General features: G+C 45.8%; 2 protein-coding genes and 3 long non-coding RNA genes across 8 annotated transcripts; 2 read left to right on the top strand and 3 right to left on the bottom strand.

The window, feature by feature from the left end:
• Positions 1 to 29977: 29977 nt before the first annotated feature.
• LOC124025454 (tektin-4-like) lies at positions 29978 to 38312 on the bottom strand. Its single transcript, XM_046338888.1, has 6 exons — positions 37653 to 38312; positions 37448 to 37518; positions 32756 to 32899; positions 32368 to 32590; positions 30590 to 30744; positions 29978 to 30243 (listed from the first exon to the last, which is right to left on the bottom strand). The coding sequence occupies exons 1-6, from the start codon at positions 38190 to 38192 to the stop codon at positions 30030 to 30032; spliced, it is 1347 nt and encodes a 448-aa protein (XP_046194844.1). The 5' UTR covers positions 38193 to 38312; the 3' UTR covers positions 29978 to 30029.
• A 220-nt stretch (positions 38313 to 38532) lies between these two features.
• Positions 38533 to 39720, top strand: LOC124025453. The gene is made up of 2 exons (XR_006837187.1): positions 38533 to 39030; positions 39249 to 39720. It is a non-coding gene; the product is annotated as an uncharacterized LOC124025453 (long non-coding RNA).
• A 103-nt stretch (positions 39721 to 39823) lies between these two features.
• Positions 39824 to 53134, bottom strand: LOC124025451. Of its 3 annotated transcripts, XR_006837184.1 has the most exons (6): positions 43031 to 43199; positions 42516 to 42856; positions 41883 to 41955; positions 40970 to 41644; positions 40377 to 40435; positions 39824 to 40207 (listed from the first exon to the last, which is right to left on the bottom strand). It is a non-coding gene; the product is annotated as an uncharacterized LOC124025451 (long non-coding RNA). The 3 variants fall into 3 exon arrangements; XR_006837185.1 differs by lacking the exons at positions 39824 to 40207; positions 40377 to 40435 and adding an exon at positions 53088 to 53134 and having other exon boundaries at positions 40721 to 41644; positions 43031 to 43101; XR_006837183.1 differs by lacking the exons at positions 39824 to 40207; positions 40377 to 40435 and having other exon boundaries at positions 40721 to 41644; positions 43031 to 43225.
• On the top strand, positions 44768 to 53944 carry LOC124025450 (lipopolysaccharide-induced tumor necrosis factor-alpha factor homolog). Of its 2 annotated transcripts, none has more exons than XM_046338885.1 (5): positions 44768 to 45423; positions 51712 to 51840; positions 52588 to 52689; positions 53046 to 53193; positions 53311 to 53944. In XM_046338885.1, the coding sequence occupies exons 2-5, from the start codon at positions 51717 to 51719 to the stop codon at positions 53414 to 53416; spliced, it is 480 nt and encodes a 159-aa protein (XP_046194841.1). In that variant the 5' UTR covers positions 44768 to 45423; positions 51712 to 51716; the 3' UTR covers positions 53417 to 53944. The 2 variants fall into 2 exon arrangements, with proteins under 2 accessions (XP_046194841.1, XP_046194842.1); XM_046338886.1 differs by having other exon boundaries at positions 44816 to 45423; positions 51716 to 51840.
• A 3796-nt stretch (positions 53945 to 57740) lies between these two features.
• On the bottom strand, positions 57741 to 59732 carry LOC124025452. The gene is made up of 3 exons (XR_006837186.1): positions 59184 to 59732; positions 57990 to 58505; positions 57741 to 57816 (listed from the first exon to the last, which is right to left on the bottom strand). It is a non-coding gene; the product is annotated as an uncharacterized LOC124025452 (long non-coding RNA).
• Between the last annotated feature and the right edge of the window lie 7336 nt (positions 59733 to 67068).

The raw sequence follows: 67068 nt of genomic DNA on the forward strand, positions 1-67068 counted from the left end.
GTGTTCCATCAGAGAGGAATCTGAAGGGATCAACAGAATGTGTAGAAAGCTCTGAGTGTTCCATCAGAGAGGAATCTGAAGGGATCAACAGAATGTGTAGAAAGCTCTGAGTGTTCCATCAGAAAGGAATCTGAAGGGATCAACAAATGTGTAGAAAGCTCTGAGTGTTCCATCAGAGAGGAATCTGAAGGGATCAACAGAATGTGTAGAAAGCTCTGAGTGTTCCATCAGAAAGGAATCCGAAGGGATCAGCAAAATGTGTAGAAAGCTCTGAGTGTTCCATCAGAGAGGAATCTGAAGGGATCAGCAGAATGTGTAGAAAGCTCCCAGTGTTCCATCAGAGAGGAATCTGAAGGGATCAGCAGAATGTGCAGAAAGCTCCCAGTGTTCCATCAGAGAGGAATCTGAAGGGATCAACAGAATGTGTAGAAAGCTCTGAGTGTTCCATCAGAGAGGAATCTGAAGGGATCAACAGAATGTGTAGAAAGCTCTGAGTGTTCCATCAGAGAGGAATCTGAAGGGATCAACAGAATGCGTAGAAAGCTCTGGAGTGTTCCATCAGAGAGGAATCTGAAGGGAGAAGGAAATCTGAGTGTTCCATCAGAGAGGAATCAGGGATCAACAGAATGTGTAGAAAGCTCTGAGTGTTCCATCAGAGAGGAATCTGAAGGGATCAACAGAATGCGTAGAAAGCTCTGAGTGTTCCATCAGAGAGGAATCTGAAGAGATCAGCAGAATGTGTAGAAAGCTCTGAGTGTTCCATCAGAGAGGAATCTGAACGGATCAGCAGAATGTGTAGAAAGCTCTGAGTGTTCCATCAGAGAGGAATCTGAAGGGATCAGCAGAATGTGTAGAAAGTTCTGAGTGTTCCATCAGAGAGGAATCTGAAGGGATCAGCAGAATGTGTAGAAAGCTCCCGTTCCATCAGAGAGGAATCTGAACCCACAAGCATGTGTGAACTTCTCATGACCAGCTGTATTATTCCGGTGTCTTCCACATTCTGTTGTTACCTTCAGATTCCTCTCTGATTGAGCCTCAGCCCCAGAGGAATGCTGGGAGACTGATATTTCCTTATAGTGTTGGAATGATGGTATATGTAGGAGGAGTGGTACTGTTCAAACCAAATGTAATGTCAAACACAGTGGTGAGACTGAGTCCACCTTCCCCTCCCCTTGACCTTTACAATCTAATACCCTCTGAACACTTTGATTAGAACCACACACACACACACACAGACACACACACACACAGACACACACAGAGACACACACAGACAAACACACAGACAGACACACACAGACACAGAGACACACACAGAGACACACACAGACAAACACACAGACACACACACACAGACACAGACACACACAGAGACACACACAGACAAACACACAGACAGACACACACAGACACAGAGACACACACAGACAAACACAGCCACACAGACAGACACAGAGACACACTTAGCCACACACAGACACACAGACAGACACAGAGACACACAGACACTGAAGGGAAAAGACACTGATCATATTACAGTTATTAACTTCAGAACTTTGATGTAATTTTTCAAAACTCTAGACACAAAACTCACAACCAATGATCAAACTGCACATTTTTCAAAACTCTGGGTAGGACCCTCTTTTGCCTCCACAACAGCCTGAATTATTCACGGTGTTGTACATTAAGAGATGCCCTTCTGCACACTGTTTTAAACAGCTGTTATTTGAGCATTTGTGGCCTTTCTGTTAGCTTGAATGAGTCTGGACATTCTCCTCTGTCCTCTCTCATTAACAAGGTGTTTTTGCCCACAGAACTGGCGCTCACTGAATGTGTTTTGTTTATCGCACCATTCTCTGTAAACTCTAGAGACTGTAGTCTCTATCCCAGGAAGGCAGCTGTTTCTGAGATGCTGGAATCACCATGTGTGGCATCAACAATCATACCACGGTCAAAGTGGCTTAGATTACTCATATTACCTGTTCTAATGTTTGGTCGAACAACATCTGAAGCTCTCTACTCTATATACTCTATATATTGAGTTGCAGGCAGCCACATGATTCGCTGTTCGAATGTAACCTTCCTTGATGAGCTAAATCAGGTCTTTAGAGCTGATGGCGCGACCTACGTCATTGTGTGGGATAATGTCAGGTTCCACCATGCTCAAATGGAGCAAGCATGGTTTCAGGCCCAACCACAATTTACCACCCTGTACTTACCCCCATACTCTCCTTTCTTAAAACCCAATTGAGGAATTTTTCTCCAAATGGAGGTGGAAGGTATATGATAGGCGCCTCACAAACAAGCCACCCTTCTCCAGGCCATGGATGACGCATGCAATGACATCATGTCACACCCTGACCATAGTTTGCTTTGTATGTTCTATGTTTTGTTTGGTCAGGGTGTGATCTGAGTGGGCATTATATGTTGGATGTCTTGTTTGTCTGTTTCTGTGTTTGGCCTGATATGGTTCTCAATCAGAGGCAGGTGTTAGTCATTGTCTCTGATTGGGAGCCATATTTAGGTAGCCTGTTTTGTGTTGGGTTTTGTGGGTGATTGTTCCTGTCTTTGTTGCACCAGATAGGGCTGTTTTCGGTTTTTCACGGTTCTTGTTTTGTAGATTGTTCTATTTTCATCTTTATTAAAGATGTACAAAAATAACCACGCTGCATTTTGGTCTGCCTTTCCTTCAACAGATGAATCCCGTGACACATCAAGGCAGACCAGTGGATTCACCATGCCTGAAGATTCTTCCCAAGATGTTAGGCGAATGAAAACATCCATTGTGATGTGGATGAGAACCTGTGTATGACAACCTGTGGCCAAATCCATAAGACAGAGTTGAGGGAAATATAGAAGTACAGTATTCAATCCCTTGTTCTGGTTTTTACAGTAAGACAGATGAGGAACACTGCAGTGATGTTTTACAGTAAGACAGGTGAGGAACACTGCAGTGATGTTTTACAGTAAGACAGGTGAGGAACACTGCAGTGATGTTTTACAGTAAGACAGGTGAGGAACACTGCAGTGATGTTTTACAGTAAGACAGGTGAGGAACACTGCAGTGATGTTTTACAGTAAGCCAGGTGAGGAACACTGCAGTGATGTTTTACAGTAAGACTGGTGAGGAACACTGCAGTGATGTTTTACAGTAAGCCTGGTGAGGAACACTGCAGTGATGTTTTACAGTAAGCCTGGTGAGGAACACTGCAGTGATGTTTTACAGTAAGCCTGGTGAGGAACACTGCAGTGATGTTTTACAGTAAGCCAGGTGAGGAACACTGCAGTGATGTTTTACAGTAAGCCAGGTGAGGAACACTGCAGTGATGTTTTACAGTAAGCCAGGTGAGGAACACTGCAGTGATGTTTTACAGTAAGCCAGGTGAGGAACTCTGCAGTGACGTTTTACAGTAAGCCAGGTGAGGAACACTGCAGTGATGTTTTACAGTAAGCCTGGTGAGGAACACTGCAGTGATGTTTTACAGTAAGACAGGTGAGGAACACTGCAGTGATGTTTTACAGTAAGACAGGTGAGGAACACTGCAGTGATGTTTTACAGTAAGCCAGGTGAGGAACACTGCAGTGATGTTTTACAGTAAGCCAGGTGAGGAACACTGCAGTGATGTTTTACAGTAAACCAGGTGAGGAACTCTGCAGTGACGTTTTACAGTAAACCAGGTGAGGAACACTGCAGTGATGTTTTACAGTAAGCCTGGTGAGGAACACTGCAGTGATGTTTTACAGTAAGACAGGTGAGGAACACTGCAGTGATGTTTTACAGTAAGACAGGTGAGGAACACTGCAGTGATGTTTTACAGTAAGCCAGGTGAGGAACACTGCAGTGATGTTTTACAGTAAGCCAGGTGAGGAACACTGCAGTGATGTTTACTGTAAGACAGGTGAGGAACACTGCAGTGATGTTTTACAGTAAGACAGGTGAGGAACACTGCAGTGATGTTTTACAGTAAGACAGGTGAGGAACACTGCAGTGATGTTTTACAGTAAGACAGGTGAGGAACACTGCAGTGACGTTTTACTGTAAGACAGGTGAGGAACACTGCAGTGATGTTTTACAGTAAGACAGGTGAGGAACACTGCAGTGATGTTTTACAGTAAGACAGGTGAGGAACACTGCCGTGATGTTTTACAGTAAGACAAGTGAGGAACACTGCCGTGATGTTTTACAGTAAGACAGGTGAGGAACACTGCAGTGATGTTTTACAGTAAGACAGGTGAGGAACACTGCAGTGATGTTTTACAGTAAGACAGGTGAGGAACACTGCAGTTGATGTTTTACTGTATTTCCTGTCTTTTTTTGAAGCTAATTATTTTTGCTTTGATTCAAAGAAACCTATGTTGTGATTTTATTGTATTTCACCAATAAATGTAATTTTGTTCAATGACTCCACTGTGTCTGTAGTATTCTCTCTACTTGTCATTTTACAGTGATGTATTTGCATGTAGTAGCATAATGAAACACATATAACATATTTTGTAGTACAATATTTAATGATTGTACAATCAACTTCACCGTGAAACTATCAGTATCTTGTGTGTGGCTGATCTAAATTAATGTTCCTATGGTATTTAATGATACATTAGTTATTTGAACCAATGATTCTGCATGTCAAGGTTTCTTTAAAGATATGAATGAACAATGCAATGTTTTGAACATTGGACAGCCTGTTAGAAGTGATGACCGTTTTGAGTTTTGTGTCTAGAGTTGTGAAAAATGACCACAAGGTTCTGAAATTAGTGCCAAAGTGATTGTAAACAACTGTAAGATGGGCTTCTTTGAGTTTAGCTTTAAAAAGTTGAGTGTGTGTTTAAAAGTTGTTTATTTCTGTTTGTGTGCGTGCGTTTGTCCGAAGTTGACATTTACATTTTACATTTACATTTAAGTCATTTAGCAGACGCTCTTATCCAGAGCGACTTACAAATTGGTGCGTTCACCACTTGCATTTGGCACAACAGTAATGCTGGAGGCTAAAAGCAGCCCTCGCAGTGCAGAAACCCCCGCAGAGCACCATGGGCGTCCATTCAAATAGCCTGTAGGACCCCGGGCAAAGTGGCCAGAGACATGCCTTTAGAGTCTAATTATACATACTGCCAACAGGTTCAGAGAGTGAGAGAAAGAGAGAGGGAGGGAGGGAAAGAGGTGGGGGAGGGAGAGCAAGATCAGGGAGGGAGATAGAGGAAAGGAGAAATGAGAGAAAGGAGGGAGGAGAGAGTGAAGAGGAAAAGGGATTAAAAGTGATGGAGCAACAGAGGAGGTGGATGAAGGGACAAAGAGAAGAAAGACAAAGTTAGCAAAAGGGAATAAACGTTTGTCAGGGATAAATTCAAGATAAGAGAAAATAAAATGAGAGCCAACGAACGAAAGGGAGAGAGCGAGAAAGAGATACAGAGAGAGCGAGAGAAAGAGAGAGGAAGAGAGAGATATATTATCTACCTCACTTGCTTTGGCAATGTTAACACATGTTTCCCATGCCAATAAAGCCTTTTGAATTGAATTGAATTGAGAGAGAGAATCTGGATATACAAGTGAGTCTCCAGCCTTCAGGGCAAACTGGTGTGTGTGTGTATTCTAATCTGTGGTGGTGATCAGGCCTGGCTCCTGGACGAAATGCTTGAGGGGCATTTTAAGTCAATGGGGAAGCACAACTAGCACTGTTTTAGAGCCCTAAAACCACACGGTAGATTGGTCCTACTACTGCTCACATGTACCAGAATGAAGCCATACACATCAACAACCAACGTTTTATATAATAACATGAAACAGATATTGGCCTCGGCATACAAGTGTATCTGAAATGCAACTGTATCTGTCGTACATTTGTTCCAGTCGAGGCTGGTGGGAGCAGCTATAGGAGGATGGGCTCGTTGTAATGGCTGGAGTGGAATAAATGGAGGCTGGTGGGAGGAGATATAGGAGGACAGGCTCGTTGTAATGAGAGATGAAGAGCTTTAGAGAGATGAAGAGCTTTTAATTGAAATCACAATTAATATTAGCAGCTCAAATAGGCAGCGCAGTTCTGTTCAGTAATTGGGAAGGAAGGGCCACACCCGGCACACACAGCCTACATCAGCTGGTGAGCTGCGGGGGAGAAAGCTATGAGTGTGGGCGGAGAGGCTCTGCTCCAACTCCGCCTCCAATTATACACCCTGTTTGGGATCCAATCAGCCTCCTAACAAGGAAATGAAGGCGGTACCTTATGACATTGTGTGACTAGGTCCCCAATCACAATGCATTTTTGGATTTTAACGACTAAATATGATATTATTACATTCCCCTCCCTCCCCAACCTCAGAACATGAGGCTCACCCTTCATATAGCCTTGGTCCTGGTCTGTACTACTGGCAGGCCGGGTGGCGCTACATTGGCAAAACTGGGCATGGTGATTAATGAGAATAAGAATAATGAAAATAACAATAATTTGGGGGGTTGTTTATATTTGTCCTGTTAGACACAATTGTGTAACAGAGGTGTGTTTATTACATATCCCAAGTCTCCCTGAGACACCTGGAGGGAGTGGGGTCTTCGTCAGGGTCGCCGTTGTACAGCAACCCTGGAGCAATTAATGTTCAGTGCCTTGATCAAGGGCACAGGGACAGACTGTTTTTACTATTATTATACTTTTCTATAGGTTAACAATGCTGGGGGGTTGGGTGGGGGCACAAATTATATGTGGTTGTCATGCCTGGCTTCCTCACCCCGTAGCGACGGCCCTGGTGGTCCTGCCTAGCTTCCTCACCCCGTAGCTACGGCCCTGGTGGTCCTGCCTAGCTTCCTCACCCCGTAGCGACGGCCCTGGTGGTCCTGCCTGGCTTCCTCACCCCGTAGCTACGGCCCTGGTGGTCATATCTGGCTTCCTCACCCCGTAGCGACGGCCCTGGTGGTCATGCCTGGCTTCCTCACCCCGTAGCGACGGCCCTAGTGGTCATGCCTGGCTTCCTCACCCTGTAGCGACGGCCCTGGTGGTTATGCCTGGCTTCCTCACCCCGTAGCGATGGCCCTGATGGTCCTGCCTAGCTTCCTCACCCCGTAGCTACTATCCAGTCAGAGTCACTGTCATGCTTTACCACACACTGCTAGTGTGTGTGTGTGTATGTGTGAGTGTGTGTATGTGTGCGTGTGTGCGTGTGTGCGTGTGTGTGTGTGTGTGTGTGTGTGTGTGTGTGTGTGTGTGTGTGTGTGTGTGTGTGTGTGTGTGTGTGTGTGTGTGTGTGTGTGTGTGTGTGTGCGTGTGTGTGTGTGTGTGTGTGTGTGTGAGTGAGTGACACACAGAGACACACGGAGAGATCGATTTGATGTTGGACCATTAAAGTCAACAATAGAGCCCAGCGCGCCTCACTCCCCAACGACACCCATTAGGTCGTCAAGGGGGTTTAGCCAATCAATATCAAGTGCTGGACAGTCAGCAGGAGGTCACCGCGGGACTCAGACTCCATTCTGCTGTTGTCCTTCACCATGTCACTTCTCTGTCTGCTGTTGTCCTTCACCATGTCACTTCTCTCTCTGCTGTTGTCCTTCACCATGTAATTTCTCTCCCTGCTGTTGTTCTTCACCATGTCACTTCTCTGTCTGCTGTTGTCCCTCACCATGTCACTTCTCTGTCTGCTGTTGTCCTTCACCATGTCACTTCTCTGTCTGCTGTTGTCCTTCACCATGTCACTTCTCTCCCTGCTGTTGTCCTTCAGCATGTCACTTCTCTGTCTGTCTGTTGTCCTTCACCATGTCACTTCTCTGTCTGTCTGTTGTCCTTCACCATGTCACTTCTCTGTCTGTCTGTTGTCCTTCACCATGTCACTTCTCTGTCTGCTGTTGTCCTTCACCATGTCACTTCTCTCCCTGCTGTTGTCCTTCACCATGTCACTTCTCTCCCTGCTGTTGTCCTTCACCATGTCACTTCTCTCCCTGCTGTTGTCCTTCACCATGTCACTTCTCTCCCTGCTGTTGTCCTTCACCATGTCACTTCTCTCCCTGCTGTTCTCCTTCACCATGTCACTTCTCTCCCTGCTGTTGTCCTTCACCATGTCACTTCTCTGTCTGCTGTTGTCCTTCACCATGTCACTTCTCTGTTTGTCTGTTGTCCTTCACCATGTCACTTCTCTCCCTGATGTTGTCCTTCACCATGTCACTTCTCTGTCTGCTGTTGTCCTTCACCATGTCACTTCTCTGTCTGCTGTTGTCCTTCACCATGTCACTTCTCTGTCTGCTGTTGTTCTTCACCATGTCACTTCTCTGTGTGCTGTTGTCCTTCACCATGTCACTTCGCTGTCTGCTGTTGTCCTTCACCATGTCACTTCTCTGTCTGCTGTTGTCCTTCACCATGTCACTTCTCTGTCTGCTGTTGTCCCTCACCATGTCACTTCTCTGTCTGCTGTTGTCCTTCACCATGTCACTTCTCTGTCTGCTGTTGTCCTTCACCATGTCACTTCTCTCCCTGCTGTTGTCCTTCAGCATGTCACTTCTCTGTCTGTCTGTTGTCCTTCACCATGTCACTTCTCTGTCTGTCTGTTGTCCTTCACCATGTCACTTCTCTGTCTGTCTGTTGTCCTTCACCATGTCACTTCTCTGTCTGCTGTTGTCCTTCACCATGTCACTTCTCTGTCTGTCTGTTGTCCTTTACCATGTCACTTCTCTGTCTGCTGCTGTCCTTCACCATGTCACTTCTCTGTCTGTCATTTGTCCTTCACCATGTCGCTTCTCTCCCTGCTGTTGTCCTTCACCATGTCACTTCTCTGTCTGCTGTTGTCCTTCACCATGTCACTTCTCTGTCTGTCTGTTGTCCTTTACCATGTCACTTCTCTGTCTGCTGCTGTCCTTCACCATGTCACTTCTCTGTCTGTCATTTGTCCTTCACCATGTCACTTCTCTGTCTGCTGTTGTCCTTCACCATGTCACTTCTCTCCCTGCTGTTGTCCTTCACCATGTCACTTCTCTGTCTGTCTGTTGTCCTTCACCATGTCACTTCTCTCTGCTGTTGTCCTTCACCATGTCACTTCTCTGTCTGCTGATGTCCTTCACCATGTCACTTCTCTGTCTGCTGTTGTCTTTCACCATGTCACTTCTCTGTCTGTCTGTTGTCCTTCACCATGTCACTTCTCTCCCTGCTGTTGTCCTTCACCATGTCACTTCTCTGTCTGCTGTTGTCCTTCACCATGTCACTTCTCTGTCTGCTGTTGGCCTTCACCATGTCACTTCTCTGTCTGCTGTTGTCCTTCACCATGTCACTTCTCTGTCTGTCTGTTGTCCTTCACCATGTCACTTCTCTGTCTGCTGTTGTCCTTCACCATGTCACTTCTCTGTCTGCTGTTGTCCTTCACCATGTCACTTCTCTGTCTGCTGTTGTCCTTCACCATGTCACTTCTCTGTCTGCTGTTGTCTTTCACCATGTCACTTCTCTCCCTGCTGTTGTCCTTCACCATGTCACTTCTCTGTCTGCTGTTGTTCTTCACCATGTCACTTCTCTGTCTGCTGTTGTCTTTCACCATGTCACTTCTCTGTCTGCTGTTGTTCTTCACCATGTCACTTCTCTGTCTGCTGTTGTCCTTCACCATGTCACTTCTCTCCCTGCTGTTGTTCTTCACCATGTCACTTCTCTGTCTGCTGTTGTCCTTCACCATGTCACTTCTCTGTCTGCTGTTGTCCTTCACCATGTCACTTCTCTCCCTGCTGTTGTCCTTCACCATGTCACTTCTCTCCCTGCTGTTGTCCTTCACCATGTCACTTCTCTGTCTGCTGTTGTCCTTCACCATGTCACTTCTCTGTCTGTCTGTTGTCCTTCACCATGTCACTTCTATGTCTGCTGTTAAAATCAAATCAAATCAAATGTATTTTTCACATACACATGGTTAGCAGATGTTAAATGCGAGTGTAGTGAAATGCTTGTGCTTCTTGTTCCGACAATGCAGTAATAACCAACGAGTAATCCAACTAACAATTCCAAAACTACTGTCTTATACACAGTGTAAGGGGATAAAGAATATGTACATAAAGATATATGAATGAGTGATGGTACAGAACGGCATAGGCAAGATGCAGTAGATGGTATCGAGTACAGTATATACATATAAGATGAGTATGTAAACAAAGTGGCATAGTTAAAGTGGCTAGTGATACATGTATTACATAAAGATGCAGTAGATGATATAGAGTACAGTATATACGTATACATATGAGATGAATAATGTAGGGTATGTAAACATTATATTAAGTAGCATTGTTTAAAGTGGCTAGTGATATATTTTACATCAACTCGCATTATTAAAGTGGCTGGAGTTGAGTCAGTGTGTTGGCAGCAGCCACTCAATGTTAGTGGTGGCTATTTAACAGTATGATGGCCTTGAGATAGAAGCTGTTTTTCAGTCTCTCGGTCCCAGCTTTGATGCACCTGTACTGACCTCGCCTTCTGGATGATAGCGGGGTGAACAGGCAGTGGCTCGGGTGGTTGTTGTCCTTGATTAACTTTATGGCCTTCCTGTAACATCGGGTGGTGTAGGTGTCCTGGAGGGCAGGTAGTTTGCCTCCGGTGATGCGTTGTGCAGTCCTCACTACCCTCTGGAGAGCCTTACGGTTGTGGGCGGAGCAGTTGCTGCACCAGGCGGTGATACAGCCCGACAGGATGCTCTCGATTGTGCATCTGTAGAAGTTTGTGAGTGCTTTTGGTGACAAGACAAATTTCTTCAGCCTCCTGAGGTTGAAGAGGCGCTGCTGCACCTTCTTCATGATGCTGTCTGTGTTTTGTAACTAATGAAGTTATTACATTTCACTCTCTTTCCCTCCACTCTGTCTCTCTCTGATTCTCCTTCGCACTTCTCCTCTCCTCTCTGCAGTATGTCCTCTAAATACCAAACCAGACACTACCAGTGTCTAACAACTGCTAGTCAACACATCAAAGTCTCATCTGGCAGTACTGGATCCCCTGGATACTGCAGTCTGGGATCCCACTGGATACTGCAGTCTGGGATCCTACTGGATACTGCAGTCTGGGATCCTACTGGATACTGCAGTCTGGGATCCTACTGGATACTGCAGTCTGGGATCCTACTGGATACTGCAGTCTGGGATCCTACAGGATACTGCAGTCTGGGATCCTACTGGATACTGCAGTCTGGGATCCTACTGGATACTGCAGTCTGGGATCCTACTGATACTGCAGTCTGGGATCCTACTGGATACTGCAGTCTGGGATCCTACTGGATACTGCAGTCTGGGATCCCACTGGATACTGCAGTCTGGGATCCTACTGGATACTGCAGTCTGGGATCCTACTGGATACTGCAGTCTGGGATCCCCCTGGATACTGCAGTACTGGATCCCACTGGATACTGCAGTCTGGGATCCCACTGGATACTGCAGTCTGGGATCCTACTGGATACTGCAGTCTGGGATCCTACTGGATGCTGCAGTCTGGGATCCTAGTGGATACTGCAGTCTGGGATCCTACTGGATACTGCAGTCTGGGATCCTACTGGATACTGCAGTCTGGGATCCTACTGGATACTGCAGTACTGGATCCCACTGGATACTGCAGTCTGGGATCCCACTGGATACTGCAGTCTGGGATCCCACTGGATACTGCAGTCTGGGATTGTACTGGATACTGCAGTCTGGGATCCTACTGATACTGCAGTCTGGGATCCTACTGGATACTGCAGTCTGGGATCCCCCTGGATACTGCAGTCTGGGATCCTACTGGATACTGCAGTACTGGATCCCACTGGATACTGCAGTCTGGGATCCCACTGGATACTGCAGTCTGGGATCCCCTGGATACTGCAGTCTGGGATCCTACTGGATACTGCAGTCTGGGATCCCCTGGATACTGCAGTACTGGATCCCACTGGATACTGCAGTCTGGGATCCTACTGAATACTGCAGTCTGGGATCCTACTGATACTGCAGTCTGGGATCCCCTGGATACTGCAGTCTGGGATCCTACTGATACTGCAGTCTGGGATCCTACCGGATACTGCAGTCTGGGATCCTACTGATACTGCAGTCTGGGATCCTACTGGATACTGCAGTCTGGGATTCTACTGGATACTGCAGTCTGGGATCCCACTGGATACTGCAGTCTGTGATCCTACTGGATACTGCAGTCTGGGATCCCCTGGATACTGCAGTCTGGGATCCTACTGGATACTGCAGTCTGGGATCCCACTGGATACTGCAGTCTGGGATCCTACTGGATACTGCAGTCTGGGATCCCCTGGATACTGCAGTCTGGGATCCCCTGGATACTGCAGTCTGGGATCCTACTGATACTGCAGTCTGGGATCCTACTGGATACTGCAGTCTGGGATCCCCATGGATACTGCAGTCTGGGATCCTACTGGATACTGCAGTCTGGGATCCTACTGGATACTGCAGTCTGGGATCCTACTGGATACTGCAGTCTGTGATCCTACTGGATACTGCAGTCTGGGATCCCCCTGGATACTGCAGTCTGGGATCCTACTGGATACTGCAGTCTGGGATCCCCCTGGATACTGCAGTCTGGGATCCTACTGGATACTGCAGTCTGGGATCCCCCTGGATACTGCAGTCTGGGATCCTACTGGATACTGCAGTCTGGGATCCTACTGGATACTGCAGTCTGGGATCCTACTGGATACTGCAGTCTGGGATCCTACTGGATACTGCAGTCTGGGATCCTACTGGATACTGCAGTCTGGGATCCTACTGGATACTGCAGTCTGGGATCCCCCTGGATACTGCAGTCTGGGATCCCCCTGGATACTGCAGTCTGGGATCCCACTGGATACTGCAGTCTGGGATCCCCCTGGATACTGCAGTCTGGGATCCCACTGGAAACTGCAGTCTGCGATCCCCCTGGATACTGCAGTCTGGGATCCCACTGGATACTGCAGTCTGGGATCGTACTGGATACTGCAGTCTGGGATCGTACTGGATACTGCAGTCTGGGATCCCACTGGATACTGCAGTCAATGTGAAACACCTCTTCCTCCTCTCCTCCCATTTCCCCTTCTCCGTTTCCTCATTTTACAGCGAGAGAATTGAAATTCACTCAGAGTAGGATACATTTCACAGATAGTGAGAGATATGGGGTGGGGGTGAGAGAGAGAGATATATATGGGGTGGGGGGTGAGAGAGAGATATATATGGGGTGGGGGTGAGAGAGAGAGAGATATATATGGGGTGGGGGGTGAGAGAGAGAGAGATATATATGGGGTGGGGGTGAGAGAGAGAGAGAGAGATATATATGGGGTGGGGGTGAGAGAGAGAGAGAGATATGGGGTGAGAGAGAGAAAATCCCAGAAAGATTCAGTTGAAGGAGGTTTAGAGTGATTTCATATGGAACTGGCTATATAGGTCTTTAATGGTATCTGACTGTAACTATGATACACAATCTAACAGGTGTGTGTGTGTGTGTGTGTGTGTGTGTGTGTGTGTGTGTGTGTGTGTGTGTGTGTGTGTGTGTGTGTGTGTGTGTGTGTGTGTGTGTGTGTGTGTGTGTGTGTGTGTGTGTGTGTGTGTGTGTGTGTGTGTGTGTGTGTGTGTGTGTGTGTGTCCTTCAAACCATCACTCATCAGATACATTGTTATTAGACAGATATGTCCTTCCTTTTCATCACCTGCTCTCTCTTTGCCTCCCTCTCTCTCTCAACCTATTTATTTCTCTCTCCCCTCTTTCTCTTGTCTTTTAATTCTGATTATTTTATTTTGCTGTTCATTCAATTGATCGCTCAGTCTCCCTCTCTGTCATGCAGGTGATAGAGGACCCAAAAGCGACTTAACAGAAACAGAGTTTATTCAAATCCAAACAGGGAATAACAGAAATCCTCTAGTCTGTAGAGGGGAATAACAAGAGAAGCGGCCACAGACTGCAGGTCGCTTCGGGTAGGCGCAGGCCGTAGTAGACAGAGACACCTGCTCACACGCAGCATCTGATGAAGGCAAAAAACACGACAGGACAGGGCGAAACACAATCACAGCATGGTGAATACAAAACAAGGAACCGACGGAACAGGAACGGAACACAAAGGAATAAATAGGGACTCTAATCAGGGGAAAGGATCGGGAACAGGTGTGGGAAGACTAAATGATGATTAGGGGAATAGGAAACAGCTGGGAGCAGGAACGGAACGATAGAGAGAAGAGAGAGCGAGAGAGTGAGAGAGGGAGGGGGAGAGAGAGGGATAGAAGGAGGGAAAGAACCAAATAAGACCAGCAGAGGGAAACGAATAGAATGGGGAAGCAAAATGACAAGATGATATAAGACAAAACATGACAGTACCCCCCCACTCACCGAGCGCCTCCTGGCGCTCTCGAGGAGGAACACTGGCGGCAACGGAGGAAATCATAGATCAAACGGTCCAGCACGTCCCGAGAAAGAACCCAACTCCTCTCCTCAGGACCGTAACGAAAAACGATAAAAAGGGAAACTAGGGTACTACTCTAAAAAAAAAAAAAAAATGAGAACTAGGGACAGACTGAGACACAGCAAGGGCAGGAACAAGAACAGGAGAGATGCGATGGCAGGGAACAGACTGAGACCCAGCAAGACCAGGAGCAGAAGCAGAAAAAAAATTACCAGACTTCTTCTGCGCGCAGTCTGAACACGCAGCCACGAAACGGCGCGTGTCACGCTCCTGAGTCGGCCACCAAAAGCGCTGGCGAATAGACGCAAGAGTGCCTCGAACACCGGGATGACCAGCTAACTTGGCAGAGTGAGCCCACTGAAGAACAGCCAGACGAGTGGAAACAGGAACGAAAAGGAGGTTACTAGGACAAGCGCGCGGCGACGCAGTGTGCGTGAGTGCTTGCTTAACCTGTCTTTCAATTCCCCAGACTGTCAACCCGACAACACGCCCATAAGGAAGAATCCCCTCGAGATCAGTAGAAGCCACAGAAGAACTAAACAGACGGGATAAGGCATCAGGCTTGGTGTTCTTGCTACCCGGACGGTAAGAAATCACAAACTCGAAACGAGCGAAAAACAACGCCCAACGAGCTTGACGGGCATTAAGTCGTTTGGCAGAACGGATGTACTCAAGGTTCTTATGGTCTGTCCAAACGACAAAAGGAACGGTCGCCCCCTCCAACCACTGTCGCCATTCGCCTAGGGCTAAGCGGATGGCGAGCAGTTCACGGTTACCCACATCATAGTTGCGCTCAGATGGCGACAGGCGATGAGAAAATAAGCGCAAGGATGAACCTTATCGTCAGACTGGAAGCGCTGGGATAGAATGGCTCCCACGCCTACCTCTGAAGCGTCAACCTCGACAATGAATTGTCTAGTGACGTCAGGAGTAACGAGGATAGGAGCGGACGTAAAACGTTCTTTTAGAAGATCAAAAGCTCCTGGGCGGAACCGGACCACTTAAAACACGTCTTGACAGAAGTAAGAGCTGTGAGAGGGGCAGCAACTTGACCGAAATTACGAATGAAACGCCGATAGAAATTAGCGAAACCTAAAAAGCGCTGCAACTCGACACGTGACCTTGGAACTGGCCAATCACTGACAGCTTGGACCTTAGCGGAATCCATCTGAATGCCTTCAGCGGAAATAACGGAACCGAGAAAAGTAACGGAGGAGACATGAAAAGAGCACTTCTCAGCCTTTACGTAGAGACAATTCTCTAAAAGGCGCTGTAGAACACGTCGAACGTGCTGAACATGAATCTCGAGTGACGGAGAAAAAATCAGGATATCGTCAAGATAGACAAAAACAAAAATGTTCAGCATGTCTCTCAGAACATCATTAACTAATGCCTGAAAAACAGCTGGCGCATTGGCGAGACCGAACGGCAGAACCCGGTACTCAAAATGCCCTAACGGAGTGTTAAACGCCGTTTTCCACTCGTCCCCCTCTCTGATGCGCACGAGATGGTAAGCGTTACGAAGGTCCAACTTAGTAAAGCACCTGGCTCCTGCAGAATCTCGAAGGCTGATGACATAAGGGGAAGCGGATAACGATTCTTAACCGTTATGTCATTCAGCCCTCGATAATCCACGCAGGGGCGCAGAGTACCGTCCTTCTTCTTAACAAAAAGAACCCCGCCCGGCCGGAGAAGAAGAAGGCACTATGGTACCGGCGTCAAGAGACACAGACAAATAATCCTCGAGAGCCTTACGTTCGGGAGCCGACAGAGAGTATAGTCTACCTCGAGGGGGAGTGGTCCCCGGAAGGAGATCAATACTACAATCATACGACCGGTGAGGAGGAAGGGAGTTGGCTCGGGACCGACTGAAGACCGTGCGCAGATCATGATATTCCTCCGGCACTCCTGTCAAATCGCCAGGTTCCTCCTGAGAAGTAGGGACAGAAGAAACAGGAGGGATGGCAGACATTAAACACTTCACATGACAAGAAACGTTCCAGGATAGGATAGAATTACTAGACCAATTAATAGAAGGATTATGACATACTAGCCAGGGATGACCCAAAACAACAGGAGTAAACGGTGAACGGAAAATCAAAAAAAGAAATAGTCTCACTGTGGTTACCAGATACTGTGAGAGTTAAAGGTAGTGTCTCAAATTTGATACTGGGAAGATGACTACCATCTAAGGCAAACATGGGCGTAGGCTTGTCTAACGGTCTGAAAGGAATGTTATGTTTCCGAACCCATGCTTCGTCCATGAAACAACCCTCAGCCCCAGAGTCAATCAAGGCACTGCATGTAGCACCCGAACCGGTCCAGCGTAGATGGACCGACATAGTAGTACAAGATCTAGATGAAGAGACCAGAGTAGTAGCGCTCACCAGTAGCCCTCCGCTTACTGATGGGCTCTGGCCTCTTACTGGACATGAATTAACAAAATGTCCAGCAACTCCGCAATAGAGGCACAGGCGGTTGGTGATCCTCCGTTCCCTCTCCTTAGTCGAGATGCGAATCCCTCCCAGCTGCATGGGCTCAGTCTCAAAGCCAGAGGAGGGAGATGGTTGCGATGCGGAGCAGGGAAACACCGTTGATGCGAGCTCTCTTCCACGAGCCCGGTGACGAAGATCTACCCGTCGTTCTATGCGGATGGCGAGAGCAATCAAAGAGTCCACATCTGAAGGAACCTCCCGGGAGAGAATCTCATCCTTAACCACTGCGTGGAGTCCCTCCAGAAAACGAGCGAGCAGCGCCGGCTCGTTCCACTCACTAGAGGCAGCAAGAGTGCGAAACAATATAGAATAATCCGTTATGGACCGTTCACCTTGGCATAAGGAAGCCAGGGCCCTAGAAGCCTCCCTACCAAAAACTGAACGGTCAAAAACCCGAATCATCTCCTCTTTAAAGTTCTGGAACTTGTTAGAGCAATCAGCCCTTGCCTCCCAGATAGCTGTGCCCCATTCTCGAGCCCGGCCAGTAAGGAGTGAAATGACGTAAGCAACCCGAGCTCTCTCTCTAGAGTATGTGTTGGGTTGGAGAGAGAACACAATCTCACACTGCGTGAGAAAGGAGCGGCACTCAGTGGGCTGCCCGGAGTAGCAAGGTGGGTTATTAACCCTAGGTTCTGGAGGCTCGGCAGGCCAGGAAGTAACAGGTGGCACGAGACGTAGACTCTGGAACTGTCCAGAGAGGTCGGAAACCTGAGCGGCCAGGTTCTCCACGGCATGGCGAGCAGCAGACAATTCCTGCTCGTGTCTGCCGAGCATGGCTCCTTGGATCTCGACGGCAGTGTAACGAGCGTCTGAAGTCGCTGGGTCCATTCCTTGGTCGGTTCCTTCTGTCATGCAGGTGATAGAGGACCCAAAAGCGACTTAACAGAAACAGAGTTTATTCAAATCCAAACAGGGAATAACAGAAATCCTCTAGTCTGTAGAGGGGAATAACAAGAGAAGCGGCCACAGACTGCAGGTCGCTTCGGGTAGGCGCAGGCCGTAGTAGACAGAGACACCTGCTCACACGCAGCATCTGATGAAGGCAAAAACACGACAGGACAGGGCGAAACACAATCACAGCATGGTGAATACAAAACAAGGAACCGACGGAACAGGAACGGAACACAAAGGAATAAATAGGGACTCTAATCAGGGGAAAGGATCGGGAACAGGTGTGGGAAGACTAAATGATGATTAGGGGAATAGGAAACAGCTGGGAGCAGGAACGGAACGATAGAGAGAAGAGAGAGCGAGAGAGTGAGAGAGGGAAGGGGAGAGAGAGGGATAGAAGGAGGGAAAGAACCAAATAAGACCAGCAGAGGGAAACGAATAGAATGGGGAAGCAAAATGACAAGATGATATAAGACAAAACATGACACTCTCTCTCACTCTGTCAATCATTCCTAATCTCTCTCTCTCTCTGTCAATCATTCCTAATCCCTCTCTCTCTCTGTCAATCATTCCTAATCCCTCTCTCTCTCTCTCTCTCTCTCTGCCAATCATTCCTAATCTCTCTCTCTCTCTCTGTCAATCATTCCTAATCCCTCTCTCTCTCTGTCAATCATTCCTAATCCCTCTCTCGCTCTCTGCCAATCATTCCTAATCTCTCTCTCTCTCTCTCTCTGTCAATCATTCCTAATCTCTCTCTCTCTCTCTCTCTCTCTCTCTCTCTCTCTCTCTCTCTCTCTCTCTCTCTCTCTCTCTCTCTGTCAATCATTCCTAATCTCTCCCTCTGTCAATCATTCCTAATCCCTCTCTCTCTCTCTATCAATCATTCCTAATCCCTCGCTCCCTCTCTCTCTCTCGCTCTCTCAATCATTCGTAATCTCTCTCTCGCTCTCTCAATCATTCCTAATCTCTCTCTCTCTCTCTCTCTCTCTGTCAATCATTCCTAATCTCTCTCTCTCTCTCTCTCTGTTAATCCTTCCTGATCCCTCTCTCTCTCTCTGTCAATCCTTCCTAATCTCTCTCTCTCTCTCTCTGTCAATCATTCCTAATCTCTCTCTCTATCTCTCTCTCTGTCAATCCTTCCTAATCTCTCTCTCTTTGTCAATCCTTCCTAATCTCTCTCTCTCTATCTCTCTCTCTCTCTCTCTGTCAATCATTCCTAAACTCTCTTTCTCTCTCTCTCTCTGTCAATCCTTCCGAATCTCTCTCTCATTTTATCATTTATTCTAATCCACCCCCTGTCTTTCTCTCCCCCATCTGTGTCCATCTCATTTAGTAATTGAATATACAGCGGCCGTCTGCTGAGAGGACAAAAGGTTCCACGCTGCCTTTCATTCCGGGTTTGATTATAAAACCATGAACGCACGCCGCCGGGAGGCGAGAGAATGTCGTCCGTTTGCCCACCGAGGAGAGAGTGAGTGTTGCCCTGGATCAGGGACGGAGTTCAAAATACAGACAGATATCTTTCTTTTCTCAGAAGCCGTCACACAAAGACGCTTCGGTCTCTTTTAAAGGGATGTTCATCTCCAAACGGATATTTGATTTGCGTACAATCTGATTGGAGCTCAGAACCCTGAGAGGATACAATACAGTGCTTCCATTCTTCTCTGAGAGAACGAAGGCCTCTCTTACAAAACTGTTCTTCATCTTTGATGACAAGTTGGCAACAGGGAGAGATGGAGAGAGTGACTGTTCTTCATCTTTGATGACAAGTTGGCAACAGGGAGAGATGGAGAGAGTGACTGTTCTTCATCTTTGATGACAAGTTGGCAACAGGGAGAGATGGAGAGAGTGACTGTTCTTCATCTTTGATGACAAGTTGGCAACAGGGAGAGATGGAGAGAGTGACTGTTTTTCATCTTTGATGACAAGTTGGCAACAACGGCAGGAGACGGCATCTAGGACAGGTCCACTGAGACAGGAGACGGCATCTAGGACAGGCCCACTGAGACAGGAGACGGCATCTAGGACAGGCCCACTGACACAGGAGACGGCATCTAGGACAGGCCCACTGAGACAGGAGACGGCATCTAGGACAGGCCCACTGAGACAGGAGACGGCATCTAGGACAGGCCCACTGAGACAGGAGACGGCATCTAGGACAGGCCCACTGAGACAGGAGACGGCATCTAGGACAGGCCCACTGAGACAGGAGACGGCATCTAGGACAGGCCCACTGAGACAGGAGACGGCATCTAGGACAGGCCCACTGAGACAGGAGACGGCATCTAGGACAGGCCCACTGAGACAGGAGACGGCATCTAGGACAGGTCCACTGAGACAGGAGACGGCATCTAGGACAGGCCCACTGAGACAGGAGACGGCATCTAGGACAGGTCCACTGAGACAGGAGACGGCATCTAGGACAGGCCCACTGAGACAGGAGACGGCATCTAGGACAGGCCCACTGAGACAGGAGACGGCATCTAGGACAGGCCCACTGAGACAGGAGACGGCATCTAGGACAGGTCCACTGAGACAGGAGACGGCATCTAGGACAGGCCCACTGAGACAGGAGACGGCATCTAGGACAGGCCCACTGAGACAGGAGACGGCATCTAGGACAGGCCCACTGAGACAGGAGACGGCATCTAGGACAGGCCCACTGAGACAGGAGACGGCATCTAGGACAGGCCCACTGAGACAGGAGACGGCATCTAGGACAGGCCCACTGAGACAGGAATCCAGCCGCGTATCAAGAACCTGATGACATGGACCCGTACTCATTGGTCAATGTCATCTAATTCTTTATGATATAAAAGCCTAAACTGATCCTAGATCAGCAGTCCTAGTCTGAGACGCTTGGTGAATACAGACCCTGAAAAGTAGTTGAACTGTAGCAGAGGACCTGCCAGGGTTGTGTATCAGAACAGACTCATATCTCCTCAGATATTCTGTATCAGAACTTGGTGAATACAGGACTCATATCTCCTCAGATATTCTGTATCAGAACAGACTCATATCTCCTCAGATATTCTGTATCAGAACGGACTCATATCTCCTCAGATATTCTGTATCAGAACAGACTCATATCTCCTCAGATATTCTGTATCAGAACAGACTCATATCTCCTCAGATATTCTGTATCAGAACGGACTCATATCTCCTCAGTTATTCTGTATCAGAACAGACTCATATCTCCTCAGTTATTCTGTATCAGAACGGACTCATATCTCCTCAGTTATTCTGTATCAGAACAGACTCATATCTCCTCAGTTATTCTGTATCAGAACAGACTCATATCTCCTCAGTTATTCTGTATCAGAACAGACTCATATCTCCTCAGATATTCTGCTACTGTCACTGTGTTTGTGTTAGCTTTCCAACATTACATTTCTACATCAGATATGCACAAAGTCATGCTAATCTTTAACTTACAGAGAAACCTTTAAACTCAAGTCACACACACACACACACTGCCCTCCATTCTCTCTCCCCTCCCTCTTCCCTTTCTCTCTCCCAGATATTTATAACTCACTCATCCGAGAGGCTGTCAGACCCTCCCCTATGGGTTTAGGTGTCACGCCCTGGCCTTAGTTATCTTTGTTTTCTTTATTATTTTGGTTAGGCCAGGGTGTGACATGGGTGATGTATGCTTTTTGTCTCATCTATGGTGTTTGTACTGTCTAGGGTTTTTTGTAGATTTATGGGGTTGTGTTCATTCTAGGTGTTTATGCAGGTCTATGGTTGCCTAGATTGGTTCTCAATCAGAGGCAGGTGTTTATCGTTGTCTCTGATTGGGAACCATATTTAGGCAGCCATGTTCTTTGGGTATTTTGTGGGTGATTATTTCCTGCGACTGTGTTTGTGCCACACGGGACTGTTTCGTTGCCAGTTCACGTTGTTATATTGTATGTGTTCATGTAAAAAAAATCATTAAAAACCATGGACACTTACCACGCTGCGTATTGGTCCGATCCTTGCTACACCTCTTCTGAGGAAGAGGAGGAAATCTGCCGTGACAGAGGCAGACACAAGCGCGTACCTACACATAAACACACACAACAGCCACAACAGAAAGAGAAGAAAGGATGATAGACAGGGAAAGATCTGAGGAGGAGGAGGAGGAGGAGGAGGAGGAGGGAGAGGGAGAGGGAGAAAAGTGGAGGTAGGAGAGAGAGGGAGAAAAGAGGAGGTAGGAGAGAGAGGGAGAAAAGAGGAGGTAGGAGAGAGAGGGAGAAAAGAGGAGGCAGGAGAGAGAGGGAGAAAAGAGGAGGCAGGAGAGAGAGGGAGAAAGAGGAGGAGGGAGAGAGAGGGAGAAAAGAGGAGGAGGGAGAGAGAGGGAGAAAAGAGGAGGTAGGAGAGAGAGGGAGGAAAGAGGAGGCAGGAGAGAGAGGGAGAAAAGAGGAGGCAGGAGAGAGAGGGAGAAAAGAGGAGGTAGGAGAGAGAGGGAGAAAAGAGGAGGTAGGAGAGAGAGGGAGAAAAGAGGAGGTAGGAGAGAGAGGGAGAAAAGAGGAGGAGGGAGAGAGAGGGAGAAAAGAGGAGGTAGGAGAGAGAGGGAGAGGAAGTTAATTTCCTCACTGACAGAAACAGTACACACAGATTAAAAACATCTGGGCATTGTCGTCTTTTGACAAACACACACGACATGCATCCTAACACATCATATTGTCTTAGATGAGATCTACATGAGGGTGTCAGTGGTCATCAGTGGATGTCTGATGATTTGCATAGTATTTTCTCAGCTTGTTTTTGTGAGATGGAAACACACACACACACACACACACACACACACACACACACACACACACACACACACACACACACACACACACACACACACACACACACACACACACACACACACACACACACACACACACACACACTCACTCTCTCTGATGGTCTCTGTTGAATTCATAGTTCTCTACTGCTATCATGTGGTCAGAGTTAGGTACTGGGTCAGACCAACTGGCTTAGGTCAGGGGTAGACTACTTAGTACCAGAGTTAGTACTGGGTCAGACCAACTGGCTAGTTCAGGGGTAGACTACTTAGTACCAGAGTTAGGTACTGGGTCAGACCAACTGGCTTAGGTCAGGGGTAGACTACTTAGTACCAGAGTTAGGTACTGGGTCAGACCAACTGGCTAGTTCAGGGGTAGACTACTTAGTACCAGAGTTAGGTACTGGGTCAGACCAACTGGCTAGTTCAGGGGTAGACTACAGGACCAGAGTTAGGACTACTGGCTAGTTCAGGGGTAGTACCAGAGTTAGGTACTGGGTCAGACCAACTGGCTAGTTCAGGGGTAGACTACTTAGTACCAGAGTTAGGTACTGGGTCAGACCAACTGGCTAGGTCAGGGGTAGACTACTTAGTACCAGAGTTAGGTACTGGGTCAGACCAACTGACTAGTTCAGGGGTAGACTACTTAGTACCAGAGTTAGGTACTGGGTCAGACCAACTGGCTAGTTCAGGGGTAGACTACTTAGGACCAGAGTTAGGTACTGGGTCAGACCAACTGGCTAGTTCAGGGGTAGACTACTTAGGACCAGAGTTAGGTACTGGGTCAGACCAACTGGCTAGTTCAGGGGTAGACTACTTAGTACCAGAGTTAGGTACTGGGTCAGACCAACTGGCTAGGTCAGGGGTAGACTACTTAGTACCAGAGTTAGGTACTGGGTCAGACCAACTGACTAGTTCAGGGGTAGGTACCAGAGTTAGGTACTGGGTCAGACCAACTGGCTAGTTCAGGGGTAGACTACTTAGGACCAGAGTTTACTGGGTCAGACCAACTGGCTCAGGGGGTCAGACCAACTGGCTAGTTCAGGGTAGACAACTTAGGACCAGAGTTAGGTACTGGGTCAGACCAACTGACTAGTTCAGGGGTAGACAACTTAGGACCAGAGTTAGGTACTGGGTCAGACCAACTGGCTAGTTCAGGGGTAGACAACTTAGACCAGAGTTAGGTACTGGGTCAGACCAACTGGCTAGTTCAGGGGTAGACTACTTAGGACCAGAGTTAGGTACTGGGTCAGACCAACTGCTAGTTCTAGTTCAGTACTGGGTAGACTAACTAGTTTAGACTACTTAGGACCAGAGTTAGGTACTGGGTCAGACCAACTGGCTAGTTCAGGGGTAGACTTAGGACCAGAGTTAGGTACTGGGTCAGACCAACTGGCTAGTTCAGACTACTTAGGACCAGAGTTAGGTACTGGGTCAGACCAACTGGCTAGTTCAGGGGTAGACTACTTAGTACCAGAGTTAGGTACTGGGTCAGACCAACTGGCTAGGTCAGGGGTAGACTACTTAGTACCAGAGTTAGGTACTGGGTCAGACCAACTGACTAGTTCAGGGGTAGACTACTTAGTACCAGAGTTAGGTACTGGGTCAGACCAACTGGCTAGTTCAGGGGTAGACTACTTAGGACCAGAGTTAGGTACTGGGTCAGACCAACTGGCTAGTTCAGGGGTAGACAACCAGAGTTAGGTAGGTCAGGCCAACTGGCTAGTTCAGACAACTTAGGACCAGAGTTAGGTACTGGGTCAGACCAACTGACTAGTTCAGGGGTAGACAACTTAGGACCAGAGTTAGGTACTGGGTCAGACCAACTGGCTAGTTCAGGGGTAGACAACTTAGGACCAGAGTTAGGTACTGGGTCAGACCAACTGGCTAGTTCAGGGGTAGACTACTTAGGACCAGAGTTAGGTACTGGGTCAGACCAACTGGCTAGTTCAGGGGTAGACAACTTAGGACCAGAGTTAGGTACTGGGTCAGACCAACTAACTAGTTCAGGGGTAGACTACTTAGGACCAGAGTTAGGTACTGGGTCAGACCAACTGGCTAGTTCAGGGGTAGACAACTTAGGACCAGAGTTAGGTACTGGGTCAGACCAACTGGCTAGTTCAGGGGTAGACAACTTAGGACCAGAGTTAGGTACTGGGTCAGGTGCCCCCTGTATATAGCCTCCACACTGACTCGGTACCGGTACCCCCTGTATATAGCCTCCACAGTGACTCGGTACCGGTGCCCCCTGTATATAGCCTCCACACTGACTCAGTACCGGTGCCCCCTGTATAAAGACTCCATACTGACTCGATACCGGTGCCCCCTGTATAAAGCCTCCACACTGACTCGGTACCGGTGCCCCCTGTATAAAGCCTCCACACTGACTCGGTACCGGTGCCTCCTGTATATAACCTCCACACTGACTCGGTACCGGTGCCTCCTGTATATAGCCTCCACATTGACTCGGTACCGGTGCCTCCTGTATATAGCCTCCACACTGACTCGGTAGCGGTGCCTCCTGTATATAGCCTCCACATTGACTCGGTACCGGTGCCTCCTGTATATAGCCTCCACATTGACTCGGTACCGGTGCCTACTGTATATAGCCTCCACATTGACTCGGTACCGGTGCCCCCTGTATATAGCCTCCACATTGACTCGGTACCGGTGCCTCCTGTATATAGCCTCCACATTGACTCGGTACCGGTGCCTCCTGTATATAGCCTCCACACTGACTCGGTACCGGTGCCTCCTGTATATAGCCTCCACATTGACTCGGTACCGGTGCCTCCTGTATATAGCCTCCACATTGACTCGGTACCGGTGCCTCCTGTATATAGCCTCTACATTGACTCGGTACCGGTGCCTCCTGTATATAGCCTCCACATTGACTCGGTACCGGTGCCTCCTGTATATAGCCTCCACATTGACTCGGTACCGGTGCCTCCTGTATATAGCCTCTACATTGACTCGGTACCGGTGCCTCCTGTATATAGCCTCCACATTGACTCGGTACCGGTGCCCCCTGTATATAGCCTCCACATTGACTCGGTACCAGTGCCTCCTGTATATAGCCTCCACATTGACTCGGTACCGGTGCCCCCTGTATATAGCCTCCACACTGACTCGGTACCGGTGCCCCCTGTATAAAGCCTCCACATTGACTCGGTACCGGTGCCCCCTGTATATAGCCTCCACATTGACTCGGTACCGGTGCCTCCTGTATAAAGCCTCCACATTGACTCGGTACCGGTGCCTCCTGTATATAGCCTCCACATTGACTCGGTACCGGTGCCTCCTGTATAAAGCCTCCACATTGACTCGGTACCGGTGCCCCCTGTATATAGCCTCCACACTGACTCGGTACCGGTGCCTCCTGTATAAAGCCTCCACATTGACTCGGTACCGGTGCCTCCTGTATATAGCCTCCACACTGACTCGGTACCGGTGCCTCCTGTATATAGCCTCCACACTGACTCGGTACCGGTGCCTCCTGTATAAAGCCTCCACATTGACTCGGTACCGGTGCCCCCTGTATATAGCCTCCACACTGACTCGGTACCGGTGCCTCCTGTATATAGCCTCCACACTGACTCGGTACCGGTGCCTCCTGTATATAGCCTCCACACTGACTCGGTACCGGTGCCTCCTGTTTAAAGCCTCCACATTGACTCGGTACCGGTGCCCCCTGTATATAGCCTCCACACTGACTCGGTACCGGTGCCTCCTGTATATAGCCTCCACACTGACTCGGTACCGGTGCCTCCTGTATATAGCCTCCACATTGACTCGGTACCGGTGCCTCCTGTATATAGCCTCCACATTGACTCGGTACCGGTGCCTCCTGTATATAGCCTCTACATTGACTCGGTACCGGTGCCTCCTGTATATAGCCTCCACATTGACTCGGTACCGGTGCCTCCTGTTTAAAGCCTCGCTATTGTTGTTCTTATTGCCTCCACATTGACTTACCGGTGCCCTTTTTATAGCCTATGGACTTTTTCCTTTTAGCCTCCACACTGACTGGACATTTTACCGGTGCCTCCTGTAAAGCCTCAGCACGGTGGTTTAAAGTCCACATTGACTCGGTACCGGTGCCCCCTGTATATTCCACATATGAAAAATAAAGTTTGCCTTTGGGTAAGACCAACTGACTCGAGTTCAGGGTGAAACCACTTAGAACCACATTGAGGTACTACGGCCACCTGTATATAGCCTTCACTTTCAAAGTGTTCAAAAAATAGTTTCATTCATTGTTTCTCACACAGCCTCCATTTTGCTCTACCGGTGCCTCCTAATAGCCTCTACATGACCGAATACTTAAAGCCTCCACATTGTGGTCGGTGCCCCTGGATATAGCCTCCACATTGACTCAACCAGTGGGTCCTTACAGCCTCCACATTATTGTTGTTCTTTAGCCTCCACACTGACTACACATTCAATGAATACGGTGCCCCTTTATAAACACATTGACTCTTTCAGTTTCCCTTCATTTCACATTGAATGTACCGGTGGTTAGCCACCAAATTGCACCCTATTCCCTATATAGCCTCCACTTGACTCGGTACCGGTGCCTCCTATTCCACATTGACTATAGTGCCCCCTTTATAGCCTCCACACTGCCCTATGCCTCCCTATAAAGCCTCCACTTCTTTGATCAGTGCCTCCTATAGCCTCCCACTGATACCGGTGCCTCCTGTATATAGCCTCCACACTGCCCTATGCCTCCTGTATAAAGCCTCCACATTGACTCGGACCAGTGCCCCTTATGGGAATAGCCTCCACACTGCCAGGTGCCTCCTGATATAGCCTCCACACTGATGTACCGGTGCCTCCTGTATATAGCCTCCACACTGACTCGGTACCGGTGCCTCCTGTTTAAAGCCTCCACAGACTCGGTACCGGTGCCCCCTGTATATAGCCTCCACACTGACAAGATGGTGCCTCCTGTATATTCCACACTGACCGGTACCGGTGCCTCCTGTTTAAAGCCTCCCAACTCGGTACCTTCCTGGGGATAGCCTACCATCCTGTACCGGTGCCTCCTTTTAGCCTCCACACTCTCTTCCGGGGTTTAAATCTCCCATCCTGTACCGGTGCCTCCTGTTTAAAGCCTCCAATTGTTGTTCTTATTGTGCTACTTTTTATTATGACTTTTTATTTTAGCCTAATTGGTAAACATTTTATTCTTCTAGATCACTGTTGGTTAAGGGCTTGTAAAGTCAGCATTTCCTGGTAAAGTCTACCTTGTTATATTCACATATGAAAAATAAAGTTTGATTTGGGTAAGACCAACTGACGAGTTCAGGGGAAAACCACTTAGAACCAGAGTTAGGTTTTCAGGCACCTAATTGCTTCACTTTCAAAGTGTTCAAAAAATAGTTTCATTCATTGTTTCTCCAACCCATTTTGCTCTCCTTCCTAATACCATGACCGAATACTTAAAGTGACAGTGGTTTTTGGACCAATCAACAGAATTTCAACAAGGGGTCTTACACATTCAATGTATTGTTGTTCTTTACCTAGGAATACATGCATACACTTTCTTTCAGTTTCCTTCATTTCACATTTAATGTAGAGGGGTTACACCAAATTGCACCCTATTCCCAAGACCTTTTAACCAGAGCCCTATTCCCTATATAGTGCACTTATTTTAACCAGAGCCCTATAAGGTTATAGTGCACTTCTTTAGATCAGAGCCCTATTCCCTATATAGTGCACTTCTTTCGACCAGAGCCCTATTCCCTATATAGTGCACTTCTTTAGACCAGAGCCTTATGGGAATAGTGTGCCAGTTGGGATACAGGCCCAGGAAGATGTTCCCTCCCCTCTGTCCTCATTCACAGATCTGATAGGACTGGATGTGTGAAAGCAAGATGGCAGAAATTAGACCAGGGCTGCCCAACTCTCTTCCTGGGGATTTACCATCCTGTAGGTTTTTAGTCCAACTCTCTTCCTGGGGATCTACCATCCTGTATGTTTTTAGTCCAACTCTCTTCCTGGGGATCTACCATCCTGTATGTTTTTAGTCCAACTCTCTTCCTGGGGATCTACCATCCTGTATGTTTTTAGTCCAACTCTCTTCCTGGGGATCTACCATCCTGTAGGACAGTCCAACCCTCTTCCTGGGGATCTACCATCCTGGGTTCAGTCCAAACTCTTCCTGGGGACCATCCTGTAGGTTTTCAGTCCCACTCTCTTCCTGGGGATCTACCATCCTACAGGTTTTCAGTCCAACCCTCTTCTGTGGAACATCCTGTAGGTTTTCAGTCCAAACCTCTTCCTGTTGGTTTTCAGTCCAACCTTAATCTAGGAACCTGATTCTACTAATTAGCTTCTCACCAAGACCTGAGCAGCTGAATTGATCTGTAGGAACAGGGTTAGAGTGAAAACCTACAGGACAGTTGATCTGTAGGAACAGGGTTGGAGTGTAAACCTACAGGACCGTTGATCTGTAGGAACAGGGTTGGAGTGTAAACCTACAGGACAGTGGATCTGTAGGAACAGGGTTGGAGTGTAAACCTACAGGACAGTAGATCTGTAGGAACAGGGTTGGAGTGTAAACCCACAGGACAGTTGATCTGTAGGAACAGGGTTGGAGTGTAAACCTACAGGACAGTAGATCTGTAGGAACAGGGTTGGAGTGTAAACCCACAGGACAGTTGATCTGTAGGAACAGGGTTGGAGTGTAAACCTATAGGACAGTAGACTGTAGGAACAGGGTTGGAGTGTAAACCTACAGGACAGTAGATCTGTAGGAACAGGGTTGGAGTGTAAACCTACAGGACAGTTGATCTGTAGGAACAGGGTTGGAGTGTAAACCTACAGGACAGTAGATCTGTAGGAACAGGGTTGGAGTGTAAACCTATAGGACAGTAGATCTGTAGGAACAGGGTTGGAGTGTAAACCTATAGGACAGTAGACTGTAGGAACAGGGTTGGAGTGTAAACCTACAGGACAGTTGATCTGTAGGAACAGGGTTGGAGTGCAAACCTACAGGACTGTAGATCTGTAGGAACAGGGTTGGAGTGTAAACCTACAGGACAGTAGATCTGTAGGAACAGGGTTGGAGTGTAAACCTACAGGACCGTTGATCTGTAGGAAGAAGTTTGGGTTGCCCTGGGTTACATCTACCAGTTGTGTTAGACACATGAAGGGGAGTGATCGAGGGCAGAGGGAAGGGAGTATGTTACTGCTTTAGTGTACACTCTTAGACGAGTGTCTAGTGATCAGTCAGCTGTGACAGACAAGCCTTTATTGATTGACACAACACAACTGGAAACACCAAGCAAATGCACACAATGTTGCACTAGTCGCTAATACAGACTTGATCACACACACACACACACACACACACACACACACACACACACACACACACACACACACACACACACACACACACACACACACACACACACACACACACACACACACACACACACACACACACACACACACACACACACACACACACACGTCCCCATATCCCTCTGTCTCTCTCTCTCTTCAGTACCCAGACAGGGCTATGATGGAGGGGTAGCGGGTGCGGTGGGACATGCACTTGTCCCTGTCAATGAGCAGACTGTGGGTCTTACAGCCAATGTCCTTCTCCAGCACCATGCGGGACTCCTCCAGGTGGGACAGGGAGCTCCGCGCTGCAGACAGCTGCTGCTGCAGGGATGACATGGTCTGGGAGATCTGACCTGCCTCGCCCACCAGGCTGGAGACAGAGAGAGAGAGTTAGGGGAAAGAGGGAGAGAGATAGAAAGGAGGGGATAGCAGCACAAGGAGAGAGAAAGAGAGCGACAGAGATGATAGAGGGACGGGAAGAGAGAGAGAGAGAGAGAGAGAGAGAGAGAGAGAGAGAGGGAGAGAGAGAGAGAGAGAGAGAGAGAGAGAGAGAGAGGGGAAGGAGAGGAGCTTGTCATACCAGTGTAGGAGTTTGTGAAAGATGGGAGAGAGAGTGCGATAGACAGATAGGTTTGGGTGTGTGTTTGTGTGTACGTCCGTGTGAGTGCTTACTGGCTTGCATCTCTGTGTGTGCTTCTGTCTGTTTGTGTGTGTACCTGAATTGTGGGTTGTCCCTACAGAGCTCCATGTGGGGTCTGTGTGAGCGTTGGTGCAGCCGGGACTGAGCCACTCTCAGAGGGGCCTCTTTATCATACAGAGCCTGCTGAAGAGACACAATGTTCCTCTCCTGGGCCCCGATCTGATCCAGGATCTACACACACACACACACACACACACACACACACACACACACACACACACACACACACACACACACACACACACACACACACACACACACACACACACACACACACACACACACACACACACACACACAGTTGAGTTCAGGTGCAGCATTCTCTGCATTCCAGCCTCAGCTGGATAACCCTTAGGGGTGGATAAATACAGTGCCTTCGGAAAGTATTCTGACCCCTTGACTCCTTCCACATTTTGTTATGTTACAGCCTTATTCTAAAATAGATTAAATACAAATAAACCCTCATCAATGTACACACAATACCCCATACTGACATCACAATACCCCATAATGACATCACAATACACCATACTGACATCACAAAACCCCATACTGACATCACAATACCCCATAATGACATCACAATACACCATACTGACATCACAATACCCCATACTGACATCACAATACCCCATACTGACATCACAATACCCCATACTGACATCACAATACCCCATACTGACATCACAATACCCCATACTGACATCACAATACCCCATACTGACATCACAATACCCCATACTGACATCACAATACCCCATACTGACATCACAATACCCCATACTGATATCACAATACCCCATACTGACATCACAATACCTAATAATGACAAAGCAAAAACAGATTTTTTTGACATTTTTGCAAATTTATACAAAGAAAAAAATACATATAAAGTATTCAGACCCTTCACTCAGTATTTTGTTGAAGAAGCTTTGGCAGCAATTACAGCCTCGAGTCTTCTTGGGTATGAGACTACAAGCTTGGCACATCTGTATTTGGGGAGTTTCTCCCATTCTTCTCTGCAGATCCTCTCAAGGTCTGTCAGGTTGGATGGGGAGTGTCACTGCACAGATATTTTCAGGTCTCTCCAGAGATGTTCGATCAGGTTCAAGTCCGGACTCTGGCTGGGCCACTCAAGGACATTCAGAGACTTGTCCTGAAGACACTCTTGTGTTGTCTTGGCTGTGTGCTTAGGGTTATTATTCTGTTGGAAGCTGAACCTTTGTCCCCGTCTGAGATCCTGAGCACTCTGGAGCAGGTTTTCATCAAGGATCGCTCCATTCATCTTTGACTCGATCCTGACTATACTATTGCGCCTGCCCCTGAAAAACATCCCCACAGCATGATGCTGCCACCACCATGCTTCACCGTAGGGATGGTGCTAGGTTTCCTCCAGACGTGACGCTTGACATTCAAGCCAAAGAGTTCAATCTTGGTTTCATCAGACCTGTTTTCGCTTTGTCATTATGGGGTATTGTGATGTCATTATGGGGTATTGTGATGTCATTATGGGGTATTGTGTGTAGATTGAGGAGGATAAAAAAACAATTGTATCCATTTTAGAATAAGGCTGTAACGTCACAAAATGTGTAAAAAGGGGAAGGGGTCTGAATACTTTCTGAAGGCGCTGAATGTCATGAAAACCTTCAGGTCTTCAGATGAAAACATTCCCTTTGCCTGCTGGGTAGGCATCAATTTCTGTATGTTTTGTTTAATTAGAGGAAGGGTTGAGTTTTGGCCATTGAAACGACACACACACACACCACCTCCACCAACCCCCCCACCCCAACACACCTGACTGAGATGCAGTTGTAGCTGTGTCTTGGCCTCAGTGAGCTGCAGACAGCGCTGGCTGAAGGCCTGGTCTACGTTGGAGCACTGGACCCTCAGGTCCTCAGCAGTCTCCTGTAGGACCCTCTCCACCAGCAGCCTGAGCTCCACACTGGCCTGCTCCTCCCGCTGAGCCACAGACAGGTTGTCCTGGGTGAAAGACAGCCACGCATCACGGTTACACAGCCTGGGAGAGAGGAGGGAGATGTTAACACACTATTAATACACACACACACCAACGTGGTGTCTGAGTTGGGGTGGTACTGAGTTGGGGTGGTACTGAGTTGGGGTGGTACTGAGTTGGGGTGGTACTGAGTTGGGGTGGTACTGTGTGTATTATACAGCTACTCACTGGTCCTGTAGGTTGTCTGAGTTGGGGTGGTACTGAGTGTCAGTACTCATGTTGTTGTAGCGACCACACTGGTCATCCAGACTGTAGGCCTGGTACTTATCAGACCAGTCCAGCTCTAGAGTCTGCTTGGCATCTCTGTTACACCTGATACACACACACACACACACACACACACAGTGGGACACAGTGAGGGGCAGAAATCCAGTGTGAGGGTCTGATGAGGGTCTGGTAGGGAGTGAAAAGCTGAAGTGAGGATAGTCATGTGATTAACTGTTCAGCAGTCTAATAGTCATGTGATTAATTGTTCAGCAGTCTAATAGTCATGTGATTAACTGTTCAGCAGTCTAATAGTCATGTGATTAACTGTTCAGCAGTCTAATAGTCATGTGATTAACTGTTCAGCAGTCTAATAGTCATGTGATTAACTGTTCAGCAGTCTAATAGTCATGTGATTAACTGTTCAGCAGTATAATTGTGCTGCCATCCTGTTAGAAGATAACAGATTATTTTATTACAATGGTTAAATTGGATTTTCATTGTGTTCAATGGTGTTATTTGCCCCCTAGTGGCGCTTTCTGGTACTTAGAGAGACGACGCAAACAGGAAGTTCAGAATTTGTTTTGCACGCATAGAGCAGCTACAAACAAGACTACGGTGCAGGTCTTTCAATGTAGTTATTTCTTGTCACGCTTCAGCCTTTGTAAGTTCAATTCAAGCATTTAGCTAATGATGATAATCTTGTTATTGATAGAGTTTCTTACATATCAATGTTGGTTGCATTTACTCACAAATTGCAATGCCTTTTGTGTATGTCGTTAGCTGTATTACTTTGCTCATGCGTCATGCAAACGAATTGTAAAATATACAATACTGTAGTTTTGTTACTGTTTTTAGTGTAATATGCTTTGTTATTCTACATAGATGGTTATACATTATTAGAGTAATGAAAGGAGCAATTACCATATGGTTAACAATTAGCTATATGGTTTGGCATCATGCCAGATGCATGGTACCTTAGCGCGTGCTTTGTATTTATGCAACTTCAAATGTTTAATGTACATCTACAGTATGTCGGTAGTATGTCGGTGTGAATTGAACACTAAAGTATATTCTTTTCTGTATTTTGCAGTTTCACAACATAAACGTTTCAATATATTCATTCAAGAAAAGTCACGCCTTGGGAGTTTTATTGAAGACTTAGTTGTTAGCTATCTGTCTAGTTTTGCATGGGAACGCAACTCAAGGGAAGAATAATAATAGTCATGTGATTAATTGTTCAGCAGTCTAATAGTCATGTGATTAACTGTTCAGCAGTATAATAGTCATGTGATTAATTGTTCAGCAGTCTAATAGTCATGTGATTAACTGTTCAGCAGTATAATAGTCATGTGATTAATTGTTCAGCAGTCTAATAGTCATGTGATTAACTGTTCAGCAGTCTAATAGCTTTGGGGTAGAAGCTGTTCAGGAGCCTTTTGGTCCTAGACTTGGCGCTCCGGTAGTGCTTGCCGTGCGGTAGCAGAGAGAACAGTCTATGACTAGAGTGGCTGGAGTCTTTGACCATTTTTAGGGCCTTCCTCTGACACCGCCTGGTATAGAGGTCCAGGATGGCAGGGAGCTCAGCCCCAGTTATGTACTGGGCCATACGCACTACCCTCTGTAGCGCCTAGCGGTCGGACACCGATCAGTTGCCATACCAGGCGGTGCAGCAGCCAGTCAAAAGGCTCTCTATGGTGCAGCTGTATAACCTTTAGAGGATCTGAGGGCTCATGCCAAATCTTTTCAGCCTCCTGAGGGGGAAGAGACGTTGTCATGCCCTTTCCACCTCTGTGTTGGTGTGTTTGGACCATGATGGATCCCTAGTGATGTGAACACCAAGGAACTTGAAGGTCTCGACCGTCTTCACTACAACCCCGTCCATGTGGATTGTAGAGGCTCGGCCCTCCGTTTCCTGTATTCCAGATCAGCTCCTTTGTTTTGTCCATGTTGAGGGAGAGGTTGTTGTCCTGGCACCACACTGCCAGGTCTCTGACCTCCTCCCTGTAGACTCTCTCATTGTTGTCGGTGACGAGGCCTACCACCGTTGTATCGTCAGAAAACTTGATGATGGTGTTGGAGTCGTGTGGGACCACGCAGTCGTGGGTGAACAGGGAGTAGAGGATGGGCCTTAGCAACACAGGGGACGTGAAATTAAGAATACATTTTTGTATTTGCGATGTGTTGCCAGGTTACCATTTTCCAATGAAGCACTGTGAGTAGCTGGACACACGATAATGCCCCACTGTTCAAAAGGAATTTTCAAGAAGGCTAAAAACAAATGATTGATGGATGAACACACACACTTTTCAAATGTATTCACCTGAAAATAGGCTGTGTTGGGTGTGCTAACTGTTTTGTTTTTTTTAAAGAAAAAAAGATTGAACCTTTCTTGAACTAGGCAAGTCAGTTAAGAGCAAATTATTATTTACAATGACGGCCTACCCCTGACGACGCTGGGACAATTGTGCGCCGCCCTATGGGGACTCCCAATCACGGCCGATAAGCTGTAGTCTTAATGAATAGGCTACAACCCAGCTCAGCTGTAGTATTAATGAATAGGCTACAACCCAGCTCATCTGTAGTCTTAATGAATAGGCTACAACCCAGCTCAGCTGTAGTCTTAATGAATAGGCTACAACCCAGCTCAGGTGTAGTATTAATGAATAGGCTACAACCCAGCTCAGCTGTAGTCTTAATGAATAGGCTACAACCCAGCTCAGGTGTAGTCTTAATGAATAGGCTACAACCCAGCTCAGCTGTAGTCTTAATGAATAGGCTACAACCCAGCTCAGCTGTAGTCTTAATGAATAGGCTACAACCCAGCTCAGCTGTAGTCTTAATGAATAGGCTACAACCCAGCTCAGCTGTAGTCTTAATGAATAGGCTACAACCCAGCTCAGGTGCTCAGTAGTCTTAATGAATAGGCTACACCCAGCTCCCAGCTCATCTGTAGTCTTAATGAATAGGCTACAACCCAGCTCAGCTGTAGTCTTAATGAATAGCCAGCTCAACCCAGCTCAGCTGTAGTCTTAATGAATAGGCTACAACCCAGCTCAGCTGTAGTCTTAATGAATAGGCTACAACCCAGCTCAGCTGTAGTCTTAATGAATAGGCTACAACCCAGCTCAGCTGTAGTCTTAATGAATAGGCTACAACCCAGCTCAGCTGTAGTCTTAATGAATAGGCTACAACCCAGCTCAGCTGTAGTCTTAATGAATAGGCTACAACCCAGCTCAGCTGTAGTCTTAATGAATAGGCTACAACCCAGCTCAGCTGTAGTCTTAATGAATAGGCTACAACCCAGCTCAGCTGTAGTCTTAATGAATAGGCTACAACCCAGCTCAGCTGTAGTCTTAATGAATAGGCTACAACCCAGCTCAGCTGTAGTCTTAATGAATAGGCTACAACCCAGCTCAGCTGTAGTCTTAATGAATAGGCTACAACCCAGCTCAGCTGTAGTCTTAATGAATAGGCTACAACCCAGCTCAGCTGTAGTCTTAATGAATAGGCTACAACCCAGCTCAGCTGTAGTCTTAATGAATAGGCTACAACCCAGCTCAGCTGTAGTCTTAATGAATAGGCTACAACCCAGCTCAGCTGTAGTCTTAATGAATAGGCTACAACCCAGCTCAGCTGTAGTCTTAATGAATAGGCTACAACCCAGCTCAGCTGTAGTCTTAATGAATAGGCTACAACCCAGCTCAGCTGTAGTCTTAATGAATACAACCCAGGCTACAACCCAGCTCAGCTGTAGTCTTAATGAATAGGCTACAACCCAGCTCAGCTGTAGTCTTAATGAATAGGCTACAACCCAGCTCAGCTGTAGTCTTAATGAATAGGCTACAACCCAGCTCAGCTGTAGTCTTAATGAATAGGCTACAACCCAGCTCAGCTGTAGTCTTAATGAATAGGCTACAACCCAGCTCAGCTGTAGTCTTAATGAATAGGCTACAACCCAGCTCAGCTGTAGTCTTAATGAATAGGTTACAACCCAGCTCAGCTGTAGTCTTAATGAATAGGCTACAACCCAGCTCAGCTGTAGTCTTAATGAATAGGTTACAACCCAGCTCAGCTGTAGTCTTAATGAATAGGCTACAACCCAGCTCAGCTGTAGTCTTAATGAATAGGCTACAACCCAGCTCAGCTGTAGTCTTAATGAATAGGCTACAACCCAGCTCAGCTGTAGTCTTAATGAATAGGTTACAACCCAGCTCAGCTGTAGTCTTAATGAATAGGCTACAACCCAGCTCAGCTGTAGTATTAATGAATAGGCTACAACCCAGCTCAGCTGTAGTCTTAATGAATAGGCTACAACCCAGCTCAGCTGTAGTCTTAATGAATAGGCTACAACCCAGCTCAGCTGTAGTCTTAATGAATAGGTTACAACCCAGCTCAGCTGTAGTCTTAATGAATAGGCTACAACCCAGCTCAGCTGTAGTCTTAATGAATAGGCTACAACCCAGCTCAGCTGTAGTCTTAATGAATAGGTTACAACCCAGCTCAGCTGTCTCCTTTAGGTCTTTCCTAGACTAATGTGTGGAAATGTGTGATGACACAATCAAATGAAAAGAGAGGATCTTATAAATAAACCATGTATGTAGTTACTGCTGATGCATCTAAAATATTCATTGTGACACTAATTGTGACGCTCACTTGATTTGATTGACAGCCTGACTCAGCGTTCTCTTCAACAGAGCCTGGATGCTCCTGATTAACTCCACCTCCTGCGGTACACAAACACAACCATCACCTTATTTTCAGATTGGTTTCTAGTGAAATAACGTCTAGGCAACATTTAGTAATGATACAAGTATTTCGAGTTGAGCAAAGACAAGTCGATGTTATTGTTTTTAATCACCTTAAGCAGCTCCTCCTCTACGCCGTCTTTAACCAGGTCGGGACCCAGCCGCCGTTCCCGACAGGTTAGGTTATCCGTGGCGATGGCGAACGGGATCTCGGTGGCGTCCAGCGCCTTCAACAGCCTCCTCTTCTGCTGCAGGAGGAGGTCTGTCTCGGCCACCAGCTTCTCGATGTGCCGCTGCAGCTCCGACTTCCAGAAGTGGATATGCTGCAGTCTCTCTCCCAGGTGCCGCGTCCCCTCCGCTTGGGTGCGCAGAGTCCCGGCCTCGGTCTCTTGATACAGTGTTTTGGACTCATAGCAAATCCTCTCGGCGTTGTTTCGGTCAGTAGCGGCCTGGTGAAGGGTAGAGAAGTTATTGATGTGCCATTCCTCCGGGCTGTACTTGGATGAACGGTACCCCGCCGTAGCCAAGCCGGAGGAGGGATAGAAGCCCTCCTTGAATGTGGCCTCTGCGTCTGGAGGCGGGAACGGCTCGCCTGCTTGGGCAACTGACCTGCCGTCGAAATTATGTCTGGCCACTAAAACTTCTGAAGACATTTTGTGGCGAATTGGTGATACCTGATATTAAAAACACTGCGATCCGATTGTAGTTAACGGAGTCGCAGCATAACAAGAGCCACACAGGGGAAGTGAAGAATCACATGTTTTGTATTTGCGCTGCGTTGCCAGGTGACCTGTTTCCAAGGAAACACTGTGTAACTGGTCACGCGATAATGCCCCACGGTTCCAAATGCATTATCAGGTAACAACAAATGGTGCATGGAGGACATACACACACACAGTTTTTCAAATGTATTCATCTGAATAGAGGCCTATGTTAGGTGTGCTAACAAAATGTATATACCCATTTATATGTCCACAAAATGGATGTCGCAACTAAGGATTTCCACTTTAATTGATGAATAATAATTGTTTTAATAATGTCAATAATAACTTGAACTTTTAACATGACAGTGGCCCCTGTGTTTTCCCCCCAGAAACATACATGCAGACCCACACACACACACACAAGCATATTCACACCCCTCCAACTCTCCACTTTAAAACCCTTTAACAGAGTCATAGGTCTCGGGTCTATTGATGGGAATCAGTCTTCAGGACTGTGTCCAAGTACAGCGGGTGAGTAGCTACGTATTACAGACAGTAAGGGGCGCCATAAGACAAAAAATGACATTGTTACCATAGCAGGATCCTTATTCATTAGTGCACACAGGAGCACAACGTAGGCAAACAATTTGCACTGGAAAACGAGCGTTTCTTATTGGACAACCTCAGGCAGTCCATTTTCCTGTGTTTTGGTACCTAAATGAATAGGCTGTAACCCGGCTCAGCTGCTGCAAAGATGCCGGACAGAAATACCAGGATGGAAGCAAATGTACGGGATTATAACGGCAAAACGATTCATGCAAAACATAGTTAACAGGAATATGTTAGTTAATGTAGAGACAAACGAGTATGCATATGTTTTATCATAAAGTCAAATTTGCGAAAATCGCGATTTAACAAGCTTTCTGACTAGCTAACAGTAGTCAACTAGATAGCTTTATTGGTGTGTGGACATGAATATGAAATTGTAATTCGTGTTTGTTTTAGGGACTCCTGAAACAACCAGCAAACCAGGCTGTCGTCTTGTGAAACGGTGGATGTAAAGAATCTAGCTAGATAAAAGCGTTTACTGCAAATTGAATGTACAATTTTGTAAGCTTGCCTTGTGGATAACGTAACTAGCTAACTATGTTCCTGCTTATTGGGCAGTGGAGGATCAAATCCCTGTATGCCTATGGATGTGTAGCTGTCCAGCTGATCTGTGTATGGACCCAAACGTTTGGTATACATATTAGTTCAGAACCTAGATATGAACTTTAACCATCATAGCTGGTTGTATCAACTTCAAAACAGTCTGAATGACATTAATGAAGCCTATGGATTGAGTAGAATATAACTTTGTGCCAAGGATGCAAGTCGTATATACATGTAGCATGAGATCCCCACATTGTAGCCTGTACATTTAATATATTCACTAATCATGTACTCTACCTTGGTAAATAAAGGTGCAGTTCAGGTATGAATGTCTGTGAGATTCTTTTTCAGTCATATCCAATACCTGGAATATCAAATTCGGCATTCTTTGAATGATGCTGTGTCTGCATGTATGTATTACAATTATACACTTCAACAGTGTTTACCAATCTTGGTCCTGGGACATCAATGCTTGGTTACATATTAACTATGCAATAGACTAGAAACATGATTTAACTAGTTAAAAGGCTGATTTGTAATTCATATATACAGAAACAGAATTTTTAAAAACACAGTACATTACACTTCCTATGCATCATGTAAATAGGTTCATCTATCCAATTTCCTTCATCTGCACTGATTTGAGGAAAGGATAGGTGTGGTATTTCATCAAATGAGAGACTTCAACCAGTAGAGAACGTGAAATGTTTTACATAAGTGTCTCTAGAGGTGGCCTGAAGGTTATTGTAACAGCGGGTGAGGTGGCGATGATGGGTCTGGCCGTTGGCATACTCTCTCACATCAAAACATACCTGCAGAGGAGAGACAGAAAAAACAAGGCTTAATCATGCCATCACTGTCAGTCACAATGATCAGGAGGTAAAATTCTAAACTCTTGGACTACGACGTCTCCATCTGTACTTCAATGTAAAGCATCTCTTTAATAATACTTCCTGTTGACCCAACCAAGTGACCTCTCACCTCTGATCATGCTGTGCCCTCTATGGAGCCAGTTCAGACATGGGAGTTCACCGACACAGCTGATATTCCAACGGCAAATAAAAAATGCGATTAACGTTTAAAAAAAAACAATTTTCAATGAACAAAATGTTTTATGCAAGATGGCTAAATTAATAGCAAATGTATCAAATATTATTATGTGCCCTTGATCCTATAAGAGCTCTTTGTCAATTCCCACAAGCCAGGTTGTGATAAACTCACGCATTCTTATGTTTAATACATGTATAGTGTGTGTGAGTGGCAGGCTTACAATGATGGCAAACAACATTTGAGAATGCGCTGACCCTGGTGCTAGAGGGTATGCAGCTAGGTTGAATGTTTGAAGGGGTATGGGACTATAAAAAGTTTGGCAACCACTGACCTACAGGACTACAGGAGAATGGGAGAGAGGGATGGAGTGAAGGAGACTGTTATTGAGAAAATAAGTCAGTTAAAGAGACGGTGTTCAACAGAAACCTGTGTGTGTGGCCTCACTAAGTGGCTGCAGAGTACTTTATGCAGACACTTGAGTACAAACAATTTAGCGAAGTTATATAAATAATGAAATGTCTTACTATTCTCCATGGTATGTCCTCTTGTCTATTTTTTGAAGGTGGAAGGAGCCACAGTTATACACCGGAGCCTGCTTCCTACACAACACATAAATCAGATTGATAGACAAGTGTGTAGGTGTGGCTTATAGGGTGTCTAATTGTTCTAAATGTTTTCAATATGGGTGACTCTTAAAAGAGCCTGTTTTGTATTTGTACAGACACCACACCTACCTAAACAGCACCCTCACCGGCGAAGTAGAAATCACAGGAACTGAAATGAATAACTTCAGTTGACATAGCTAAGTAAATTGAAGAATACTCTTATTGCAATGTGGATGGCTCTTAAAAGAGCCTTTGGTTGTGCATAGTGTGGTCTATGGTGTTGCCAGGGAACAGCATCATTTGCGAAGAAGTAGGAGGTGAAGGTCTCCTGCACACAGATTGCCTCCTGTGCGCGTTGTTGGCCCCCATCCTGGCAACATCCTGCAGAGCAGCAGACCTCTTTTCTGGCACACGGCGGAGCGCTGCAGGTCCCCTCCTGTTCATCATCATGAAGTTATGCAGGACACAGGTAGTCTTCACAGATGCCTGAAATCCCCCACGAGGCAGTCCCAGATGGCCGTGGTCACCCAACTGTGCAGTGCCCTACACAGTAACTGTAGGCAATTGTTTAAGAAATCTCCAGTTGCAAGGCATCTGTAGGAATATGGAAGATAATGTCATTAGACTTTTACATTACCAGGTCATTGTGGATTAGTATAAAGTATAATATAGCTTATAAACAAACATAACATTGGATAGATGTACGTGACAACAGCAGGATCATATCAAGGATAGCGTCACAAATGAATACATAAATACTACTTGAAGCTTGATGATGACTTGATCACTTGAATCAGCTGAGTGGCACTAAGGCAAAAATTAAAATGTGTACCCCTTTGAGACCCCAGGAACAGGACTGGGAACCATTGCTCTTCATCTGCAGACAGGGTTTCACAGCTCTGTATCTGAGGACAGAAAACAGACTTCATTATACTAAACTTAGACCACACTGAATATTATGTTACGATTCTCTCCGTCCTCACTTCTTACTATGGAGTGGAACTACACAACAGTACCTGCCCTATCCAGAATAGCCTACTCTACCTTCTGACAGTTGGAGCAGCTATCCTTTCACTCTCTTCCATGGCTGTTAGCTAGCTAGCTACCTACAAATGCATTTGGAGCTTGTATTACATTTACACAAGTGTACAAATATCAATTTAATTATGCACGTTATCACTCAATTTGCACTGTACACATATATATATATATATATATATATATATATATATATATATAATATATATATATATATATATATAATATAAATGACGACGCGACACACAACTTTTGTTTCTTATATCCCATACGTAACTGTGTTGCAGAAATACAGTTTGACATTTGCTATCATTGTTTTATATGTTGCGTGCACGCTTCATAGTTTACGTGGTAACAGTCATTGTTATAATTTAACCATTATTATTCTCAAGTAAATAGTCACAGTTCAAAGTAATGTCTTGTTTACCTCTATTCCTCAGCAGTGATGGATGCCACGGTGTGCTGATAAAGGAGGTCCGACCTGAATCCCGGGGTTAAAATACGGTTCCGGAAGGGAGTTGGGAAATGCCCACCCTCTGTTCACCCCAGTGGAACTCTTTTTCCCTTTGACGAGTTTAAAATAGCGAAGTACAGTTATACATTGATATTGTATACTGTTATTGATAAAATAATGCTTATATTTAACGTTAACATTATTGTGGAAATGTAAAACTTGACGGTTTGCAGACTTGCCTTGGAGCTGGCCACTCTCCTTATAATGGAACGTCCCATCAGCGAGTTGATTTTTGGTTTATGTACGTTCTGTTCCTGCACGTTATAGCGTAGTTCTTTTTAACGTTAATACTTTATAGGACAGTTCGGTTTTCATGTCATTTAGCCCTTGGTATATTTTAAAGCACTTTGGTTTATTTGCTTGTCATAATTTGTATCATCCCAGTTTTGATAAATAAACCCCCCTTATTGTTTCATTGTGACACTCACTTGATTTGATTGACAGCCTGACTCAGCGTTCTCTTCAACAGAGCCTGGATGCTCCTGATTAACTCCACCTCCTGCGGTACACAAACACAACCATCACCTTATTTTCAGATTGGTTTCTAGTGAAATAATGTATAGGCAACATTTAATAATGATACAAGTATTTCGGTGAACTAGAGCAAAGACAAGTCTATGTTATTTTTGTATCATCAGCAGCTCCTCCGCTACGCGGTCGCAGTTCCCGACAGGTTAGGTTATCCGTGGCGATGGCGAACGGGATCTCAGTGGCGTCCAGCGCCTTCAACAGCCTCCTCTTCTGCCCCAGGAGGAGGTCTGTCTCGGCCACCAGCTTCTCGATGTGCCGCTGCAGCTCCGACTTCCAGAAGTGGATATGCTGCAGTCTCTCTCCCAGGTGCCCCCTCAGCTTGGGTGCCCCCTCAGCTTGGGTGTGCAGAGTCCCGGCCTCGGTCTCCGTATCCAGTGTTTTGGACTCATGGCGAATCCTCTTTGCGTTGTTTCAGTCTGTAACCACCTGGTGAAGGGTAGAGAAATGCTTGAAGTGCCATTCCCCCGGGCTGCCATTCCTCCGGGCTGCCATTCCTCTGAACGGTACCCCGCAGTAGCCAAGCCGGAGGAGGGATACAAGTGTATGTGGGGGGGAGGCCACTCTAAAGTGTGCAATGCCACAGATGTCTCAAGTTGAGGGAGCATGTAATTGGCATGCTGACTGAAGGAATGTTCACCAGAGCTGTTGCCAGAGAATTTAATGTTAATTTCTCTACTATAAGCCACCTCCAACATTGTTTTAGACAATATGGCAGAATGTTGAATAACCACGCCAGACCAGGACCTCCACATCTGGGTTCTTCACCTGCAGGATCGTCTGAGACCAGCCACCCAGACAGCTGATGAAATTGAGGACTATTTCTGTCTGTAATAAAGCCCTTTTGTGGGGGAACAAATCATTCTGATTGGCTGGGCCTAGCTCCCAAGTAGGTGGTCCTATGCTCTTCCAGGCCCGTCTATGGCTGCGCCCCTGCCAGTCATATGAAGTCCATAGATTAGAGCCGAATACATTTATTTCAATTGACTGATTTACTGACTGATTTCCTGTAACTCAGTAAAACTGTTGAAATGGTTGCATGTTACGTTTATATTTTTCTTCAGTATACATTCTCAGGAAACAACGAATGGTGGATGGATGAACACACACACTTTTCTAAAATGTATTCACCTGAAAATAGGCCTATGATAGGTGTTCTAATTACCTTCTTTTAACACCAATGGACCAATGTTAGTAAAGTAATGACTGTCTGGTCTGCGTTACGTTCTAATAGTCTAACTGAAGGTTTACTCATCTCACCAACAACCACAGCAATGTTGATAATCGGGAACAATAACACATTACCGTTTAACACTGTGACTTACCACAGACACTATTTCCCTTCTCTCTCTCTCTCACACACACCATATTCACACCCCTCCACCTCTTCACGTTAAAACCCTTTAGTGAGTCAGAGGTCTCTGGTCTATTGATGGGAATCAGAGTCTTCAGGCTTGTGTCCCAAATGACACCATGCTCCCTAGATACGGTAGTGCACTACATTTGACCAGGGCTCAATGTCATTTGGGAAATGCCCCTGGTGTGAGTGGAATTTCCTGTTTGAATACGTTTTTACCTTAGCTGCCTCACTCCTCCCCTCTGTGTGTGCGCTCGTTCTCACTCTATTTCCTACCTGGTTCACTTTCTCACTGTCTGTCTGGAGTAGCAGCTCTATTCTTTAGCTCCACACAGTCGTATCCTCCAGGACTCCAGTCCACAGTACCTCGTCTTCTCCAGGGCTCCAGTCCACAGTACCTCGTCTCCTCCAGGGCTCCAGTCCACAGTACCTCGTCTCCTCCAGGACTCCAGTCCACAGTACCTCATCTCCTCCAGGACTCCAGTCCACAGTACCTCGTCTCCTCCAGGACTCCAGTCCACAGTACCTCGTCTCCTCCAGGACTCCAGTCCACAGTACCTCGTCTCCTCCAGGACTCCAGTCCACAGTACCTCGTCTCCTCCAGGACTCCAGTCCACAGTACCTCGTCTTCTCCAGGGCTCCAGTCCACAGTACCTCGTCTCCTCCAGGACTCCAGTCCACAGTACCTCGTCTCCTCCAGGGCTCCAGTCCACAGTACCTCGTCTTCTCCAGAACTCCAGTCCACAGTACCTCGTCTCCTCCAGGACTCGAGTCCACAGTACCTCGTCTCCTCCAGGACTCCAGTCCACAGTACCTCGTCTTCTCTAGGGCTCCAGTCCACAGTACCTCGTCTCCTCCAGGGCTCCAGTCCAAAGTACCTCGTCTCCTCCAGGACTCCAGTCCACAATACCTCGTCTCCTCCAGGACTCCAAAAAGGTAAGGGGCTGTTGCTCTGCTCGTGGCTGGGAAAGGGTGCTCTGAGTTGGGGGGTTTCAGAGTGCTTCTTTGCAGGATATAATAAAATATGAAAGAGTTGTGTGTATGACTAGGAATATCTGTGTTTGTTTTGTGTGTGTTGCTACGTGAGAAAGAAAAGACTTGTTAGAAGAGGGGTGTTTTTAAATCGGTTTAGAGATAACACAGCACCAGTCACCCTACCTTCTAACTCTGTCTTGGTGCCTAATGTTTGACAGCTCTGTTAGATGTGTACACACAGACAGCTCTGTTAGACGTGTACACACAGACAGCTCTGTTAGATGTGTACACACAGACAGCTCTGTTAGACGTGTACACACAGACAGCTCTGTTAGATGTGTACACAGACAGCTCTGTTAGATGTGTACACACAGACAGCTCTGTTAGACGTGTACACACAGACAGCTCTGTTAGACGTGTACACACAGACAGCTCTGTTAGATGTGTACACACAGACAGCGTGGAAAACTGTACTTCACACATCAGTGAATTTGATAGCTAACCAAACCATGATATAATTTATGGGGAAAAGTCCAGCTGTTCTGTGGGATGTTGGATTAAGGAAATTAAAATAAATCCTTGTGAAAATGTTTAACTGACTAGGGTGTGAGAGTTATGGTTCCTGCCCATGGTAAATGGGTATAGTAAAGGTCAGGTTTGGGGTCAATGCGAATTGAGATCCTTCAGTTCAGGAAGTAATCTGAAAAAATCTATATTCAATTACTTCTCAATAAATGGAAGAGGAGAAGCTACTTATTTAAAACGTTCCTGAATTGGGTGTCTTTAATTCTAATTAACCTACTGTTGACCAGGGCCCATAGGGTAGAGTACTACTGTTGACCAGGGCCCATAGGGTAGTGTACTACTGTTGACCAGGGCCCATAGGGCAGTGTACTACTGTTGACCAGGGACCATAGGCTAGTGTACTACTGTTGACCAGGGCCCTTAGGGTAGTGTACTACTGTCGACCAGGGCCCTTAGGACTCCGGTTAAAAGTAGTGAACGATATAATTATGTCTCCCCCCCCACTTCTAAAACCAAAGTTGCGCCCCTGGTTTTAACAGTGATCAAGTAGACTACTATTTGATCATAATGTAGGACTACCAGAGGGGCCTACCATCAAAAACAATGGGGAAAATGAATCCCATAATATTTTAACATGGAAATAGCTGTTCTATCATTCAGCCTACAGTAGCAGCCAATGTGTGGTGTTCAATGTTGGCTACATTCTATGAGACGTTTGAAAAAAAACATTCAGGGCTTGTTGACATGAACCTGTTTATCCACTTGTCCTTCAGACAAGGAGGCGACTGAAAATGTTGTTGAGTTGTTTGATGCAAGTAACCATTTTATTCCCATACCATTATTACAGAAAACCTGACTAATACAACACTGACCCTTTAACACAAAAAAAGCTCTTTACCTGAATCACTTTTCAAAGAAGTCTAGAAATGCACACGTGTTGTGTCTTGTAGGAAACAAACACTCCTCCATTGAGGATTACAACTGATCTATAACTGGGCTAATAACTCACTAACTAGCAAAGGATATGAACAAATGTGCACACGTGGCTACATGCATCTCTCTCTTTGATCTCAAAACAAGCTCATCTACTCGCGACCGCTGATTCTGTAAAGACAGGCACGTTCAAACAGTGTTGCCAACTCCTCAATAAGGAAAGTAACTATTGGCTGTCCTAAAAGTCGCTAGAAATCGCTAAATGACTATTGGCTGTCCTAAAAGTTGCTAGAAGTCGCTAAATGACTATTGGCTGTCCTAAAAGTCTCTAGAAATCGCTAAATGACTATTGGCTGTCCTAAAAGTCGCTAGAAATCGCTAAATGACTATTGGCTGTCCTAAAAGTCTCTAGAAATCGCTAAATGACTATTGGCTGTCCTAAAAGTCGCTAGAAATCGCTAAATGACTATTGGCTGTCCTAAAAGTCGCTAGAAATCGCTAAATGACGTCTTTGCATAATTGGCCATGTAATTGTGATGGACGCTGTAGAGAGAGGAATAAAGTTGTGGGAGAGACAAAATGCAAGTAAAAAAACATTCTTTTTTTTAATGTCACAATTCCAACCCTCCTTTACCCGGGCTTGGGACCGGCAAAAGTGAACCAAAAGACTCTGGCGGAGTTACTAAGTTTTTTGTTTATTTGTTTATTTTTTGTTATTTAGTTTATTTCATTTAAGAATGATGGAGGCCACTGTGTTCTTGGGGACCTTCAATGCTGCATATTTTTTGGTACCCTTCCCCAGATCTGTGCATCGACACAATTCTGTCTCGGAGCTCTACGGACAATTCCTTCGTCCTCATGGCTTGGTTTTTGCTGTGACATGCACTGTCAACTGTGAAACCTTATTTAGACAGGTGTGTGCCTTTCCAAACCATGTCCAATCAATTGAATTTACCACAGGTGAACTCCAAGTTGTAGAAACATTTCAAAGATGATCAATGGAAACAGGATACACCTGAGCTCAATTTAGAGTAAATTTCATAGCAAAGGGTCTGAATACTTATGTAAATAAGGTATTTCTGTTTTGTAAACATTTGCTAACATTTTTAAGAACCTGTTTTTGCTTTGTCATTATGGGGTATTGTGATGTCATTATGGGGTATTGTGATGTCATTATGTTGTATTGTGTGTAGATTTCAGAGGATTTTTATTTATTTAATCCATTTTAGAATAAGGCTGTAACTTAAATAAATGTGGAAAAGTCAAGGGGTCTGAATACTTCCCGAATACACTGTATGTACTGTATGTTAGTATAATCTATGCATTTCCTTATAATAGTTTGTTTTTAATGACTGACTGTGCTGTGTATTATAGCTGATTCCAGATGACATACTGTACTGTGTATTATAGCTGATTCAGATGACATATTGTACTGTGTATTATAGCTGATTCCAGATGACATACTGTACTGTGTATTATAGCTGATTCCAGATGACATACTGTACTGTGTATTATAGCTGATTCCAGATGACATACTGTACTGTGTATTATAGCTGATTCCAGATGACATACTGTACTGTGTATTATAGCTGATTCCAGATGACATACTGTACTGTGTATTATAGCTCATTCCAGATGACATATTGTACTGTGTATTATAGCTGATTCCAGATGACATACTGTACTGCTGATTCCAGATGTATTATAGCTGATTCCAGATGACATACTGTACTGTGTATTATAGCTGATTCCAGATGACATACTGTACTGTGTATTATAGCTGATTCCAGATGACATACTGTACTGTGTATTATAGCTGATTCCAGATGACATATTGTACTATGTATTATAGCTGATTCCAGATGACATACTGTACTGTGTATTATAGCTGATTCCAGATGACATACTGTACTGTGTATTATAGCTGATTCCAGATGACATACTGTACTGTGTATTATAGCTGATTCCAGATGACATACTGTACTGTGTAATATAGCTGATTCCAGATGACATACTGTACTGTGTATTATAGCTGATTCCAGATGACATACTGTACTGTGTATTATAGCTCATTCCAGATGACATATTGTACTATGTATTATAGCTGATTCCAGATGACATACTGTACTGTGTAATATAGCTGATTCCAGATGACATACTGTACTATGTATTATAGCTGATTCCAGATGACATACTGTACTATGTATTATAGCTGATTCCAGATGACATACTGTACTATGTATTATAGCTGATTCCAGATGACATACTGTACTATGTATTATAGCTGATTCCAGATGACATACTGTACTATGTATTATAGCTGATTCCAGATGACATACTGTACTATGTATTATAGCTGATTCCAGATGACATACTGTACTGTGTATTATAGCTGATTCCAGATGACATACTGTACTGTGTATTATAGCTGATTCCAGATGACATACTGTACTGTGTATTATAGCTGATTCCAGATGACATACTGTACTGTGTAATATAGCTGATTCCAGATGACATACTGTACTGTGTATTATAGCTGATTCCAGATGACATACTGTACTGTGTATTATAGCTGATTCCAGATGACATACTGTACTATGTATTATAGCTGATTCCAGATGACATACTGTACTATGTATTATAGCTGATTCCAGATGACATACTGTACTATGTATTATAGCTGATTCCAGATGACATACTGTACTATGTATTATAGCTGATTCCAGATGACATACTGTACTATGTATTATAGCTGATTCCAGATGACATACTGTACTATGTATTATAGCTGATTCCAGATGACATACTGTACTGTGTATTATAGCTGATTCCAGATGACATACTGTACTGTGTATTATAGCTGATTCCAGATGACATACTGTACTGTGTATTATAGCTGATTCCAGATGACATACTGTACTGTGTAATATAGCTGATTCCAGATGACATACTGCACTGTGTATTATAGCTGATTCCAGATGACATACTGTACTATGTATTATAGCTGATTCCAGATGACATACTGTACTATGTATTATAACTGATTCCAGATGACATACTGTACTGTGTATTATAGCTGATTCCAGATGACATACTGTACTGTGTATTATAGCTGATTCCAGATGACATACTGCACTGTGTATTATAACTGATTCCAGATGACATACTGTACTGTGTATTATAGCTGATTCCAGATGACATACTGTGCTGTGTATTATAACTGATTCCAGATGACATACTGTACTGTGTATTATAGCTCATTCCAGATGACATACTGTACTGTGTATTATAGCTGATTCCAGATGACATACTGTACTGTGTATTATAGCTGATTCCAGATGACATACTGTACTGTGTATTATAGCTGATTCCAGATGACATACTGTACTGTGTATTATAGCTGATTCCAGATGACATACTGTACTGTGTATTATAGCTGATTCCAGATGACATACTGTACTGTGTATTATAGCTGATTCCAGATGACATACTGTACTGTGTATTATAGCTGATTCCAGATGACATACTGCACTGTGTATTATAACTGATTCCAGATGACATACTGTACTGTGTATTATAACTGATTCCAGATGACATACTGTACTGTGTTTGCCTGTGACTGACTAGTGTCTCAACACTATCTGAGGGGTCCATAATATGGCTTGGAACCTTTTACTGCAGTGAGTGCAAAGTATACACCTCACACACATGGTTATGGGCTTATAAAAAGAAGACACCTGTACCATGTCAGGTGTAGAGTTGAAACGTATTCAGTTCTGAGTTTGCATCCCAATATTACACTTTATATACATCACAGAAGACTGAAACATAACAAAACTGTTTGACATAGAAACACTGGATTTTTGTCGCAAAAAAAAAGAAGAAAAAATGATACAATTATGTAAAATATGAAAAACATTCCACCCATGAGGTCACAGAGGGCGCTTCTGGACATTAACTTCAGGAAAGGGCCATGAGGTCACAGAGGGCACTTCTGGACATTACCTGCAGGAAAGGGCTATGAGGTCACAGAGGGCGCTTCTGGACATTACCTGCAGGAAAGGGCCATGAGGTCACAGAGGGCACTTCTGGACATTGACTGCAGGAAAGGGCCATGAGGTCACAGAGGGCACTTCTGGACATTACCTGCAGGAAAGGGCTATGAGGACACAGAGGGCGCTTCTGGACATTGACTGCAGGAAAGGGCCATGAGGTCACAGAGGGCACTTCTGGACATTGACTGCAGGAAAGGGCGGCCTCTGTATTTTGTATTGTCAACTGATGTGTCATTGTGGATTGACACTTAAAAGTTTTCTATCTAACTCTAACTGTTAATCATTCACCAGTAACATAGACCAGAGTTATTCTGATAGATTTAGTGGGTGTGTGGCATTCATTAGTTGTGGTGTTGTTATAGGCTTGTACTATTCAGAGGCTACAGGCCATGTCTTTGTCCAATGAAATGTCACCAATCTAGTTATTTGTCCTAAAGAAATGTCACCAAACCTGTCAGGTTGAACACAGGGGTGTGTGTCAATGTTATAGGCAACAGCTTGAACAAGGTGTGTGTGTGTGAAAGAAGATAGGTGAGAGAGATAGGTGAGAGAGATAGATACTGTACTGTGTATTATAGCTGATTCCAGATTACATACTGTACTGTGTATTATAGGGGGGAGAGAAGGTGAGGGGCAGAGACATATGTTTTCTAAATGTGTTATTTTCATAAGGTGTGCTCAATGTGTTTGTGCTCACTGTCTTCCACTCTCTCTCTCTCTCTCAACCCCACCCCAGACAGTATGGAGAAGAGCCAGTATGGACCCCCGCAGGACGTGTCGGCTCCCCCCTACTCCGGCTTCCCAGCGGGCTACCAGGGAAGTGGGGGGGGAACAGCCTACCCCCCTCAGCCTGGCTTCCAGGGAGGTAAGATATCAGACCTACACTGATACTGTTCGGGACAGTTAAAGCCGACACTCATAGAAAATAAGGTGATGTGGAGAACTTGAAAGGGTTCTACGGCTATCCCCATAGGAGAACCCTCTGAAGAGCTTTTCAGACCAGGACTAGGTATCATCTGTGTTTAACAAACCAGACCTTATTCTTTATGTATTATGTATATTAAACATTTTCCTGGACAGCAACTCCCTTCAAAGTGTTTTCATTAAGCATTTTGGAAGTGTGTGTTATGATAGCCATAGATGTCATGAACATCATTGTTAAGGGCTGGCCAACCACTCTGTATCCCTGGGTTTGTGTTCCCATAATGCTGGCCAACCACTCTGTATCCCTGTGTCCCCATAATGCTGGCCAACCACTCTGTATCCCTGGGTTTGTGTTCCCATAATGCTGGCCAACCACTCTGTATCCCTGTGTCCCCATAATGCTGGCCAACCACTCTGTATCCCTGGGTTTGTGCTCCCATAACGCTGGCCAACCACTCTGTATCCCTGTGTCCCCATAATGCTGGCCAACCACTCTGTATCCCTGGGTTTGTGTTCCCATAATGCTGGCCAACTACTCTGTATCCCTGGGTTTGTGTTCCCATAATGCTGGCCAACCACTCTGTATCCCTGGGTTTGTGCTCCCATAACGCTGGCCAACCACTCTGTATCCCTGGATTTGTGATAAATGACAGTGTATTGATGTATTTATTTATCCCTTATTTATCAGGTCCCCAACCCGGCATGTACCCACCACCTCCCCAACCCGGCATGTACCCACCACCTCCCCAACCCGGCCCGGGCATGGCACAACCTACAAATGCCCCCGGCAGTGAGTCACACACACACACTGAAGAAAACTCCTAACTCTCTGACCAAACTACCTCAATCGGTTCCTTATTTTATTATTCACAGTACACCATGGAAAACGAGAACCAAATAGTAGTCACACAAGGTATTGGCTGGATATCCTGGTCATAGCAACACCCAGCCTTAGCAACCCTTCTAATCCTCTACCCTCTGAGGGGGCGGGAAATATAGAACAAAGAACCCAATTTTTGGGGGGCCTAATTGGTTTTGTCCAGTTCAATCCCGTTCTAACCAGTATTCTCCTCCCTCTGCAGTAACCCAGGTGGTGGTTCTGACCAGTTCTATCTGGTTCTAACCAGTATTCTCCTCTCCCTACAGTAACCCAGGTGGTGATACAGCAGCCGTTGCTAAGAGACGTACCCGGCCAGATGATGTGTCCCCACTGTCAGGTCCCGGTTCTGACAGAGACCACACACACCCCTGGACTGTTCACCTGGCTCATCTTTGGAGTCCTCTGCTGCTTCATGTGAGTTATACAAGCACACACACCATATGCAGACATGTGGCAAACATCGTTTTTTCTCTCAAACACACATACACTGTAGAGATGGATACACACACTGAATCCCTTCTCTCTCTCTAGGTGCTGGCCATGCTCTTGGATTCCATTCTGTGTTGACTCCTGTAAGGATGTAGAACACCGCTGCCCCAACTGCAAGAGAGTGATCCACATCCACAAACGCGAATAGACCAAGATGAGACGCATGCCACAAAGTGATCCACATACACAAACACATGTGACTAGACCAAGATGAGAAACCTGCCACAAATTGATCCACAACTAGCCCCGGCCCACAGACACTGCTGCCACAAAGTGATCTATACTTTTATGAATCCATTCCAATACACCACAAGTCTACACCACTACACAACTGGTCTACAACTCTACACCACTAGGTCAAGAACACTTTTAGTACCAGAATAATGGTGACTCATATTTCCAACCATAACACACACGCTTGTGAACAATAGTCTGACTGTGGCTGAAATGACTACTGGAAGACCAGCTTAACATTGCCTAGTGTCAGAGTGTAACAAGCTAAGGCCACTTCTAGCAGACTCTTTACACTGATTGTAATATACGTTTTCTTTCATTCTGTGAATCTTCATGTTAGACAGAAAGTAGGATTCTATTTGTATTGACGTTGGTATTGATTGGTTGTTGGGTTTTTTAAAGGGACAGTCCACAGTTGAAACAATAAAAAAGCTGAACCCTGCCTCTGTTTTTGTAAAAAGCTGTGGGATGGGTCTGGAGAAGTGTAACCGCTCTAAGACTGAGCTATGCATGCACTGACTGACCGTCCAAAAGTATATCTTTATCAATGTTTTGGGCTACACAGCGCTATTTTTACATTTACAAACATTGGAGCAAAACAAGCTGATATTTTGGGTTCTGATGGGTGATAGAGGAATTCTAAATTCCTTTATGTTTTATTGCCAAAACCAATTCGCACTCATTTCTAATTCATTAATGAATTGTAAGTTCATTAATTATGCATGAAGTAGATTGAGACCGGTCTTAAAAGCCAAAAGTAACAGCGTTTATTACAAGAGAGTACTAAATGCTTACACACATTTCCACAGGTTATAAACTGAAAATGACATCATCAGTTTCCCACCCTCTCTCCGATTCTCACAAGAGCCCATTGTTTATTAGGTCTGGTACTATCTTCCTGCTCCTCCCATAAAACTACATTCCAACCACTAGCATCTCTCCACTAATGGAATCCAACCAAAACATTCTTATCTCATCCCTCCCCCTTAAACTTCCCAAGAGGCTGATAGAGGAATTCTAAATTCCTTTATGTTTTAATTGCCAAAACCAATTTCGCACTCGTTTCTAATTCATTAATGATGTGTAAGTTCATGAATTATGCATGAAGTAGATCGAGACCAGTCTTAAAAGCCAGGTAAGAGCGTTTAATTCCAGAGAGTACTGACCCCAAATACAAAGAACATTACATTTTAAAGAAAGGGAACATAAAATGACGTCATCAGTTTCACACCCTCTCCCAACCTTACAATAGGTAGTATTCAGTCCTAGAGAAGTTTTACTCCCCTCATAAAACTACATTCCAACCTGTCTAAAATATATACTTCTCTCCACTAATGGAATCCAACCAAAACATTCTTATCTGTATGAAAAGCCATAGCATCGGCCCCCTTTAACTTCTCAAGAGACACAGACAATTAATTCGTTCTGCTTACATTTTCAGTAACAGCTTAACCAATAACTTTTACTTTTCATACCATAACATAATAGTATTAGAATAAATGGTTCTAATCAATAATGTATACATAATTAATCATTTCAACCATAATTTCCTCTAACAATGGGGTACAACTAAGCACAAGTTATATTAACTGCGGATTGCCACTTTTACTGATTAACAATAATTGTTTCAAAAGTCAATAATAATGGACTTTTGAGACAATTAGTGGCCCTTTTTCAGAAACACACACTAATATTTTTTTCTAAAACGTATTCACCTGAAAAAGGCCTGTGTGAGGTGTGTTAACGCTTCTTTATAGCAATAGACACGTGTGTAGTTGTGGCTTATAGGGTGTCTAATTGTTCTAAATGTTTTCAAAATGGGTGAGTCTGTTTTGTTTTTGTACAGACACCACTCCTACCTAAACAGCACCCTCACCCGCAAAGTAGAAATCAAAGGAAGAGAAACTGGAAATTCAATAACTGCAGTTGACATAGCTAAGTAAATGGAAGAATACTCTTATTGCAATGTGGATGGCTTTGGTTGAGCATGGTGTAGTCTATGGTGTTGCCAAGGAACAGCATCCTCTGTGAAGAAGTAGGAGGTGAAGGTCTCCTGCACACGGATTGCCTACTGTGCTGCGTTGTTGGCCCCCATCCTGGCAACATCCTGCAGAGCAGCAGACCTCTCCTCTGGCACACGGCGGAGCGCTGCATGTCCCCTCCTGTTCATCATCATGAAGTTATGCAGGACACAGGTAGTCTTCACAGATGCCTGAAATCCCCACGAGACAGTGTCGTGGAAGATTCAGAATTTGTTGGTAACATATGTAAGATGTTTTATCATCTGTGTTTTATCAAATGTGTGTAAGTTACTTCTCATCAGAATGGTATTTGTATACCGAATGGTATTTCTGTATAATACTGTGGCGAGGTTGCAGTTATCTGTTCTGTCAAGACTAAGTTGCATGGGTAAACATATATTTTACTCCCTACCTTTCCCAGTGGGGAAAGGAGGGTGGCAGTGTCTGGAATCATTCTATGCTCACTCTAATGTTGTTTCTATCTTAACCCATAGCCTCATTCTCCTCTCTGTGAGCTTGTCCAGGATTGGTTGTATTTAGGGTTGGTTGTATCTAAATGACAATTTGATATATGCCTGTTGATTTTATTTTACCTTTATTTAACTAGGCAAGTCAGTTAAGAACAAATTCTTATTTTCAATGACGGCCTAGGAACGGTGGGTTAACTGCCTGTTCAGGGGCAGAACGACAGATTTGTACCTTGTCAGCTCAGGGATTTGAACTTGCAACCTCCCGGTTACTAGCCCAACGCTCTAACCACTAGGCTACCCTGCCGCCCCAGGATTGGTTTATGGTTCTGGGGTTTGAGTAAGGAGACAAAGCTGAACGATTTATTATGTCTATGCTGTCTGACTATGTGTGTTCTTTGCTATTAAAGGATCTCAGTTGTATTGTAGTGGGGCTTTCAGAGAATTCATTGAGGGACACTGAATTTATCTGAGAGTCACAGGATTGTGATAGAGCTCATATAATTAAAGGTGGACTTTTATAACTAACTCTGACTTGTGTGTGTGGTTTGCTCCCATGATTTGGTAAATAGAGGAAATCTCCACGACAACAGTCCCAGATGGCCCTGGTCACCCAACTGTGCAGTGCCCTACACAGTGACAATCGTTTTGAAGAAATTTCAAGTTGCAAGCCATCTGTAGGAATATGGAAGATAATGTCATTAGACTTTTACATTACCAGGTCATTGTGGATTAGTATAAAGTATAATATATCTTATAAACAAACAAACATAACATTGGATAGATGCATGTGAGACAGCAGGATCATATCAAGGATAACGTCACAAATGAATACATAAATACTACTTGAAGCTTGATGATGACTTGATCACTTGAATCAGCTGAGTGGCACTAAGGCAAAAATTAAAATGTGTACCCCTTTGAGACCCCAGGAACAGGACTGGGAACCATTGCTCTTCATCTGCAGACAGGGTTTTACAGCTCTGTATCTGAGGACAGAAAACAGACTTCATTATACTAAACTTAGACCACACTGAATATTATGTTACTATTCTCTCCGTCCTCACTTCTTACTATGGAGTGGAACTACACAACAGTACCTGCCCTATCCAGAATAGCCTACTCTACCTTCTGACAGTTGGAGCAGCTATCCTTTCACTCTCTTCCATGGCTGTTAGTTAGCTACCTAAAAATGCATTTGGAGTTTGTATTACATTTTACACAAGTGTATAAATATAAATTTAATTATGCACGTTATCACTCAATTTGCACTGTACACATAATATAAATGACGACGCGACACACAACTTTTGTTTCTTATATCCCATACGTAACTGTGTTGCAGAAATACAGTTTGACATTTGCTATCATTGTTTTCTATGTTGCGTGCACGCTTCATAGTTTACGTGGTAACAGTCATTGTTATAATTTAACCATTATTATTCTCAAGTAAATAGTCACAGTTCAAAGTAATGTCTTGTTTACCTCTATTCCTCAGCAGTGATGGATGCCACGGTGTGCTGATAAAGGAGGTCCGACCTGAATCCCAGGGTTAAAATACGGTTCCGGAAGGGAGTTGGGAAATGCCCACCCTCTGTTCACCCCAGTGGAACTCTTTTTCCCTTTGACGAGTTTAAAATAGCGAAGTACAGTTATACATTGATATTGTATACTGTTATTGATCAAATAATGCTTATATTTAACGTTAACATTATTGTGGAAATGTAAAACTTGACGGTTTGCAGACTTGCCTTGGAGCTGGCCACTCTCCTTATAATGGAACGTCCCATCAGCGAGTTGATTTTTGGTTTATGTACGTTCTGTTCCTGCACGTTATAGCGTAGTTCTTTTTAACGTTAATACTTTATAGGACAGTTCGGTTTTCATGTCATTTAGCCCTTGGTATATTTTAAAGCACTTTGGTTTATTTGCTTGTCATAATTTGTATCATCCCAGTTTTGATAAATAAACCCCCTTATTGTTTCATTGTGACACTCACTTGATTTGATTGACAGCCTGACTCAGCGTTCTCTTCAACAGAGCCTGGATGCTCCTGATTAACTCCACCTCCTGCGGTACACAAACACAACCATCACCTTATTTTCAGATTGGTTTCTAGTGAAATAATGTATAGGCAACATGTAATAATGATACAAGTATTTCGGTGAACTAGAGCAAAGACAAGTCTGTGTTATTTTTGTATCATCAGCAGCTCCTCCTCTACGCGGTCGCAGTTCCCGACAGGTTAGGTTATCCGTGGCGATGGCAAACGGGATCTTAGTGGCGTCCAGCGCCTTCAACAGCCTCCTCTTCTGTCCCAGGAGGAGGTCTGTCTCGGCCACCAGCTTCTCGATGTGCCGCTGCAGCTCCGATTCCAGAAGTGGATATGCTGCAGTCTCTCTCCCAGGTGCCGCGTCCCCTCAGCTTGGGTGTGCAGAGTCCCGGCCTCGGTCTCCGTATCCAGTGTTTTGGACTCATGGCGAATCCTCTTTGCGTTGTTTCAGTCTGTAACCACCTGGTGAAGGGTAGAGAAATGCTTGAAGTGCCATTCCTCCGGGCTGCCATTCCTCCGGGCTGCCATTCCTCTGAACGGTACCCCGCAGTAGCCAAGCCGGAGGAGGGATACAAGTGTATGTGGGGGGGAGACCACTCTAAAGTGTGCAATGCCACAGATGTCTCAAGTTGAGGGAGCATGCAATTGGCATGCTGACTGAAGGAATGTTCACCAGAGTCTATGGCTGCGCCCCTGCCCAGTCATATGAAGTCCATAGATTAGAGCCGAATACATTTATTTCAATTGACTGATTTACTGACTGATTTCCTGTAACTCAGTAAAACTGTTGAAATGGTTGCATGTTACGTTTATATTTTTCTTCAGTATACATTCTCAGGAAACAACGAATGGTGGATGGATGAACACACACACTTTTCTAAAATGTATTCACCTGAAAATAGGCCTATGATAGGTGTTCTAATTACCTTCTTTTCCAAACACCAATGGACCAATGTTAGTAAAGTAATGACTGTCTGGTCTGCGTTACGTTCTAATAGTCTAACTGAGGAGGAGTCATGGTGATAATAGGCTGCTCATGCATGGTTAATGCATGGCTACTAGGTCTTCTGTCTTCTCACTAACAAACGTATTTTCCAACCACAACATTGTTTATCGAGAACTATAAACAGCTTAACTCACCACAGCCACAATTTCCCCTCAACACACACACACACACGAACACAGGATATTCACACCCCTCCACCTCTTCACTTTAAAACCCTTTAGTGAGTCAGAGGTCTCTGGTCTATTGATGGGAATCAGAGTCTTCAGGCCTGTGTCCCAAATGACACCATGTTCCCTAGATACGGTAGTACACTACATTTGACCAGGGCTCAATGTCATTTGTGAAATGCCCCTGTTGTGAGTGGAATTTCCTGCTTACTTTTATACTGTGATTCGTCGTCACACAGTGATGATGCAATTACACTGGAACTAGTGATTGACCAACGGGTGGAGTTATTTTCCATCAGGCTTGTGTTCACTATTCAGCCACTTCAGATAACGTTGTTACCTCATCTGCCCCACTCCTCCCCTCTGTGTGCGCGCTCGTTCTCGCTCTCTTTCCTACCTGGTTCACTTTCTCACTGTCTCGAGGGAGTAGCAGCTCTGATCTTTAGCCTCACACAGTCCACAGTACCTCGTCTCCTCCAGGACTCCAGTCCACAGTACCTCGTCTCCTCCAGGACTCCAAAAGGTAAGGGGCTGTTGCTCTGCTCGTGGCTGGGAAAGGGTGCTCTGAGTTTGAAACTCCCCGAGTGCTTCTTTGGAGGATATAATAAAATATGAAAGAGTTGTGTGTATGACTAGGAATATCTGTGTTTGTTTTGTGTGTGTTGCTACATGAGAAAGAAAGACTTGTTAGAAGAGGGGTGTTTTAAATCAGTTTAGAAAAAACACAGCACCAGTCACCCTACCTTCTAACTCTGTCTTGGTGCCTAATGTTTGACAGCTCTGTTAGATGTGTACACACAGACAGCTCTGTTAGACGTGTACACACAGACAGCTCTGTTAGATGTGTACACACAGACAGCTCTGTTAGACGTGTACACAGACAGCTCTGTTAGATGTGTACACACAGACAGCTCTGTTAGATGTGTACACACAGACAGCTCTGTTAGACGTGTACACACAGACAGCTCTGTTAGATGTGTACACACAGACAGCTCTGTTAGACGTGTACACACAGACAGCTCTGTTAGATGTGTACACACAGACAGCTCTGTTAGACGTGTACACACAGACAGCTCTGTTAGACGTGTACACACAGACAGCTCTGTTAGATGTGTACACACAGACAGCTCTGTTAGACGTGTACACACAGACAGCTCTGTTAGATGTGTACACACAGACAGCTCTGTTAGACGTGTACACACAGACAGCTCTGTTAGATGTGTACACAGACAGCTCTGTTAGATGTGTACACACAGACAGCTCTGTTAGATGTGTACACACAGACAGCTCTGTTAGATGTGTACACACAGACAGCTCTGTTAGATGTGTACACACAGACAGCTCTGTTAGACGTGTACACAGACAGCTCTGTTAGACGTGTACACACAGACAGCTCTGTTAGACGTGTACACACAGACAGCTCTGTTAGACGTGTACACACAGACAGCTCTGTTAGACGTGTACACACAGACAGCTCTGTTAGACGTGTACACACAGACAGCTCTGTTACACAGACAGCTCTGTGTACACACAGACAGCTCTGTTAGACGTGTACACACAGACAGCTCTGTTAGACGTGTACACACAGACAGCTCTGTTAGACGTGTACACAGACAGCTCTGTTAGATGTGTACACACAGACAGCTCTGTTAGACGTGTACACACAGACAGCTCTGTTAGATGTGTACACACAGACAGCTCTGTTAGACGTGTACACACAGACAGCTCTGTTAGATGTGTACACAGACAGCTCTGTTAGACGTGTACACACAGACAGCTCTGTTAGATGTGTACACACAGACAGCTCTGTTAGACGTGTACACACAGACAGCTCTGTTAGACGTGTACACACAGACAGCTCTGTTAGATGTGTACACACAGACAGCTCTGTTAGATGTGTACACACAGACAGAGTGGAAAACTGTACTTCACACGTCAGTGAATTTGATAGCTAACCAAACCATGATAGGGTAGAATACCCAGGGCCCATTATGGGGAAATGTCCAGCTGTTCTGTGAGATGTTGGATTAAGGAAATGAAAATGAATCCTTGTGTAAATGTTTAACTGACTAGAGTGTGTGAGTTATGGTTCCTGCCCATGGTAAATGGGTATAGTAAAGGTCAGGTTTGGGGTCAATTCGAATTGAGATCAGTCAGTTCAGGAAGTAATCTGAAAAAAAATCTATATTCAATTACTTCTCAATAGATGGAAGAGTAGAAGCTACTAATTTAAAAAGTTGTAACATTTTGTATTTAAAATTCAAAACACTTCCTGAAATGGGTGTCTTTAATTATATTTAACCCACTGTTGACCAGGGCCCATAGGGTAGAATACTACTGTTGACCAGGGCCCATAAGGTAGAATACTACTGTTAACCAGGGCCCATAGGGTAGAATACTACTGTTGACCTGGGCCCATAGGGTAGAATACTACTGTTGACCAGGGCCCATAGGGTAGAATACTACTGTTGACCAGGGCCCATAGGGTAGTGTACTACTGTTGACCAGGGCCCATAGGGTAGAATACTACTGTTGACCAGGGCCCATAGGGTAGTGTACTAACTGTTGACCAGGGCCCATAGGGTAGTGTAGGGTAGTGTACTACTGTTGACCAGGGCCCATAGGGTAGAATACTACTGTTGACCAGGGCCCATAGGGTAGTGTACTACTGTTGACCAGGGCCCATAGGGTAGTGTACTACTGTTGACCAGGGCCCATAGGGTAGTGTACTAACTGTTGACCAGGGCCCATAGGGTAGTGTACTACTGTTGACCAGGGCCCATAGGGTAGTGTACTAACTGTTGACCAGGGCCCATAGGGTAGTGTAGGGTAGTGTACTACTGTTGACCAGGGCCCATAGGGTAGAATACTACTGTTGACCAGGGCCCATAGGGTAGTGTACTACTGTTGACCAGGGCCCATAGGGTAGTGTAGGGTAGTGTACTACTGTTGACCAGGGCCCATAGGGTAGAATACTACTGTTGACCTGGGCCCATAGGGTAGAATACTACTGTTGACCAGGGTCCATAGGGTAGTGTACTAATGTTGACCAGGGCCCATAGGGTAATGTAGGGTAGTGTACTACTGTTGACCAAGGCCCATAGGGTAGTGTACTACTGTTGACCAGGGCCCATAGGGTAGTGTACTACTGTTGACAAGGGCCCATAGGGTAGTGTACTACTGTTGACCAGGGCCCATAGGACTCCGGTTAAAACTGAGCAAATTTCAGGTACTTCAACATTCTGTGCAAATTCTGGCGCACGTTTACTGTGACCACTGAGGCTGTACCCACTTTAAGTTAGTTTTAACCAGGGGCGCAACTTCACTGGGGCACATGTCCCCCCACATTCTGAAATTCCATTAAGTCCCCCCCAGTTTTATCATTGAAATGTGATACAAAACAGGGCAACAGTGTGCTTTAGGACATTTACATTACATTTAAGTCATTTAGCGACTTACAAAATTGGTGCATTCACCTTATGACATCCAGTGGAACAGTCACTTTACAATAGTACAATAGTACAATAGTGCATCTAAATCTTTTAAGGGGGGGGCATGCGGACGCCTCAGAGCGGTCAGGTTGTTATGCAGGTGAATGAGGACCCAAAAGCGACTTGGCGAAAACAGAGTCTTTAATCCAGTAAAGTTACTTTACAAACAAAAGGCATAATACTACTCGTAATGACGAGAACAGACTGGAGACTTGATCAAGAACTGCAGGTTGCCTCGGGAAGGCACTTGAACGCAGCAGACTCAGACACCTGCTCACCACGCAGCATCTGAGGGAAACACGACACGACAGGGCAATACATAGACACAGCACGGTGAACAATAGACAAGGATCCGACAGGACAGGAACGGAAAACAAGGGAAGAAATAGGGACTCTAATCAGGGAAAAGATAAGGAACAGGTGTGGGAAGACTAAATGATGATTAGGGGAATAGGAACAGCTGGGGAGCAGGAACGGAACGATAGAGAGAGGAGAGAGAGGGAGGGAGAGAGAGGGATAGAAAAAGGGAACGAACCTAATAAGACCAGCAGGGGGAAACGAACAGAAGGGAAAGCATAAAGCATAATGACTCACCGAGCGCCTCCTGGCGCACTCGAGGAGGAATCCTGGCGGCAACGGAGGAAATCATCAATAAGTGAACGGTCCAGCACGTCCCGAGACGGAACCCAACTCCTCTCCTCAGGACCGTAACCCTCCCAATCCACTAAGTATTGGTGACCCCGTCCCGAGAACGCATGTCCATGATCTTACGTACCTTGTAAATAGGTGCGCTCTCGACAAGGACGGGAGGGGGAGGGAAGACGAACGGGAGTGCGAAGAAAGGGCTTGACACAGGAGACATGGAAGACAGGATGGACGCGACGAAGATGTCGCGGAAGAAGTAGTCGCACAGCGACAGGATTGACGACCTGGGAGACACACGGAACGGACCAATGAACCGCGGAGTCAACTTACGAGAAGCTGTCGTGAAGAGGAAGGTTGCGAGTGGAAAGCCACACTCTCTGGCCGCAACAATACCTTGGACTCTTAATCCTGCGTTTATTGGCGGCTCTCACAGTCTGTGCCCTGTAACGGCAAAGTGCAGACCTCACCCTCCTCCAGGTGCGCTCACAACGTTGGGCAAACGCTTGAGCGGAGAGGCAGCTGGACTCGGCAAGCTGGGATGAGAGCAGGAGGCTGGTAACCCAGACTACTCTGAAACGGAGATAACCCGGTGGCAGGCAGAGAGCGAGTTGTGGCGTATTCCACGCTTGGGAGGCACTGTTCTGCCCAAGACGCAGGGTTTCTGAAGAAAGGCTGCGTAGTATAGACCAATCGTCTGATTGGCCTCTCTGTGGCCGTTAGACTGGGGATGAAACCCGGAAGAGAGACTGGCGGACGCACCAATCCAAGCGACAGAACTCCCTCCAAAACTGTAGCGTGAATTGCGGGCCTCTGTCTGGAAACGGCGTCTAACGGGAGGCCATGAATTCTGAACACATTCTCGATGATGATTTGTGCAGTCTCCTTAGCGGAAGGAAGTTTGGAGAATGAAATGTGCCGCCTTAGAGAACCTATCGACAACCGTAAGAATCACAGTCTTCCCCGCAGACAAAGGCAGACCGGTAATGAAGTCTAGGGCGATGTGAGACCATGGTCGAGAAGGAATGGGGAGCGGTCTGAGACGACCGGCAGGAGGAGAGTTACCCGACTTAGTCTGCGCGCAGTCCGAACAAGCAGCCACGAAACGGCGCGTGTCACGCTCCTGAGTCGGCCACCAAAAGCGCTGGCGAATAGACGCAAGAGTGCCTCGAACACCGGGATGACCAGCTAACTTGGCAGAGTGAGCCCACTGAAGAACAGCCAGACGAGTGGAAACAGGAACGAAAAGGAGGTTACTAGGACAAGCGCGCGGCGACGCAGTGTGCGTGAGTGCTTGCTTAACCTGTCTTTCAATTCCCCAGACTGTCAACCCGACAACACGCCCATAAGGAAGAATCCCCTCGGGATCAGTAGAAGCCACAGAAGAACTAAACAGACGGGATAAGGCATCAGGCTTGGTGTTCTTGCTACCCGGACGGTAAGAAATCACAAACTCGAAACGAGCGAAAAACAACGCCCAACGAGCTTGACGGGCATTAAGTCGTTTGGCAGAACGGATGTACTCAAGGTTCTTATGGTCTGTCCAAACGACAAAAGGAACGGTCGCCCCCTCCAACCATTGTCGCCATTCGCCTAGGGCTAAGCGGATGGCGAGCAGTTCACGGTTACCCACATCATAGTTGCGCTCCAGATGGCGACAGGCGATGAGAAAAATAAGCGCAAGGATGAACCTTATCGTCAGACTGGAAGCGCTGGGATAGAATGGCTCCCACGCCTACCTCTGAAGCGTCAACCTCGACAATAAATTGTCTAGTGACGTCAGGAGTAACGAGGATAGGAGCGGACGTAAAACGTTCTTTTAGAAGATCAAAAGCTCCCTGGGCGGAACCGGACCACTTAAAACACGTCTTGACAGAAGTAAGAGCTGTGAGAGGGGCAGCAACTTGACCGAAATTACGAATGAAACGCCGATAGAAATTAGCGAAACCTAAAAGCGCTGCAACTCGACACGTGACCTTGGAACGGGCCAATCACTGACAGCTTGGACCTTAGCGGAATCCATCTGAATGCCTTCAGCGGAAATAACGGAACCGAGAAAAGTAACGGAGGAGACATGAAAAGAGCACTTCTCAGCCTTTACGTAGAGACAATTCTCTAAAGGCGCTGTAGAACACGTCGAACGTGCTGAACATGAATCTCGAGTGACGGTGAAAAAATCAGGATATCGTCAAGATAGACAAAAACAAAGATGTTCAGCATGTCTCTCAGAACATCATTAACTAATGCCTGAAAAACAGCTGGCGCATTGGCGAGACCAAACGGCAGAACCCGGTACTCAAAATGCCCTAACGGAGTGTTAAACGCCGTTTTCCACTCGTCCCCCTCTCTGATGCGCACGAGATGGTAAGCGTTACGAAGGTCCAACTTAGTAAAGCACCTGGCTCCCTGCAGAATCTCGAAGGCTGATGACATAAGGGGAAGCGGATAACGATTCTTAACCGTTATGTCATTCAGCCCTCGATAATCCACGCAGGGGCGCAGAGTACCGTCCTTCTTCTTAACAAAAAAGAACCCCGCCCCGGCCGGAGAGGAAGAAGGCACTATGGTACCGGCGTCAAGAGACACAGATAAATAATCCTCGAGAGCCTTACGTTCGGGAGCCGACAGAGAGTATAGTCTACCCCGAGGAGGAGTGGTCCCCGGAAGGAGATCAATACTACAATCATACGACCGGTGAGGAGGAAGGGAGTTGGCTCGGGACCGACTGAAGACCGTGCGCAGATCATGATATTCCTCCGGCACTCCTGTCAAATCGCCAGGTTCCTCCTGAGAAGTGGGGACAGAAGAAATGGGAGGGATGGCAGACATTAAACACTTCACATGACAAGAAACGTTCCAGGATAGGATAGAATTACTAGACCAATTAATAGAAGGATTATGACATACTAGCCAGGGATGACCCAAAACAACAGGTGTAAAAGGTGAACGAAAAATCAAAAAAGAAATAGTCTCACTGTGGTTACCAGATACTGTGAGAGTTAAAGGTAGTGTCTCAAATCTGATACTGGGAAGATGACTACCATCTAAGGCAAACATGGGCGTAGGCTTGTCTAACTGTCTGAAAGGAATGTCATGTTTCCGAGCCCATGCTTCGTCCATGAAACAACCCTCAGCCCCAGAGTCAATCAAGGCACTGCATGTAGCACCCGAACCGGTCCAGCGTAGATGGACCGACATAGTAGTACAGGATCTAGATGAAGAGACCTGAGTAGTAGCGCTCACCAGTAGCCCTCCGCTTACTGATGAGCTCTGGCCTTTACTGGACATGAATTGACAAAATGTCCATCAAATCCGCAATAGAGGCACAGGCGGTTGGTGATCCTCCGTTCCCTCTCCTTGGTCGAGATGCGAATACCTCCCAGCTGCATGGGCTCAGTCTCTGAGCCAGAGGAGGGAGATGGTTGCGATGCGGAGCAGGGAAACACCGTTGACGCGAGCTCTCTTCCACGAGCTTGGTGACGAAGATCTACCCGTCGTTCTATGCGGATGGCGAGAGCAATCAAAGAGTCCACACTGGAAGGAACCTCCCGAGAGAGAATCTCATCTTTGACCACTGCGTGGAGTCCCTCCAGAAAACGAGCGAGCAGCGCCGGCTCGTTCCAGTCACTAGAGGCAGCAAGAGTGCGAAACTCTATAGAGTAATCCGTTATGGATCGATCACCTTGGCATAGGGAAGCCAGGGCCCTAGAAGCCTCCCT

This window comes from Oncorhynchus gorbuscha, unplaced genomic scaffold (assembly GCF_021184085.1).
Source record: "Oncorhynchus gorbuscha isolate QuinsamMale2020 ecotype Even-year unplaced genomic scaffold, OgorEven_v1.0 Un_scaffold_2253, whole genome shotgun sequence".
Lineage (NCBI taxonomy): Eukaryota > Metazoa > Chordata > Actinopteri > Salmoniformes > Salmonidae > Oncorhynchus > Oncorhynchus gorbuscha.

Bases quoted from the DNA above. Each gene is read 5' to 3' on its own strand.
- LOC124025450 (XM_046338885.1), top strand. From the start codon at position 51,717: ATGGAGAAGAGCCAGTATGGACCCCCGCAGGACGTGTCGGCTCCCCCC. The intron at 51,841-52,587 runs GTAAGATATCAG...CTTATTTATCAG, and splicing joins TCAGCCTGGCTTCCAGGGAG to GTCCCCAACCCGGCATGTAC. The intron at 53,194-53,310 runs GTGAGTTATACA...CTCTCTCTCTAG, and splicing joins GGAGTCCTCTGCTGCTTCAT to GTGCTGGCCATGCTCTTGGA.
- LOC124025454 (XM_046338888.1), bottom strand. From the start codon at position 38,192: ATGTCTTCAGAAGTTTTAGTGGCCAGACATAATTTCGACGGCAGGTCA. The intron at 32,591-32,755 runs GTGAGTAGCTGT...CCTCTCTCCCAG, and splicing joins TCAGACAACCTACAGGACCA to GCTGTGTAACCGTGATGCGT. The intron at 30,745-32,367 runs GTGTGTTGGGGT...GTGTGTGTGTAG, and splicing joins TACAACTGCATCTCAGTCAG to ATCCTGGATCAGATCGGGGC.